The 60,948-nt window shown below is 45.8% G+C and overlaps 2 protein-coding genes across 2 annotated transcripts; both read left to right on the top strand.

The window, feature by feature from the left end:
- Positions 1-1,041: 1,041 nt before the first annotated feature.
- Positions 1,042-46,777, top strand: LOC139374997 (metastasis associated 1). The gene is made up of 17 exons (XM_071116325.1): positions 1,042-1,148; positions 7,269-7,336; positions 15,122-15,215; positions 34,290-34,422; positions 34,610-34,673; positions 36,469-36,586; positions 37,191-37,293; positions 37,633-37,732; positions 38,784-38,972; positions 39,844-39,977; positions 40,413-40,603; positions 41,019-41,170; positions 41,357-41,546; positions 41,794-41,883; positions 42,073-42,228; positions 45,704-45,846; positions 46,076-46,777. The coding sequence occupies exons 1-16, from the start codon at positions 1,121-1,123 to the stop codon at positions 45,805-45,807; spliced, it is 1,914 nt and encodes a 637-aa protein (XP_070972426.1). The 5' UTR covers positions 1,042-1,120; the 3' UTR covers positions 45,808-45,846; positions 46,076-46,777.
- A 13,230-nt stretch (positions 46,778-60,007) lies between these two features.
- On the top strand, positions 60,008-60,748 carry LOC139374194 (transmembrane protein 229B). Its single transcript, XM_071115212.1, has one exon. The coding sequence runs from the start codon at positions 60,008-60,010 to the stop codon at positions 60,557-60,559; it is 552 nt and encodes a 183-aa protein (XP_070971313.1). The 3' UTR covers positions 60,560-60,748.
- The last annotated feature ends 200 nt before the right edge of the window (positions 60,749-60,948 follow it).

Here is a 60,948-nt window from a genome sequence, read left to right as displayed (position 1 = left end):
TAAGGAGACCACCCAGGATCATGTTTTCAGAGCAAGCTACATCTCCTTGGACTCAGACATAGGCTATAACACACACCACAGTTCTTGAAGGCATGAAGCTCTCCAAACCAGAAAGACTACGGTGTGGATAGTGGATACCTAAGGCCATTATCAAACTGTTTTAAACAGCAACTCCCATAATGATGTTTTACCTAATTTAGTTCAGAATTAGCTGTTATGTGACATCAATGTTGGCCTACCAGTCCAGGACATGTGTTGCCTAATCATGGTCTTCTATTCTACTCAGTTTTGCTCTTATCCTTTACAAAACAAAGGAGTGATCATACGATAATTAAACTATACTTTGTCTGATAGTAATTGAAAACACATAGTCTACAATATAGCCTAGTTAAAGACTACAGCATTATCCATCTCTCTCTTCCCTTTGAAGATGACGGGACAATGAATAGGCTAGATCAGGGTTATTCAACTCTTACCCTAAGAGATCTGGAGCCTGCTTTTCTCTTCTACCTGATAATTAATTGCACACTCCTGGTTTTCCAGGTCTAAATAAATCTCTGGTTCGAGGGGAACAATGAAAAAAAGCAGTGGAACTGGCTTCAGTGAGGTTGAGGGGGCTAGACAGAGGGAGATATGAACATACATTTGTAAAGGAACTGGCCACAATCAAATGTTTTTTTTTTTTTGTAGGCTACTCAAACAGCAACAGTTTAATAGTTTATAAATGTTCCCGTTAGTTTTGAAATAACACAGCACTGTTGTGTTGCGTGCAGGTAGGCAGGCGGGGTAGTGAGAGGGCAACGATGCTGAATAGTGCCCCCCCCCACTGCAGCCCACTCCTCGTTCGTGCACTGACTTTCCAGGAGAAACCGCTTTGTTACGAACTGTATCCACATTTTACGCGGGTTACTCAAGTCCGCCTCAATTAAAAAATACAGCAGGACTACCCGGACGAGTAGTTGTTGGAGAAATAACGCGTACTGTCTCTTTAAGATCTCTTGGCTAGTCTGCTTCGTATTGATCAATCCACCATTTTCCAACACACAGCGGCGGCAGTGGTAACAGCGACGGCCCCTGCGAGAGATAGCCCTACCTGGAGACGCCAGGACCCGGGGCAGTCATGGCAGCGAACATGTACCGGGTTGGAGGTAAGGGGAACACAGCTATGGACAATTTTGTGTCTCGTTCTCCCTGGTTCGTCGCGGGTTTTGCAGCATGGTTTTGTCTTTTTTTATTTTATTTCCTAAAGCTAAAGTGCCTTGTGCTTTCAGTCGGTGATGAAGATGATGGTGACTGTGAGGAGGAGGAGGATGGTGATGAAGAGTCTCGTAGGGACCCCGGGTCCCCCCCCCCCCCCCTCTCGTTGTTTCTAAACGTCTCGCTGTTGTCACACAAACCATTATGGTCGTCTTTAGAGTTAACATTTTTTTTGTTTCTATTAAAGTAATTATTCAACGGTTTCGCTTTTAAAAGTAAGTTCGGCTTGCCAGTCGGCTGGCTAACGCATTAGTTGGCTAACAGGCTATTTGGCTCTGGTGAGAGAGTTGAGCATTTTGAGGCAGAGCACGGTAACGTTAACTGCTGCTGGCCTCTGAAGTTGTACTTTCAGAGTAATGAAAATACATTACGATGGTGCCTATTGTCTAATCAGAGCATATGGAATGTTATATTAGACCGACCTTCTTTTTTTTTTTGTCTATATCAAATGAATCAGCGTTTTGCATTTCATAATATGTACCACTTTACAGTAACAATAGCTACCTAGCAAGGTTAGTCTACTCGGGTTCAAGTTGACTTAAATTTAGTTTTCAACTCACCTGGCTCGTTCGGTGCATACTGAGGTCCGGTGTCACACTCCCTCCCCCTTGCAATACATTTGAATCATCAAATTGGCAACTGTATCCAGCAGTAGGCTAGTCATGCCACAGGTTTTAAACCAAGCTTCATTCATTGTTAGCTGGTGTGTGAACATGTTTCTGTTCGACCACGACAGTGTGTGTTCAGCAGCACCAGTTGTGGATTGTGATGGATGGGGTCAATGTGACCAGTCCTAGAGGAAACGATGTTTTACTTATTTTTATTGGAACAATTTAACACGGAGGAAACACTACTATATAACAATAGCCTAGCCTCTTACTATTAACTCACGTCAACTGGCTTCCAGTTGTGTTATGAATCATTTGTTTGTCAGACAGAGTGAGACAATCAAGCGAGTGTTCATAAGATATATAGTTTAGTTGGCACTGTACAGAAATGGTGACAGTTTCTGTCTGCTTGTGATCATGCTGATTCTGCTGAATAGAGGACCCATTTAATTGTTTTGGAAAGTGGGGAATTTAAGCCACTCGTTGCTATGCACACAGTTGGTGCACACAGAGTAGTTTACAGCATATCATTTTAATTGATAGCTGGGGAATGGAACTTTTTGACAGCAGATTCAGTACTGCTGCACACTCATTTTTAGAAATGGACTTTTGATGGAACTGTTTTGACAGTTTCTCAAGAACCTCTGAATAGCCATTCAATCAGTGCCAAGATAGTAAAGGTAAGCCTACATTTTAGAGGGAGAAATTATTTTGAATTGCCGTGTCAATCAGTAAAATGTATTTTCTGAAACCCTTTTTTACATCAGCAGATGTCACAAAGTGCTTTACAGAAACCCAGCCTAAAACCCCAAAGAGCAAGCAATGCAGAGGCCGTTCAGCACAGTGGCTAGGAAAAACTCCCTCGAAGACAGTAAACCTAGGAAGAAACCTAGAGAGGAATCAGGCTCCCAAGGGGTGGCCAGTCCTTTTCTGACCTGCTACATTCCCTTTAGGTCGCGTTTGGCCCGACAACCACAGCTCTTTGGTTCAATGTCGAACCGCTCATGGCAGTACACTGAAATCTAAGAAGGTCCAGGATCAAATGGATGCTTCTCTGGGTAGGTGCCTTGTCCCCTTCTCCAGTCTAGGGCAATGCCTGGCATCTGAGCAAAGCCGGGTTCCCCTCAAAGATAGCTGACACTTAAAAATACAATGCTGTGGACAATGCTGGATCATCAGAGGCATTGAGGAGGACTTCCCTTGTGGCTGAAGCATAGACAAAGCCTGTCACACATACACAGTAGGCTAACTAGGACCTAATGTCTTTGCAGATCACTCTTCTGGGCCCTCAACATTTTACACCCCATAGTCCATTTACCCTTATTCCTTCCGATAGAACGCTTATTTGTCTTTGTTTTCTGTAGATCACTCTTCTGGAGCGAGCCTCACCTGGCATTTAGGGTCCCTGACCATTTTTACCCTCCAAAACCCAAGGAAAATTATAAAAACAAGGGTCTGTATGGTTGCTTTTGATTTTGGATTCACACAGCATTATTGTGAACTAACATCATAATATCCTAAACCAATGTGCTGTCTGTGGCATAGGAGGAAAGTTGTTTGATCAGTAGCATCAATCTGGCATTTTCAGCTTATTGTCTTGGTTAACACGCACTGAATGAGCACCAAGTTGAAAGCACCATGGCCACTTTCCCTGTAGGTGTGTAAACTCAGGCCCCCTGGGGTCAAAGTTTCAGGAGAGGATCCAGGTAGTTGGTTGCTTGGACAAGCTTGACTATTCAGTTGAATTGGCTCTTTGGTGAAAGCCCCCCCCCCCCATGGCACTATCACATGGCATCTTCCTTACAGATGTGATTGGCTACATGTCATGCAGAGAGTGCATGATGGGATCGATGTTTGCGTAAAGGAAGACCGTAAGGACAAAAAGCAGCAGTATCTTCAGCAAGTGGCCATCAGTGGAAATGTCAATCACTGACCCCTTGAGTGTGATGTACTTCTGCATTGCTTGCTCTCTGGGTATCTGTATAAGTACTTTGTGACAAGGGCTTTATTAATACATTTGATGTGATTTCGATCCGCAGCAATAACCAAAACATTTTCCCAGAGAGAACATATGGTAAAATGACAAGTGACCAGTGGCAACACAGACGTTTGTACACTGCATCTCCTTGGAGCCGAACTGTGGTAGACGGCATAGATACACAGCATCTCCTTGGAGCCGAACTGTGGTAGACGGCATAGATACACAGCATCTCCTTGGAGCCGAGCTCTGGTAGAGCCATAGATACACAGCATCTCCTTGGAGCCGAACTGTGGTAGACGGCATAGATGCACAGCATCTCCTTGGAGCCGAACTGTGGTAGACGGCATAGATGCACAGCATCTCCTTGGAGCCGAACTGTGGTAGACGGCATAGATACACAGCGTCTCCTTGGAGCCAAACTGTGGTAGACGGCATAGATGCACAGCATCTCCTTGGAGCCGAACTGTGGTAGACGGCATAGATACACAGCGTCTCCTTGGAGCCGAACTGTGGTAGACGGCATAGATGCACAGCATCTCCTTGGAGCCGAACTGTGGTAGACGGCATAGATACACAGCATCTCCTTGGCAGCAGAATTGATACAGGCTCTCTGACAGAGGGCGAACACACCGCTCAGATAGAAGGCATAGCCTCCACCTTTTTCCTAACAGTCACAGACAGTATGGATGATCATGCCAAGTTTGGCTGGTGTTAGAATAGGCCCTGCATTTTCTTTACCTATCTGAGTGAGATGGATGGACACACTGTCTTTGGGGCTCAGCTACATGCTACGATTGGCTCTGAGGGAATTTGACTGCACTGTGACGTGGCGGGTAGTGATGGCGCATGATTGGCTGAGGCAGGCAGTGGGGGAGGGGTGGGGGTAGCAGACGCGGGCTGTGGGCACATGCAGGCTGATCTGGCAGGAGGGTAGGCGAGGGCTGGCAGAGACAGGCAGGCAGGCAGGAAGAGAGACCGACCGAGTGAGCTGGAGAAACGGGCAGGCAGGTTTGCCTGTTCTATATGTTTTTATTAAATTTGAGCTCTTTTGAAGGCTGTGGTTGAGCATGTTCAGCGTAAGATTCGCTGCATGTTTCCCATTAGTAAACCGCTCAAATTGAGTTGGTTAGTGTAGTTGCTACAGGAGTACACACGTGAGTGCATGGCTGAACATGTACAGTGCCTCCGGAAAGTATTCAGACACCTTGACTTTTTCCAATTTTTTTTCGTTAGTCTTATTCTAAAATGTTTTAAATAAATACAAATCCTCAAATCTACACACAATACCCCATAATCAAATCAAATGTATTTATATAGCCCTTCGTACATCAGCTGATATCTCAAAGTGCTGTACAGAAACCCAGCCTAAAACCCCAAACAGCAAGCAATGCAGGTGTAGAAGAAAACGGGTTGTTATACATTTTTGTTAAATTATATGAAACAGATCTTATTTACATAAGTATTCAGACCATTTGCTATGAGATTCAAAATTGAGCTCAGGTGCATCCTGTTTCCATTGATCATCCTTGAGATGTTCCTACAACTTGATTTGAGTCCACCTGTGGAAAATTCAATTGATTGGACGTGCTTTGGAATGGTCCCAGAGTTGACAGTACATGTCAAAGCAAAAACCAAGCCATGAAGGAATTGTCCGTAGAGCTCCGAGACAGGATTGTGTCAGCACAGATCTGGGGAAGGGTACTAAAAATGTCTGCAGCATTGAAGGTCCCCAAGAACACTGGCCTCCATCATTCTTAAATGAAAGAAGTTTGGAACCACCAAAACTCTTCCTAGTGCTGGCAGAAGGGCCTTGGTCAGGAGGGTGACCAAGAACCCGATGGTCACTCTGACAGAGCTCTAGAGTTAGGCTGTGGAGATGGGAGAATCTTCCAGAAAGATAACCGTCTCTGCAGCACTCCACCAATAAGGCCTTTATGGTAGAGTGGCCAGACGGATCCACTTCTCAGTAAAAGGCACATGACAGCCCGTTTGGAGTTTGCCAAAAGGCACCTAAAGACTCTCAGACCATGAGAAACAACACTCTCTCTGGTTGATGAAACCAAGATTGAACTCTTTGGCCTGAATGCCAAGCGTCATGTCTGGTGGAAACCTGGCACCATCCCTACGGTGAAGAATGGTGGTGGCAGCTTCATGCTGTGGGGATGTTTTTCAGCGGCAGGGACTGGGAGACTAGTCAGGATCGAGGAAAAGATGATCGGTGCAAAGGACAGAGAAATCCATGATGAAAACCTGCTCAGTACCTATGAATGGGGCGATGGTTCACCTTCCAACAGGACAACGACCTTAAGCACACTGTCAAGACAATACAGGAGTGGCTTGGGGACAAGTCTCTGAATGTCTGAGTGGCCCAGCCAGAGCCTGGACTTGAACCCGGTCGAACAGTTCTGTTGTGCAGTAACGCTCCTAATCGAACCCACAGACGCTGATGCTCCAGATACTCAACTAGTCTAAAGAAGCCAGTTTTATTGCTTCTTTAATCAGGACAACAGTTTTCAGCTGTGCTGACATAATTGCTAAAGGATTTTCGAATGAGCAATTAGCCTTTTTAAAATGATAAACATGGATTAGCTAACACAACGTGCCATTGGAACACAGGAGTGATGGTTGCTGATTATGGGCCTATGTAGATATTCCATAAAAATCAGCCATTTCCAGCTACAGTAGTCATTTACAACATTCACTATGTCTACACTATTTCTGATCATTTTGATATTTTAATGGGCAATTTTCTTTTCTTTCAAAAACATTAATTTCTAAGTGACCCCAAACTTTTGTGTGTGTGTATATTTTATATATATATATATATATATATATATAATTCCTAGGAGAACAGAGACCTGCTCAGTCAGACAAGAGATGAAGAGTTGGACCGGAGAGGATGGGGGTAGACAGTGGAGGGAGACTACAGGGGGAGACAAGGGGGGGGGGGGGGGTTTAGCTCCAGGCAGCCTATCAAGTGTGGGGTATGATAATCTGACATTAGTCAAGTTGCATGCAGGTTTAAGAGGAAAGGCACGCACTCTACTAAGCCCAGGGCCTGAGGGAGCGTGGAGAGGAGCGAGGGAGGACTGCAGGGGGGGGGGGGGGGAGGACAGGGGCAAGTTTTAGAGCAAGGGGAATGGGGTTGAAAGGAGAGGGAGGGAAAGAGGAGAGGGAGCTAGAAATGCAGTGGACAAAGAATGGGAAGAAAATATTGAAAATAGTGTTTTGATATACTGTACAAGCTATTGAAGTCCTCCATTGGTCCAGGTGGCCAAATCACACCGCAAGAATACAGTTGACGCTGTCTCTGTCTGTTGGCTATACAGAGTAGGCTAACCTTGTTAAGACGCTCTACTGACGTGTTTTCTCTCTCTCTCCCTCCTCCTACTTCTCTTCCCTCCACCCCTTTTCCTCAACAGATTATGTTTATTTTGAAAACTCATCCAGTAACCCACTGCTGATCCGGCGGATAGAAGAGCTCAACAAGGTGAGACGGTGGTGCGTGTGTGTGTACAGTCTCTCTGGCCCTAACTAGGGTTGTGGTGGTCATGAAATTGTCAGCCGGTAACTGTCACTCAAACAACTGCTGGTCTCACGGTAATTTACCTTTTTTTAAATGAACATAAACACGTTTTAGCATCGCAGGGCTTCCACGCGTAGCCTTTCAAGCAAGCCACGATTCGGATCTTTGGAACATGAATCCATTTATTATAGCCGACACCATCACAATAAATCCATGATTTAATTTAGGCTGAAGAAACATTAGGCTACATTATCTCATATCATGTTTCAGAAGAAGAGAAATGGCATATTATGAGTCTTATGTTGGGCTCTGATCTAGCTATGCTATATGGCCGTGGGCTGCAGCAGTTCATTTGGCAGGTAAGATTTGCTTCTAATTCCTGTAGCATTACATTATTTTAAAGTAAGGAGAATACAATTGAACATGGCTGAGTAAAATTACAAGGATATTTTCCCGGAACTATTTCCAAATATTCTGTGTCGCGAGGTTAATGAAGAAACAGATCCTCTTATTGCCTAATTTAGTTATTTGTGATACACACTAGTGTTGCATGGTATACTGGTACCACAGTAATATCATGTTACCAAAATGTCATACTTATGATACCAACATTTTAGAATACTGTAGTTCCGTTTCATATGGTACTACCTCTTTATTTATATAAAATGACATTCTGCTCCGCCCGTTCAAACCCTCCTCTAACCCGGACGACGCTGGGCCAATTTGTGCGTGCCCTATGGGATTCCCGATCACGGCCGTTGTGATACAGCCCGGGAACAAAACTCGGGTCTGTAGTGACGCCTCGAGCACGGCAATGCGGTGCCTTGGACCGCTGCGCCACTCGGAGGGGGAGGGGGGATTTGTTACATTGGAGCAGCGCCCAGAGGGAGCAATGTTGCTACATTGTATCATTTCATCACCTGTTATAACCAGGAGTACAGGCCCAGTCTCAGCAGACTTTGCAAGTTTACTGACAATGCAGCCTCTGAAAATGGAGCACTGCTTTGCGACAGGCATGTTTGCAGCCAAGAAAATGGCTTGTCTCTAGCCTATACGGTTACCAAAATATGACCCATATTACCAGATGCATATTTTACTCTCTATCGAGTTTCACGTGCATTTTTATATAGTTTCACAAACTGTGTTGCGGGCCATTTTTAAACTAATCCTGGCTCGCAAACTATTGCTTTGATAACAAACAACGTTGTTCAGTCATGTCACCTAGCCAGCTAACAACCTGGTAATGTAACTTGACAGTAGGTTTAGGCTAATTTGATTGGCACAGGAAGAAAGGAAAAGAGTCTGCTACTCGTGAGATGTGCTTCAAAGGTAGGATTCATATAGGCCTAATGTAAGCCTAAACTGTATCACAAATCAATTTCTTTCTGGTGCTCCTTAAATTTAGTTTGTGGCCTAACGTATTAAAAGTTGGGAGCAGTGTTTGTGGGAGAGCGAGAATGGTGTGTTTAGTATGAGGGAGACGGTGTGGGAAGGAGAGTGTGTGTGTGTTTTAACTGAAGAGTAGAAGGTTTCATGCAGTGTTTTCCCTTACTGACACAATGACATGCAGATCATTAAGCATGTACACTTGAAGTTGGAAGTTTACATACACTTAGGTTTGAGTCGTTAACTCATTTTTCAACCACTCCACAAATTTCTTGTTCGCAAACTATAGTTTTGGCAAATCAGTTAGAACATCTACTTTGTGCATGACACAAGTCATTTTTACAACATTTGTTTACAGACAGAGGGAATTATAACTTAAATAATCTGTCACAATTCCAGTGGGTCAGAAGTTTACATACGCCAAGTTGACTGCCTTTAAACAGCTTGGAAAATTCCAGAAAATGATGTCATGTTCTGATAAGCTAATTGACATCATTTGAGTCAATTGGAGGTGTACCTGTGGATGTATTTCAAAGCCTACCTTCAAACTCTGTGCCTCTTTGCTTGACATCATGGGGAAATCAGCCAAGACCTCAGAAACAAATTTGTAAACCTCCACAAGTCTGGTTCATCCTTGGGTGCAATTTCCAAACGCCTGAAGGTACCACGTTCATCTGTACAAACAATAGTGGGACCACACAGTCATCATCCTGCTCAGGAAGGAGACGCGTTCTGTCTCCTAGAGATGAACGTACATTGGTGCATAAAGTGCAAATCAATCCCAGAACAACAGCAAAGGACATTGTGAAGATGCTGGAGGAAACAGGTACAAAAGTATTAAATATCCACAGTAAAACGAGTCCTATATCGACATAACCTGAAAGGCCACACAGCAAGGAAGAAGCCACTGCTCCAAAACCGCCATAAAAAAGCCAGACTATGGTTTGCAACTGCACATGGGGACAAAGATTGTACTTTTTGGAGAAATATCCTCTGGTCTGATGAAATAGAACTGTTTGGCCTTAATGACCATTGTTATGTTTCGAGGATAAAGGGCGAGGCTTGCAAGCCGAAGAACACCATCCCAACCGTGAAGCACGGGGGTGGCAGCATCATGTTTTTGGGGTGCTTTGCTGAAGGGGGGACTGGTGCACTTCACAAAATAGATGGTGTCATGAGGAAGGGAAATTGTGGATATATTGAAGCAACATCTCAAGACATCAGTCGGGAAGTTAAATCTTGGTCGCACATGGGTCTTCCAAATGGACAATGACCCCAAGCATACTTCCAAAGTTGTGGCAAAATGGCTTAAGGACAACAAAGTCAAGGTATTGGAGTGGCTATCACCAAACACTGACCTCAATCATATAGAAAATTTGTGGGCAGATCTGAAAAAGAATGTGCAAGCAAGGAGGCCAACAAACCTGACTCTCTTATACCAGCTCTGTCAGAAGGAATGGGCCAAAATTCAGCCAACTTGTGGAAGGCTACCCAAAACATTTGACCAAAGTTAAACAATTGAAAGACAATGCTACCAAATACTAATTGAGTATATATACTTCTGACCCACTGGGAATGTGATGAAAGAAATAAAAGCTGGAATAAATCATTTTCTGACATTTCACATTCCTAACGTTGTGATCCGAACTGACCTAAGACAGGGAATTTTTACTCTGATTAAATGTCAGGATTTGTTAAACTGTGTTTAAATGTATTTGGCTAAGGTGTATGTAAACTTCTGACTTCAACTGTATATTCCTTCCTCCCATTCCTCCAGCCAAATCACAGGTAGGCCTTTGGCTGATTTTGCTCATATTTGCGTTCTATGCAGTATTCTATTATTCACTAAACAGTGTGAAAGTAAATTCAATCTGCTGTATTGAGTAGAAGTGTGAATTTCAGTGACAGGTTTTTGCATAGCACACGCGCAGAACGGGAACAAGTGTCAACAAGTATTCCCCCCCCTATTGTGACAACACTAATACAAACTATGCATACATGTTTGCCTTTTACATTCTAAGGCTGCATGATGCAACTAATGATTTGAAAAAAAAGTTGCATGAAAGGAAAGAGCTCTGCTATTTCACGTCATCAGTCTTTCATCCACAATTTGACAAGCACTTGATAATATTCTCACCTGTCAGACTATTGTCAATTTAAATCTGGTCTTTACAAATCTACTAATATGTGTGGATTTATGTTATTTAGAATGGCCCACAAAAAAAAAACATGTAATCCGTAGGCTGCACTTGAATAGGGAACGGAGGAAGAGCTTCCCATGGCTATGTTTTTAATGTTCCAGGTAGGCTACACCGGTTGTAAAGCAGATTGATTGTGCTTCATTTTAAGAATTGAGCAAATAAATATAGCAGCACGAGGAAGCTGGCATCCTCTTTTAAATAGCGGGGAGTCAAAGCTCACACGCTATTGCGCAGTTACTGGGCTGATATGAATCCGTTCCGTTAGGCTCTGTGTGTAGGTTATGAGCTCTGCAACCATGTTCCAGGACTCCTAGGCCTATTGGCTATGTTTTGGAGTTATTTGGACTCTTTAGTTGTGATGGCCCTATATGTTTTTGAGGTTTCTTTGGGATCGACTATATGATGCATGCCACTAGGATTTGGAAAAAGTCGTAATGTATGTGCAGTTTCTTGTCTTAGACTGAACATGCTGGGCATCATTCACAAGTGATGATATTCTCACCCATCAGACTATTCTCAATTTAATCTTTTACATATATTAAATAATATGTGTGAAATTAGTTTTGGACTTAGAATGGGCCATTTTCATGCACCTGTATCCACTTCAACCTCTCCCTGTCTGAGTCTGTAATACCATCATGTTTCAAGCAGACCACCGTAGTCCCTGTGCCCAAGAACACTAAGGTAACCTGCCTAAATGACTACCGACCTGTAGCGCGCACGTCTGTAGACATGAAATGCTTTGAAAGGCTGGTCATGCCTCACATCGACACCATTATCCCAGAAACCTTAGACCCACTCCAATTTACATACCGCACCAACCGATCCACTGATGATACTTTCTCTATTTAGGCTCTGAGGACCCATGCCAAGTCTTTTCAGTCTCCTGAGGGGGAATAGGCTTTGTCGTGCCCTCTTCACGACTGTCTTGGTGTGCTTGGACCATGATAGCTTGTTGGTGATGTGGACACCAAGGAACTTGAAGCTCTCAACCTGCCCCACTACAGCCCAGTCGATGAGCATGGGGGCATGCAGGATCCAGTTGCAGAGGGAGGTGTTTAGTCCCAGGGTCCTTAGCTTAGTGATGACCTTTGAGGGAACTATGGTGTTGAACGCTGAGCTCTAGTCAATGAACAGCATTCTCACATAGGTGCTCCTTTTGTCCAGTTGGGAAAGGGCAGTGTGGAGTGCAATAGAGATGGCATCATCTGTGGAGCTGTTGGGGCGGTATGCAAATTGGAGTGGGTCTAAGGTTTCTGGGATAATGTTTTTTTATGTGAGCCATGACCAGCTTTTCAAAGCACTTCATGTCTACAGACATGAGAGCTACGGGTCGGTAGTAATTTAGGCAGGTTGCCTTAGTGTTCTTGGGCACAGGGACTATGGTGGTCTGCTTGAAACATGTTGGTAATACAGACTCAGACAGGGAGAGGTTGAAAATGTCTGTGAAGACACTTGCCAGTTGATCAGCGCATGCTTGGAGTACACGTCCTGGTAATCTGTCTGGCCCTGCGGCCTTGTGAATGTTGACCTGTTTAAAGCCCAAACTCACACCGGCTGCGGAGAGTGATCAGTCGCCCGGAACAGCTGATGATCTCATGCATGTTGCAGTGTTACTTGCCTCGAAGCGAGCATAGAAGTAATTTCGCTCATCTGGTAGGCTTGTGTCACTGGGCAGCTCTCGGCTGTGCTTCCCTTTGTAGTCTCTAATAGTTTGCAAGCCCTGCCACATCGGACGACCGTCGGCGCCAGTGTAGTACGATTTGATCTTAGTCCTGTATTGATGCTTTGCCTGTTTGATGGTTAGTCGGAGGGCATAGCGGGATTTCTTATAAGCTTCCAGGTTAGAGTCCCACTCCTTGAAAGCGGCAGCTCTACCCTTTAGCTCAGTGCGGATGTTGCCTGTAATCCATGGCTTCTGGTTGGAGTATGTACGTACAGTCACTATGGGGACGACGTTATCGTTACACTTATTGATGAAGCCGTGACTGATGTGGTGTACTCCTCAATGCCATCGGAAGACTCCCGGAACATATTCCAGTCTGTGCTAGCAAAACAGTCCTGTAGCTTAGCATCTGCTTCATCTGACCACTTCAAAAAATAAAATACTATTGACTGAGTCACTCTTCCTGCTTTAATTTTGCCTGTAAGCAGGAATCAGGAGGATGTAGGGAGAGCTTTGTACGCTTCTCTGTGTGTGGAGTATAGGTGGTCTAGTTCTTTTTCTTTCTCTGGTTGCACAATTAACATGCTGATAGAAATGACGCCAAACGGATTTGTTTCCCTGTATTAAAGTTCCCGGCCACTAGGAGTGTCGCCTCTGGATGAGCTTTTTCCTGTTTGCTTATAGCTGTATACAGCTCATTGAGTGCGGTCTTAGTGGCAGCATCGGTCTGTGGTGGTATGTAGACAGCTACGAAAAATGTAGAAACTCTCTAGGTAGATAATGTGGTCTACAGCTTCTTATGAGAGACTCTACCTCAGGTGAGCAAAACCTTAAGACTTCCTTAGATATCATGCATCAGCTGTTTACAAATATACACAGACCGCCACCCCTTGTCTTACCAGAGGCCGCTGTTCTATCCTGCCGATAGTGTATATCCCGCCAGCTGTATGTCATTCATGTCGTCGTTCAGCCACGACTCTGCGAAACACAAGATATTACAGTTTTTAATCTCCTGTTGGTAGGATATAGTTGCTTTTTAGTTTGTCCAATTTATTATCCAGCGGCTGTACGTTGGCCAATAGTACGGATGGCAAAGGAAGGTTAGCCACTCAGCGGCGTATCCTCACAAGACACCCCGATCTCTTTCTGCTATACCTCTTCTGTCTTTTTCTCCTGTGAATGACGGGGATGAGGGCCTGTTCGGGTGTCTGGAGTAAATCCCTCTTGCCCGACTCCATTAAAGAGAAATTCTTTGTCCAGTTCAAGGTGAGTAATCGCTGTTCTGATTTCCAGAAGCTCTTTTCGGTCATAAGAGACGGTAGCAGCAACATTATGTACAAAAAATGTGAAAAAAACTAACAAAATAGCAAGGTTGGTGAAGAGCCCATGATACGGCAGCCATCTTACAACAAGCTTTTACGGCAGTTATTTTTCATGCCAGCCAGGTAGGCTACTCTGGTTGTAAAGTGTAGCAATGTGCTTAATATTAGGAAAGTTGAGAAATAAATATAGTAGGCCAAGCCTAGAGAGAGCTTTGTTTTTTTGTTGCAAAGCCTATAGAAGAAATGTTGTGCAACACTTACTTAATAGGAACACTTATTTCATTCCATGCATCAACCAGCTATGAGGAGCTGGCTTTCGCTGGGCAACTGGGGATCCTATTCCGCTCAAACTCTGAATGCCAGGGACAGTGGAGCGCTGAGTACCAGACCATTAGCTATTAGCAAGTTTGGTAGGCTACTAATGACCATCTGCGACATCAGAGTGCAGTTTTGGAGAAGCCTAGTTACTGTGATTCAACGGTCATGTGGAATTTGGTGAGGTATGACTCATGACTGCCGGTGAGGTGGTGATACTGTCACTGTAACAGCCCTTGTCCTAACAGGTGCCAACTGTCCTGTCTGGTCGTTTAATTGTACTGGAGACTAGTGTCTGTGATTGACAGTAGACACAGAGCTGAGTGTAGGCCCAGCTAAGCTGCCTCTCTCATGTCACTCAGTCAGTCTGCCCAGACAGGCATAATACTGTCTCTTTCCCAATAAGTCTCTCCTGGATCCCTCATTCTCCGAATCCTCAACGCATTGCAGGAAAAGGTAAGAGGGGAGGGACTTTGGGTCATCTACTCCGAATCCGTTTGAGAAGGAAGGAGGCGATGAATCAAGCGAAGACTAATTCAGAAAAATGTACCTCATCAATGAGTAGTCGACCCACTTTGATCAACCAATCAACACTGAAATGTAAAATAGTTATTACGTAGGCCTAGCCTAGTTGTGCTACTGTTTCTACAACATGTAAAACTTCACCAGGCTAGTTTCTCATTAGTACGTATAAGCCTAGCTGGTATTGATCTTTCTGTTCTCAGATCATCAGCAAACTCCAACTCTACTCTCTCGGTGTGTGACCAATGACGTGTGGCAGGCTGAGCTGGCGGATTACGGTCGTTACCATGGTAACCCTCCATCTCATCTCTCTCTCTCGTGTTGTGTTGTGTTGCAGACTGCCAATGGAAACGTGGAGGCTAAAGTGGTGTGTTTCTATCGACGCAGGGACATCTCCTCGACACTCATCGCCCTGGCCGACAAACACGCACGTGAGTGACACGCACGGTTCACTGTTCAGTCAGAAGTCTTCACCATCTAACCACTGTTCAACATCGAATGCCAAAATTCAAATCCCCTAGTAGAGTGACTGTTCAGTCAGAAACCACTTTTAAATGGATGGAACCTTTAAACAGGCTATTCTCATTCCGATTAAACGTCTTGCAAGAGAGACCTGTTCACTAACCACCATTCAGCATCCAATGACACTTCATCGCCTTGTATAGATCAAATGGACAGTTTAACTCAAGTGCTCGGTGTATAAGGTTTTCAGATGTGCAATCTAAACCTAATTTAACCTAATGTAGTGAACGACCTATGTATCCGTCTTGGACTAATCTAGGCCAATGTCAGTGTTTTGTGTATGTTTGCTCGTCTATGCAGAATTGTGTTTGTGTCGTCGTCGTGTGTGAATGACTGTGCATGCCAGCATTGCTTTATTTGTGTGTGTACTCTTCCTCCCGTGTGTGTGTGTCTATAAGCTAGCTTTGCAGTGTTTGAGGCTGTGAGGGTTGTAGCTGTTGCTGCCGGTAGCTGTGAAGGTGGTAGCTGTTGCTGCCGGTAGCTGTGAGGGTGGTAGCTGTTGCTGCCGGTTGCTGTGAGGGTGGTAGCTGTTGCTGCCGGTTGCTGTGAGGGTGGGAGCTGTTGCTGCCGGTTGCTGTGAGGGTGGGAGCTGTTGCTGCCGGTTGCTGTGAGGGTGGGAGCTGTTGCTGCCGGTAGCTGTGAGGCTGGGAGCTGTTGCTGACGGTAGCTGTGAGGCTGGGAGCTGTTGCTGACGGTAGCTGTGAGGCTGGGAGCTGTTGCTGACGGTAGCTGTGAGGCTGGGAGCTGTTGCTGACGGTAGCTGTGAGGGTGGGAGCTGTTGCTGATGGTAGCTGTTGCTGACGGTAGCTGTGAGGTTGGTAGCTGTTGCTGACGGTAGCTGTGAGGTTGGTAGCTGTTGCTGACGGTAGCTGTGAGGTTGGTAGCTGTTGCTGACGGTAGCTGTTGCTGACGGTAGCTGTTGCTGACGGTAGCTGTTGCTGACGGTAGCTGTTGCTGACGGTAGCTGTGAGGGTGGTAGCTGTGAGGGTGGTAGCTGTTGCTGACGGTAGCTGTGAGGTTGGTAGCTGTTGCTGACGGTAGCTGTTGCTGACGGTAGCTGTTGCTGACGGTAGCTGTGAGGTTGGTAGCTGTGAGGGTGGGAGCTGTTGCTGCCGGTTGCTGTGAGGGTGGTAGCTGTTGCTGCCGGTTGCTGTGAGGGTGGTAGCTGTTGCTGCCGGTTGCTGTGAGGCTGGGAGCTGTTGCTGACGGTGGCTCGGAGCTGTTGCTGACGGTGGCTGGGAGCTGTTGCTGACGGTGGCTGGGAGCTGTTGCTGACGGTGGCTGGGAGCTGTTGCTGACGGTAGCTGTGAGGCTGGGAGCTGTTGCTGACGGTAGCTGTGAGGCTGGGAGCTGTTGCTGACGGTAGCTGTGAGGCTGGGAGCTGTTGCTGACGGTAGCTGTGAGGCTGGGAGCTGTTGCTGACGGTAGCTGTGAGGCTGGGAGCTGTTGCTGACGGTAGCTGTGAGGCTGGGAGCTGTTTCTGAAGGTAGCTGTGAGAGTGGGAGCTGTTGCTGACGGTAGCTGTTGCTGACGATAGCTGTGAGGTTGGTAGCTGTTGCTGACGGTAGCTGTTGCTGACGGTAGCTGTGAGGTTGGTAGCTGTTGCTGACGGTAGCTGTTGCTGACGGTAGCTGTGAGGTTGGTAGCTGTGAGGTTGGTAGCTGTGAGGGTGGGAGCTGTTGCTGCCGGTTGCTGTGAGGGTGGTAGCTGTTGCTGCCGGTTGCTGTGAGGGTGGTAGCTGTTGCTGCCGGTTGCTGTGAGGCTGGGAGCTGTTGCTGACGGTGGCTGGGAGCTGTTGCTGACGGTGGCTGGGAGCTGTTGCTGACGGTGGCTGGGAGCTGTTGCTGACGGTGGCTGGGAGCTGTTGCTGACGGTAGCTGTGAGGCTGGGAGCTGTTGCTGACGGTAGCTGTGAGGCTGGGAGCTGTTGCTGACGGTAGCTGTGAGGCTGGGAGCTGTTGCTGACGGTAGCTGTGAGGCTGGGAGCTGTTGCTGACGGTAGCTGTGAGGCTGGGAGCTGTTGCTGACGGTAGCTGTGAGGCTGGGAGCTGTTGCTGACGGTAGCTGTGAGGCTGGGAGCTGTTGCTGACGGTAGCTGTGAGGCTGGGAGCTGTTGCTGACGGTAGCTGTGAGGGTGGGAGCTGTTGCTGACGGTAGCTGTGAGGCTGGGATCTGTTGCTGACGGTAGCTGTTGCTGACGGTAGCTGTTGCTGACGGTAGCTGTGAGGTTGGTAGCTGTTGCTGACGGTAGCTGTGAGGTTGGTAGCTGTGAGGGTGGGGTTGCTGACGGTAGCTGTGAGGGTGGGAGCTGTTGCTGACGGTAGCTGTGAGGGTGGGAGCTGTTGCTGACGGTAGCTGTGAGGGTGGTGGATGTGGTTTCACTGGGCTGCTCATTACTGGACCTTTTTATGTTGAGACTGAGAAGAGGGAGCTCTGCATTAGACCCAGGGTCTGACTGACTAGAGAATTTAAGCCTTCTGGACTGCAGCACTCCCAAGGCCTAACACACTGACTGCACTACTGTGTCCACTCATACGACTGCATCTGTGGGGCTGAACGTTAGGTTGGGTGTGATAGCGTGTGTGCAGAGAAGTGTGTGGGTGGGGGGTGTTCTGTGGCAGTGGGTTGTTTTTTGTGGACCAGCAAGGAGGAGCTCTACATTTAATTTAAGGGGCTTTATTGGCTTGGGAAACATGTTTACATTGCCAAAGCAAGTGAAATAGATAAAATAAACAAGTGAAATGAACAGTAAACATTACTCACAAAAGAATAAAGACATTTCAAATGTCATATGTCAGTGTTGCAATGATGTGCAAATAGTTAAAGTACAAAAGGGAAAATAAATAAACAGGTTGTATTTACAATGGTATTTTTTCATCACTGGTTGCCATTGTGGTAACAGGTCACAAATCTTGCTGCTGTGATGGCACACTGGTATTTCACCTAATAGATATGGGCGTTTATCAGAATTTGATTATTTTTTGAGTTCTTTGTGGATCTGTGTAATCTGAGGGAAGTATTTGTCTCTAATATGGTCATACATTTGGCAGGAGGTTAGGAAGTGCAGCTCAGTTCCACCTCGTTTTGTGGGCAGTGTGCACAGCCTGTTTCTCTTGAGAGCCAGGTCTGCCTGTGGTAGCCTTTCTTAATAGCAAGGCTATGCTCACAAAGTCTGTACATCAGTCAAGATTTCCTTAATTTTGGGTCGGGAACAGTGGTCACGTATGTGTACTCTCTATTTAGGGCCAGTAAATTCTTTGCTGTGTGTCAAGTAATTATCTTTTTGTTTTCTTATGATTTGATTGAATCTAATTGTGATGCTATCCTGGGGCTCTGTGGGGTCTGTTTGTGTACAGAGCCCCAGCACCAGCTTGCTTGGGGGCTCTTCTCCAGGTTCATCTCTCTGTAGGTGATGGCTTTGTTAGGAAGGTTTGGGAATTGCTTCCTTTCAGGTGGTTGTAGAATTTAACGACGCTTTTCTGGATTTTGTTCATTAGCGGGTATCGGCCTAATTTGTGAATTCTTGGTTGGTGAGTTGACCCCACACCTCACAACCATAAAGGGCAATGGGTTCTATAATTGATTCATGTACTTTTAGCCAGATCCTAATTGGTATGTTGAATTTTGTTGTTTTGATGGCATAGAAGGCCCAGAAGGCCCTTCTTGCCTTGTCTCTCAGATCATTCACAGCTTTGTGGAAGTTACCTGTGGCGCTGATGTTTACGCCGAGGTATGTATAGTTTTTTTGTGTGCTCTAGGGCAACGGTGTCTAGATTAAATTTGTATTCGTGGTCCTGGCAACTGGGCCTTTTTTGGAACACCCATTATTTTTTGTCTTACTGGGATTTACGGTCAGGGCTCAGGTCTGACAGAATCTGTGCAGTACATCTAGGTGCTTCTGTAGGCCGTCCTTGGTTGGGGACAGAATCACCAGATCATCAGCAAACAGACAATTGTCTTCAGATTCTAGTAGGGTGAGGCCGGGTGCTGCAGACTGTTCCAGTGCCCTTGCCAATTCGTTGATATATATGTTGAAGAGGGTGGGGCTTAAGCTGCGTCCCTGTCTCCCCGTCCCCCCTGTCCCTGTGGATTTTTATTTTTTTTTTGCCAATTTTATAATGTTGTATGTTTTTTTCCCCCACACCACTTTCCATCAATTTGTATAGCAGATCCTCGTGCCAAATTGAGTCATGCTTTTTTGAAATCAACAAAGCATGAGAATTTTGCCTTTTTGTTTGTCTATTAGTTATTTTAGGACTATTTCTCTCTACCATTTGTATTTCATATACCTTTGACTATTGGATGTTCTTATAGGTACTATATTATTACCAGCCTAATCTCCGGAGTTGATAGTCTTGAAGTCATAAACAGCGCTGTGCTTGAAGCATTGCGAAGAGCTGCTGGCAAATGCAGTAAAGTGCTGTTTGAATTAATGCTTACGAGCCTGCTGCTGCCTACCATCGCTCAGTCAGACTGCTTTATCAAATATCAAATCATAGACTTAATTATAATAACACACATAAATACAAGCCTTAGGTCATTAATATGGTCAAATCCGGAAACGATCATTTCGAAAACAAAACTTTTATTCTTTCAGTGAAATACGGAACCGTTCCGTATTTTATCTAACGGATGGCATCCCTAAGTCTAAATATTGCTGTTACATTGCACAACCTTCAATGTTATGTCATAATTACGTAAAATTCTGGCAAATTAGTTCGCAACGAGCCAGGCGGCCCAAACTGTTGCATATACCCTGACTCTGCGTGCAATGAACGCAAGAGTGACACAATTACCCAGAGTTTAATATTGCCTGCTAACATGCATTTCTTTTAACTAAATATGCAGGTTTAAAAATATATACTTTTGTGTATTGATTAAAAAAAGGCATTGATGTTTATGGTTAGGTACATTCGTGCAACGATTGTGCTTTTTTTTCTCGCAAATGCGCTTTTGTTAAATCATCCCCCGTTTGGCGAAGTTGGCTGTCTTTGTTAGGAAGAAATGGTCTTCACACAGTTTGCAATGAGCCAGGTGGCCCAAACTGCTGCATATACCCTGACTCTGTTGCACAGAACGCAAGAGAAGTGACACAGTTTCCCTAGTTAAAATAAATTAATGTTAGCAGGTAATAGTAACTAAATATTCAGGTTTAAAAATATATAATAGTGTATAGATTTGAAGAAACGCGTTGATGTTTATGGTTAGGTACACGTCGGTGCAACGACAGTGCTTTTTTCGCGACTGCGCTTGTTAAATCACCCGTTTGGTGAAGTAGGCTGTGATCCAATGATAACTTAACAGGCACCACATCGATTATATTCAACGCAGGACAAGCTAGATAACTACACATGATTGATGATATTACTAGTTTAACTAGTGATTATGCTAAGATACATTTTTTTTTTAATAAGATATGTTTTATGCTAGCTAGCAACTTACCTTGGTTCCTTGCTGCACTCGCATAACAGGTAGTCAGCCTGCCACGCACTCTCCTCGTGGAGTGTAATGTAATCGGCCATGATCGGTGTCCAAAAATGCTCATTATGAAACCTTGAAATCGGCCCTAATTAATCGGCCATTCCGATTAAGCGGTCGACCTCTAGAGGAAACATACGAGTCTGCTGTTAATGATAATGCAGCGGATTTTCCCCAAGGTTGCTGTTGACGCATATCCCCTGGTAGTTATTGGGGTCAAATTTGTCTCCAATTTTATGGATTTGGGTGATCAGTCCTCGGTTCCAAATATTGGGGAAGATGCCAGAGCTGAGGATGATAAACAGTTTAAGTATAGCCAATTGCATTGAGGATACCATCAACCCCACAGGCCTTTTTGAGTTGGAGGGTTTGTAATTTTGTCCTGTAGGTCATTCAATGTATTGGAGAATCCAGTGTGTTTTGGGAGTCTTTAATAGTTGATTCTAAGATTTGTATTTGATCATGTATATGTTTTTTTCTGATCTTTGTTATAGAGCAAAAAAGATTGGAGAAGTGGTATATCCATACATCTCTGTTTTAGATAACTCTGTTTTTGAGTTTTCCAATTTTCCCAGAAGTGGTTAGATTTGATGGATTCTTCAATTAAATTGAGCAGTTTTCTGATGTGCTGTTCCTTCTTCCGTAGTGTATTTCTGTCTTTAGTGATTCACCATAGTGAAGGCGTAGGCTCAGGTTTTCTGGGTCTCTGTTTTTGGTTGGATAGGTTCTCAATTTCTTAGGTTTTTGCATTCTTCATCAAACCTTTTGTTATTGTTAATTTCTTAGGTTGTCTGCTTTACATTAAAAAAATGTTGATAGGGAAGCTGAGGTCAAATATGCTGTTTAGCTTTTCTACTGCTAAGTTTACACCTTCACAGTGAAACCTTTTTTCCAGGAAATTGTCTAGAAGGGATTGAATTTGTTGTTGCCTAATTGTTTTTTGGTAGTTCTCCACACTATTTTCCTTCCATCTATAGCATTTATTTATTTTTCAATTCCTTTGGCTTTGATGGCACATGATTTTTCTGTGATGTCAGTGGACTGACTGAACGCTCTAAGAGACTCTAGGTTCAGGTCAGTGATAAAGTAGTCTACAGTACTACTGCCAAGAGATGAGCTATAGGTGTACCTACCGTAGGAGTCCCCTCAGCCTACCATTGACTATGTACTTACCCAGCGTGTGACAGAGCTACAGGAGGTGTGACCCGTTTTTGTTGGTTACAGTATATTGTGTCTAGTGAGACATGTGGCGGAGGGAATGCTGTCACCTCCAGGTAGGTGTTTGTCCCCCTGTGTGCTGAGGGTGTCTGGTTCTTGTCCAGTTCTGGCATTTTGTTCGCCACAGACTAGTACATGTCCCTGAGCCTGGAAATTGTTGAGATCCCCCTCTAAGATGGAGACGCTGTCATCGTTTTAAAGTATGGGGATTCTGTTTGGGGATATAGCTAGCACACGAGGACATTTTTCTCTGAGATCATTTCCTTAATAATTTCTAGTCAGATGTAAAATTTTCCTGTGTTGACTAATTTAATAGTGGATTAGGTCTGCTCTATACCAAATTAGCATACACCCTGAGTCTCTTCCCTGTTTCACACCTGGTAGTTTGGTGGATGGGACTACCAGCTCTCTGTAACCTAGAGGGCAACCAGTGCATCCAGCTCTTTTATACAGTGTTTCTTGGAGGATGACTGTCTGCATTTCCAATTTCTTTGAAGTCTAGTTTGCTGCTCTTTAGGCCAAATGCAAATGACCTCAGACCTATATATATGATATAGTAGAAGCTTTGTGTTCCATAGCGTCTAGTGTTGTTTTTGTGTGGTTTAGGCCCAGACCATCACAGTAGGTGTGAGCAGAGCATGTTGAGCATCTGATACATACCGCTTAGGTCGCAGGATGGGCTTGGGTGGGGGTAATAGTGAGGGTTGGGCCTGTTGCTCTGCTCATGGCCTGTTATGTTGAGGTCCTTGCCGCAGTGGAGGGGGGCATAGGTCGGGCAGAAGGGTCATAGGTCTGATATGGGTGGCCTACATAGGGTGTGGTGAGGGTTTGCTTGGGGTGGTCTTAGCTGGTTGGGGTGTGGCTGGTGATGCTGTGGTCTGGGTGTAGGTCCTCTTGGCGTGGGTTCTCTCTGCATGTCCTTCTGGAGGGGGTTTTGCCGGTCTGGGAGGGTGTCTCGCTGGTCTGGGCGTGGGTGTCCGTTGCTCTGTTGCTCCTTTCGTAGGTGCTGGGGCTGCAGCTGAGGGTGATGTCCTTCAGGGTCCTGGCAAAAGTTTGGATTGCTGCCTTGTAGAGGTGGACCTGGCTGTAAAGGCTGTTCAGGTCCAGGGTGGAGTGGTGGGCCAGGTAGACATTAGGTTTTGTGGTATAGTCTCGTGAAATTCTTGCATTCACCCTTTGTGTGGTGTCAGTGTGAAAGTATTTTCGTGGTAGCAGGGTGGAGATTACCACTTGTGCGTTGGGGAAAGTGGAAGAAGCTTTTTTGATTACTCCCATGAGTGCTGTTATCACCCTTTCCTGCTGGCCCCTCAGGTCATTTGTGCCTGTGTGAATTATGTGGCTGTGGAACCCTAGTCTGTCCTCTGACAATAGCTCCAGGACATGCCTTGTGTTTGAGGACCAGGGTTTAGCCACTTTGTGTTTGGGAAAAAGTTTATCCTATTGAATGTATTTGCCATTTTAAGTCAATGTGTAGCACAATCTCTGTCATGTGTGTCCTCCAAATCAAATCAAATCAAATTTTATTTGTCACATACACATGGTTAGCAGATGTTAATGCGAGTGTAGCGAAATGCTTGTGCTTCTAGTTCCGACAATGCAGTAATAACCAACAAGTAATCTAACTAACAATTCCAAAACTACTGTCTTATACACAGTGTAAGGGGATAAAGAATATGTACATAAGGATATATGAATGAGTGATGGTACAGAGCAGCATAGGCAAGATACAGTAGATGGTATCGAGTACAGTATATACATATGAGATGAGTATGTAAACAAAGTGGCATAGTTAAAGTGGCTAGTGATACATGTATTACGATGATATATGTATTTCGATGATATAGAGTACAGTATATACGTATGCATATGAGATGAATAATGTAGGGTAAGTAACATTATATAAGGTAGCATTGTTTAAAGTGGCTAGTGATATATTTACATCATTTCCCATCAATTCCCATTATTAAAGTGGCTGGAGTTGAGTCAGTGTCAGAGTGTTGGCAGCAGCCACTCAATGTTAGTGGTGGCTGTTTAACAGTCTAATGGCCTTGAGATAGAAGCTGTTTTTCAGTCTCTCGGTCCCAGCTTTGATGTACCTGTACTGACCTCGCCTTCTGGATGATAGCGGGGTGAACAGGCAGTGGCTCGGGGGTGGTTGATGTCCTTGATGATCTTTATGGCCTTCCTGTAACATCGGGTGGTGTAGGTGTCCTGGAGGGCAGGTAGTTTGCCCCCGGTGATGCGTTGTGCAGACCTCACTACCCTCTGGAGAGCCTTACGGTTGAGGGCGGAGCAGTTGCCGTACCAGGCGGTGATACAGCCCGCCAGGATGCTCTCGATTGTGCATCTGTAGAAGTTTGAGTGCTTTTGGTGACAAGCCAAATTTCTTCAGCCTCCTGAGGTTGAGGGGGGGGGGGGGGGGTGCTACTCTGTTTTGTGGGCGTGTCTCTCGCTCTGGGCTCCACCGTGTCTCTCGCTCTGGGCTCCACCGTGTCTCTCGCTCTGGGCTCCACCGTGTCTCTCGCTCTGGGCTCCACCGTGTCTCTCGCTCTGGGCTCCACCGTGTCTCTCGCTCTGGGCTCCACCGTGTCTCTCGCTCTGGGCTCCACCGTGTCTCTCGCTCTGGGCTCCACCGTGTCTCTCGCTCTGGGCTCCACCGTGTCTCTCGCTCTGGGCTCCACCGTGCCTCTCGCTCTGAGCTCCACCGTGCCTCTCGCTCTGGGCTCCACCGTGCCTCTCGCTCTGAGCTCCACCGTGCCTCTCGCTCTGGGCTCCACCGTGTCTCTCGCTCTGGGCTCCACCGTGTCTCTCGCTCTGGGCTCCACCGTGCCTCTCGCTCTGGGCTCCACCGTGTCTCTCGCTCTGGGCTCCACCGTGTCTCTCGCTCTGGGCTCCACCGTGTCTCTCGCTCTGGGCTCCACCGTGTCTCTCGCTCTGGGCTCCACCGTGCCTCTCGCTCTGGGCTCCACCGTGCCTCTCGCTCTGAGCTCCACCGTGCCTCTCGCTCTGAGCTCCACCGTGTCTCTCGCTCTGGGCTCCACCGTGTCTCTCGCTCTGGGCTCCACCGTGTCTCTCGCTCTGGGCTCCACCGTGTCTCTCGCTCTGGGCTCCACCGTGCCTCTCGCTCTGGGCTCCACCGTGCCTCTCGCTCTGGGCTCCACCGTGCCTCTCGCTCTGGGCTCCACCGTGTCTCTCGCTCTGGGCTCCACCGTGTCTCTCGCTCTGGGCTCCACCGTGCCTCTCGCTCTGAGCTCCACCGTGTCTCTCGCTCTGGGCTCCACCGTGCCTCTCGCTCTGGGCTCCACCGTGCCTCTCGCTCTGGGCTCCACCGTGCCTCTCGCTCTGAGCTCCACCGTGCCTCTCGCTCTGGGCTCCACCGTGCCTCTCGCTCTGGGCTCCACCGTGCCTCTCGCTCTGGGCTCCACCGTGCCTCTCGCTCTGGGCTCCACCGTGTCTCTCGCTCTGGGCTCCACCGTGTCTCTCGCTCTGGGCTCCACCGTGCCTCTCGCTCTGGGCTCCACCGTGTCTCTCGCTCTGGGCTCCACCGTGTCTCTCGCTCTGGGCTCCACCGTGTCTCTCGCTCTGGGCTCCACCGTGTCTCTCGCTCTGGGCTCCACCGTGTCTCTCGCTCTGGGCTCCACCGTGTCTCTCGCTCTGGGCTCCACCGTGCCTCTCGCTCTGGGCTCCACCGTGCCTCTCGCTCTGGGCTCCACCGTGCCTCTCGCTCTGGGCTCCACCGTGCCTCTCGCTCTGGGCTCCACCGTGCCTCTCGCTCTGGGCTCCACCGTGCCTCTCGCTCTGGGCTCCACCGTGCCTCTCGCTCTGGGCTCCACCGTGTCTCTCGCTCTGGGCTCCACCGTGTCTCTCGCTCTCAGTGATGAAGGAGTAGTGCAGTTGTGGGACCTGGGTGTGTTCAGTGCTGGACGGGGGTGGGTGGTGTGTGACTATCCTTTAGTTTGAAGAGGTGTGATCAGACTTAGTGTAGCTTTACATAACAAAATTACCTAGAGATTATTGTCCTTTCATTTTTGGCTAGTAGCTTCGGACTGAATATTACTCACTCAGTTTTGTGTTGGAGGGTATTTCCAGGTTCCACTGTTTCTTCTGCAGGTTTTGGTTTGTTAGGATTCTTTTTCCTTGATAGTCCTTGTTAGTAATAGTCCATTCAGGTCATTTTGTCTAAAATCAAGTAAAAAAAAAAATTGGATTGGAGGTTTTAATGTTTAGGTTAGTATCCTGTATAAGTCCTTGTGAAAAAATGCTTATCTACAAGTTTATCTACATTTATCCAACTCTAATATTTTTTGCAGAAGAACCCAGGAGCCCATGAGCTCCCTCTCTTTCTCTGTGTGTTCCTGCGGGAGAACCACTGTTCATTTTTGAGAGCCGTGTGTGTCCCGGACAGTCCCAACTTGTGCTGGTTTGTGTGTGGAGTATGGGCCTCTTGGTTCTATGTGCAGCCAGCACCATCAGTCAGTCCCTCCAGAATTCCTAATTGTCCCAAATGGCACCCTATTCCCTATATAGTGCACTACTTGCGACTTGGACTCAGTGCACTATGTAGGGAACAGGGTGCCGTTTGGGACGTTACCCCAGACAGCCATTTGCAATATGTGAAGTATGCATGTAAGGAATGGCTCTTCACCCCATGGGTGTGGTGGTGGGCTGCTGCTGTATCCTGTCTGAGTTCTGCAGCCGTCAGCCCAAGGACAAAGAGGGAAAAGGGGGAAATCTGAGGGCCTGTTGGCTTTCCCAAACAGTGTGTGTGTTTGGAAATGGGAGAGGGAACTTTACACTCTGAGAGTGGCCCTGTGGAACATTGTCCTTGTGTTGTACCGGATGGCTTTCTTTCTCCATTCTGGATTATTGCCTGTGCGGTGTGTGTGTGTGCTGTGAGTCACAGATCAAATATTTCCCTTGCCGGGATTCGGTTGGAGCCTTCCCTTAGAGGGCCTGTGACTGCACCCTTACTCCAGGTCTTAGCCCCGCCCCGGTCGGCAGAGCTGCCTCCTGAGTGGTCGGTTCCACTGACATGGCCTTTTGCTCCTCTGGCCCCTCCCTCAGGCCCATATGACTTAGCCTCTCTTTAATTTCCGTTTCTATTCTGAGAGCTCTAGAACTCTAGGCCGTTGGTTTCAGTAAACAATAGACATCAATGGTGACGATGAATCCATTCACAAACACACACAAAAAATGAGTGGGGAAGTACAGAAGAACTGTTTCTCAATGTAGGCTAGACTTCATAACTTTTAGAAGAATGCATCGTTGAAATAAAGTAAAAGTCCTTCAGAGCTCAGGATCTGAGGTGTCGCTCCTCTCTTCTTTCCCTCTACTCGTAAGGCCTCTCATTCATCAATAATTGAGAATTGGTACGGGCAGGTGAGAGGGAGAGGCAATTTGTGGAGAGTATGGATTTGGTGCTGTGCCAGTCTTTTTATGGATAGAGCGGGTCATGGCTCAGGGAGTCAGTCAGGGACTGGTGATAATGGTGCCACTGCACCTGTCTACCACCTGGCTACATACCCCCAGGCCAAAGCAGGCCTGATGGTTGACCCTCTTCAACTCGGGCTGGGAATTGCCTGGGACGATATTAACACAATACTGCCTATACAATATGCATTGTGATTGTATTATTGACCAGGTACAGCCGACTAGTCAAATATAATGTAATCCAAAACTAATATTGGGAGTCCCATAGGGCGGAGCACAATTGGCCCCGCTTTGTCCGGGTTTGGCCGGGGTAGGCCAGGCCGTCATTGTAAAAAATACAATCTTAACTGGCTTGCCTAGTTAAATAAAGGTTACACACACACACACCACTCTGACCATTTACGTATGTCCCCATTACCAGTAAAACATAATCAAAACCAATTTCTTTCACATACTTGCTGTGCTGTTTCGTTGTTCATTTGTACAGTCGTTTCATTCTCAACCAGGATTTCTATGGAACGCCGTTTGAGTCGTTGCGTGTCAAATAAGATACACGTCAAATAAGCTTGTTGACCAATCAGGACCTGAATATGACTGCACGTCACAGAATAATTTAACGCGTTCATTCATTTTTTTTTTACGTGGCTATTACACATTGATTACACTCACTCGTATTTCATGTCACAATGCTTCATTGATACGTATGCTGTGATGCTGGTAAAGTTGTCTCGCTCACCTACAGGGCTGGTCATAAAAATAAAAAAAAAAGCTAGCTAGATCATGGATGCAAACAATGTTCTTCCACAAGAACATAGCAAAACGACATCTGTTTCAGTAGCTATAGTTGCTAGCTAACTATATAGCTAGGTGTCATCTAAAAATAACCCTAATTTTATAAGACTGCTCTTGTTTGATTAATGGTGGGTCGGACCCATTTGTGAAGCTAGCCCCAATAAGGATAAGCCCAATATTGGACTTTGCGGTTAGCCTTCAAAATAAAAGTATGTCATAGACAGTGATGTAAATGAATACAAAGTAGATGTATGCCATAATTGAATAGATCATGCTAAATGAGGATGGAATGTTATATATAATCAACAAAAGACACTAATTTGTTAATTTCACATCTGTTAATCGCACGGAATGTATTATTCTTTAGAATTGCATTGGGGGCATACTTATTTCACTGTACAGTCTTAACCCATGTCATTGATCCACAATCCATAGTTATCAGTCTACTCAGTGACACCCAGAGAACATTAGCGTCGTAGCTCTTATTGCGGGACTCTGAAACAACTGTGAATTGAGCCACATTTTTTGTCAACCTATGTATATTGAACACTATTCCCAAGGAAAAACAATACAGCGTGGATGTTTTTGGAGTCTAATAATTCTGAGGAGGACGTTGGGAAAACAACATGTATTGAGTAGAGGTCGACCGATTTAATCGGAATGGCCGATTTTAATTAGGGCCGATTTCAAGTTTTCATAACAATCGGAAATCTGTATTTTTGGGCGCCGATTTTTATTTATTTATTTATTTTTTAACGTATTTATTATTTTTATATATTTTTATTTAACTAGGCAAGTCAGTTAAGAACACGTTCTTATTTTCAATGACTGCCTAGGAACGGTGGGTTAACTGCCTCGTTCAGGGGCAGAACAACAGATTTTCACCTTGTCAGCTCGGTGGATCCAATCTTGCAACCTTACAGTTAACTAGTCCAACGCAATAACGACCTGCCTCTCTCTCGTTGCACTCCACAAGGAGACTGCCTGTTACGCGAATGCAGTAAACCAAGGTAAGTTGCTAGCTAGCATTAAACTTATCTTATAACAATCAATCAATCATAATCACTAGTTAACTACACATGGTTGATATTACTAGATATTATCTAGCGTGTCCTGCGTTGCATATAATCTGACTGAGCATACAAGTATCTAAGTATCTGACTGAGCGGTGGTAGGCAGAAGCAGGCGCATAAACATTCATTCAAACAGAACTTTCGTGCATTTTGCCAGCAGCTCTTTGTTGTGCGTCAAGCATTGCGCTGTTTATGACCAAGCCTATCAACTCCCGAGATGAGGCTGGTGTAACCGAAATGAAATGGCTAGCTAGTTGGCGTGCGCTAATAGCGTTTCAAACGTCACTCGCTCTGAGCCTTCTAGTAGTTGTTGCCCTTGCTCTGCATGGGTAACGCTGCTTCGATGGTGGCTGTTGTGTTGCTGGTTTGAGCTCAGGGAGGAACGAGGAGAGGGACGGAAGCTATACTGTTACACTGGCAATACTAAAGTGCCTATAAGAACAAAGGTTAATGAAATACAAATGGTATAGAGGGAAATAGTCTTATAATTCCTATAACTACAACCTAAAACTTCTTACCTGGGAATATTGAAGACTCATCTTAAAAGGAACCACCAGCTTTCATATGTTCTCATGTTCTGAGCAAGGGACTGAAACGTTAGCTTTCTTACATAGCACATATTGCACTTTTACTTTCTTCTCCAACACTTTGTTTTTGCATTATTTAAACCAAATTGAACATGTTTCATTATTTACTTGAGGCTAAATTGATTCTATTGATTATATTAGATTAAAATAAGTGTTCATTCAGTATTGTTGTAATTGTCATTATTACAAATAAATGTAAAAAATTTGTCCGATTTAATCGGTATCGGCTTCTTTGGTCCTCCAATAATCGGTATCGGCGTTAAGAAATCATAATCGGTCCACCTCTAGTATTGAGTAGACTGATACCCCATTTCATTAATCCCCCATCCTTAGGTAAAGCTGAACAGTGCATTATGAATGTCAATACACGCAATGGGCTGACTGGGGAGGTGATTTCACACACACAGTCCCGAGATAAGAGCTACAACGCTAATATTTGTGTAAACTCTTAACAGTTGTGTTCTGTGGGTGGCACCGAGTAGACTGATACCCCATTTCATTGCTTCACATTCCAACTTCAGATTCCAACCTTGTTTAACATTTATCTAGTCTAAATATGGCATGATTCCATCAATTGTAACCTTCTGCATTGCTTTCAAAGAGGTACTTTTATGTTGAAGGCAAACTGCAAATTCAACTATTGTGCCTAATCCTTATTGTGGCTAGCTTCACAACACGACCCGGTCCGGTCAAGCATACTAGCCAGATGGCGCTGGCTGGCTGCTTCTAACGTTAGCTTTGGGCAACAGGGCTAAGTAGCTGGCTAGCTATTTATTTTCATGAACTGAAGTTCAATTTCAAAAGGTGAACAAGTGGCTACCTAGCTAATACTTACTCACAAGGATTCCTAAATCATTGCTAAGAATAATGAAAATGACTGCAGTTTCTACTGGTCATTGTTTTCAGGCTGGTTGTATTGGTGCTAGCCAGGTACCAAGCTAAAGCTAGCTAGCTACCCCAGAAGTTGCGGTCGAACCATTAATACTTTATTACCAACACGGTATTGTGTAAACACCGTTCGTGTCCTGTGTTTGCTTGTTTATTTGACATATCTTTTTTGACACGCAAAGACCCAAACGGCGTTCCATAGTATGTCGTGATGCTAATAGCAGTTATTACTGTGTAACTCCGGAAGGGCAACATCTGAAAAATAGCAAAGGCCAACATCACCCATGACAGAACGGTTGATTGTCAAGGGCAATGAATTCCATTATCTTGGTGTTAATGGATTTCACCTTAGTTGTCTCGCTGAAATTTTCTTACTCTTTCAAATGACTGCTCGATCCACACAGCAGACATTGTGGGCTAGGTTAGGAATGCTGTGTTGCACTTGTAGCGCAACATTTGCGTCAAGTACCTACGTTATATAGGTATGCACGTCAGCTTTGACATCGGTGTTACGTGCTGACCACACCGCTCTGCGTTGCAGAATAAATGTACGCATGCATGTTATTCAATCAATGCACTGCTCGCGCTTGCCAACGAGTTTCTGCGTTGCCAGGCGCTAAAATAGAAGTCAGTTCTATTTGTGACGCTGAACGCAGTGCAAGTCCTGCCTCTCCCATCTCCTCATTGGTTTATAGAAGAATATCTCCATGTGCCAGCTCTTCATTGGTTATACCCACGTGGGTGATTTGAAAGATGAACTGAGGTCGGTCGGTTCTGGTAATACACCATATTATGAAAGTTAGATGCCAATCGCCGTATAAAGTCCACGAAGAAAAGGCCTGGAAGGAGGAGAGATGACTAGAAACGATTTGGTTGACCGTTCTATGTGTGGATTAATTGTCGGAGTAGCTGTAAAATAACAAATCAACGTTTATATCCCAAATTGGCTAGCTAAATTGCCACAAATGTTTTAATGCTTTTCAACCTGTCTCCAAATGTAATATAATTGGTTCAGAGGTTGTTTTGATATTTCAACCTGTGTCGTGGTTGCTTTTGGTGTGGGGCGGGGCAAAATCAATTTGCACATGCGAGCATCAGGTTTAGGCATGGTGTTAAACTAGACTTTGGGCCGATACCGATGTTGGCATTTTATCTAATATTGTCCGATTCCAATATGTTAACCGATATATATCGTGCATGCAACTACACAAGCAAGCTTAAATGCTGTAAAAGATCCCTCATTTATGCCCATTGGCCAACTATCTATTGCCTGACCGTACATAATTTGTCAGATTGGTTTGGCTGTGGGACTATGGACTGTAGTGTCTGTCCATTCTGTGATGGTGTCTATAAGAAGAGAGTCTCTATAAGAGTCTGTCTGGTGGGTGCTGAGTGAGTGTTGGTGAGAGTGAGCACTTGATTCTGGTCCCACTTCCCTTCTCCTGGAAATCCTTTGATTGCTTCTCTCTCCGGTCTCGGTTTCCCTCTCTTCGGTCTCGGTTTCCCTCTCTCTGGGTTCAGTCTCCCTCTCTCCTGGGTCTCCCTGTCTCCGGTCTAGCGCCTTCTCTAATGAAACTTCAAATGAGCTGGAGTACGTGCCTGCTGGTCTCTCTCGTCTTCCCTCTCCCTTCTTCTTCTCGGTCACCCTCGCTCCTTATATATAGATGTGGATCTTAATCACACAGAGTGCATTTGGAAAGTATTCAGACCCCTTCACTTATTTAACATTTTGTTACATTACAGCCTTACTCTGAAATGGATTAAAGTATTTGTTTTCCGTATCAATCTACACAGTACCCCATAATAACAAAGCAAAAACAGGTTTTTAATTTATTTAGCAAATTTATAAATAAAAAAACAGATCCTTTTGTTGTCAGACTCTTTGCTATGAGACTCTACTGAGCTCAGGTTCATCTGGTTTCCATTGATTATCCTTAATATGTTTCTTCAACTTGATTGGAGTTCACCTGTGGTAAATTGAATTGATTGGATATGATTTGGAAAGGCACACATCTGTCTATATCAGGTCCCACAGTCGACCGTGCATCTCAGAGCAAAAACCAAGCAATGAGAGAGAAGGAATTATCCATAGATCTCCGGGAGGCACAGATTGTGTTGATGCACAGATCTGGGGAAGGGTACCAAAACATTTCTGTAACATTGGTCCCCAAGAACACAGTGGCCTCCATCATTCTTAAATGAAAGAAGTTTGGAACCACCAAGACTCTTCCTAGAGCTAGCCGCCCGGCCAAACTAGGCAATCGGGGGAGAAGGGCTTTGATCTGACAGAGCTCTAGAGTTCCTCTTTGGAGATGGGAGAACCTTCCAGAAGGACAACCGTCTCTGCAGCACTCCAACAATCAGGTCTTTATGGTAGAGTGACCAGACGGAAGCCACTCTTCAGTAAAAGGCACATGACAGCCCGCTTGGAGTTTGCCAAAAGGCACCTGAAGGAAATAATGAGAAACATGATTCTCTGCTCTGATGAAACCAAGATTGAACTCTTTGGCCTAAGTGCTAAGTGTCACATCTGGAGGAAACCTGGCACAATCCCTACGGTGAAGTATGGTGGTGTCAGCATCATGCTGTGGGGATGTTTTTCAGCGGCAGGGACTGGGAGAATAGTCCAGATCAAGGGAAAGATGAATGGAGCGAAGTACAGGGAGCTCCTTGGTGAAAACCTGTTCCAGAGCGCTCAGGACCTCAGACTGGGGCGACGGTTCACCTTCCAACAAGATAACGACCATAAGCACACAGCCAAGACAATGCAGGAGTGGCTTCGGGACAAGTCTCTGAATGTCCTTGAGTTGCCCAGCCAGAGGCCAAACCTGAACCTGTTTGAACTTTTCTGACCTTTTTTTGCTTTGTTTTTATGGGGTATTGTGTGTAGACTGGGGGGGGGGGGGGGGGCAATTTAATCCATTTTAGAATATGGCTATAACGTAACAAAGAGTGAAGCGGTCTGAATACTTTCCAAATGCACTGTCGCTCTGCCGCCTCCCCCATCGTCTCCCTCCCGCCTTGAGCTCCTGCCTCATAGATCACACGCATCCAACGCCTGCTGCAATACCGTCTCTTCTGTGTCTTCTCCCACATGGGGAGGGGGTATAAAGAAAGAAGGAGAGGTTAGAGAGAAACATGCTGGGGGAGAATAGAGGAGCTTATAGAGAAACTCGCCAGTCCAGGCAGGGATCAATATTCTCATTTACTAAATGAGCCTGGCACCTGCAGTGCCACAAAGCATTGACGTGAACTCCTCTGGATCATTACCCTAGCTCATCTGCCTCATTACCCTAGCTACCTTCATGGTGTGAATACTGTTTTTGTTTGTCGTCACTGTTTTCCTTGAAAACAAATCTCTGTAGCATCTAATCCTTTAGTTTGGCTCTAGGTCTCTGGTTCTTCAGTATGTGGTGCCCGCACTTGGCTCAGTCCTTGCCAGTTCTGCCCGAAACCCCCGTTTGTGTGTGTGTGTGTGTGTGAGCTAACTAACTAACATGACCTTTAACCCCTGTCAGGAGAGCTGGAGGAGGAGATGGAGAACCCGGAGTTGAACCCAGTTGACCTGCCAGAGAAACAGAAACACCAGCTGAGACACAGAGAGTTGTTCCTGTCCCGGCAGCTAGAGTCATTACCTGCTACACACATCCGGTATGACATGTCCTTACCATCTCACCTTATGTTAGCTCCTTGCTACAGACCATGAGAGTTGGTATATGTTTAAACACAGACTGGAAAACAGATGGCACTTTCACCTGTATTATAGGAACGCATTGGTGTTATACGGCTGTACTGTATTTAAGAGCTACATCTCAATCAGATTGTGTGTCTGTCTCAGGGGGAAGTGTTGTGTCACTCTGCTCAATGAGACTGAGGCTCTGAAGTCCTATCTGGACCGGGAGGTAGGTGGCTGTCTTTACTGTCCTCACACACGGTCTTCTCAGAGAGTGAATGGTGTGTGCCATAGCCTCTTATGTATGGCTTTGATATACAGTACCAGTCAAATGTTTGGACACACCTACTCATTCAAGGGTTTAAAAAAAAAAAACTATTTTCTACATTGTAGAATAACAGTGAAGACATCAAAGCAAAGCTATGAAATAATGCATGGGGAATCATGTAGTAACCCCCCCAAAAATATTATTCAAATCAAAATGTATTTTATATTTGAGATTCTTCAAAGTAGCCACCCTTTGCTTTGATGACAGCTTTGCACACTCTTGGCATTCTCTCAACCAGCTTCACGAGGTAGTCACCTGGAATGTATTTCAATTAACAGGTGTGCCTTAAGTTAATTTGTGGAATGTCTTAATGCGTTTGAGCCAATCAGTTTTCTTGTGACATGGTAGGGTTGGGAATACAGAAGATATTTTGTCAATTTTATGGCAAGATCAGCTCAAATAAGCAAAGAGAAACAGTCCATTACTTTAAGACCTGAAGGTAAGTCAATACGGAAAATGTCAAGAACTTTGAACATTTCTTCAAGTGCAGTCGCAAAAACCATCAATTGCTATGATGAAACTGGCTCACATGAGGACCGCCACAGGAAAGTAAGACACATAGTTACTTCTGCTGCAGAGGATAAGTTCTTTAGTTAGCAGCCTCAGAAATTGCAGCTCAAATAAATGCTTCAGAGTTCAAGTAACAGACAATAAGAATAAGAGACTTGCTTCGACCAAGAAACACAAGCAATGGTCATTAGACCGGTGGAAATCTGTCATTTAATCTGATGAGTCTAAATTTGATATTTTTGGTTCCAACTGCTGTGTCTTTGTGAGAGTAGGTGAACGGATGATATCCGCATGTGTGGTTCCCACTGTGAAGTATGGAGGAGGAAGTGTAATGGTGCTTTGCTGGTGACACTCATTGATTTTATTTAGAATTCAAGGCACACTTAACCAGCATGGCTAGCATAGCATTCTGCAGCGATAGTCCCACTAAGCGCAAACCAGATTGGATATATTTTGTCACCTCCCAGGCTGTGTAAGGGCTATTTGACCAAGAAGGAGAGTGATGGAGTGCTGTAACAGATGACCTGGCCTCCCCAATCCCTCGACCTCAACACAATTGAGATGGTTTGGGATGAGTTGGACTGCAGAGTGAAGTAAAAGCAGCCAACAAGTGCTCAGCATATGTGGGAACTTCTTCAAGACTGTTGGGAAGGCATTCCATGAGAAACTGGTTGAGAGAATGCCAGGAGTGCGTAAAGCTGTCAAGGCAAAGGGTGGCTGCTTTGAAGAATTTAAAATGTATTTTGATTTGTTTATCACTTGTTTGGGGTTACTATGTGTGTTATTTCATAGTTTTGATGTCACTATTATTCTGCAATGTAGAAAGTAGTAAAAATAAAGAAAAACCCTGGAATGAGTAGATGCGTCCAAACTTTTGACTGGTACTGTATGACCATGTTGGGTGAGTTTGTGTGCCTGTGTCCAACTGACTGTGATGTGTGTTAGTTGTGAGTCTTAGTGCTGTATGAATAATTCAGTGTGTTGACCCAGAATGTTCTTCTCACAGTCAGTAATGAGGAAACGAAAGACTGCTCTCTACATACATGCATACATACACACACACAAACAATCCACAACCCCACTCAATTTCTTAATTCCCACTTCTCTAACTCTTTTCTAATGTCTCTCCTCTCTATCCCTCCTTTTTTCTCCCACTTCTCTTCCTCCTCCCTCTCTCTCTCTCCAGGATGCGTTCTTCTACTCCCTGGTCTACGACCCCCAACAGAAGACTCTGCTGGCTGATAAAGGGGAGATCAGGGTGGGGAACAAGTATCAGGCAGACATCACAGACTTCCTTAAAGAGGGTACGAACGCCAGAGACACTCGTACACAAAACTGGACTGTTAGCATTTTCCATAGGTAAATGTGACACACTAGCTGGTAGATTAGCCTCCTGGCTAGTATTCTCTCTGGTAGTGCAAGCAGGGTCCGATCTCAACTCAAGGCTCAGTCAGTGAGAGGGCATGGGCGTCTGTCCCACTGCCTAATAAACCCACTGCAATTGGAACAATTTTGCAACGTTATGACAAGGAGTGTGTTATCAAAGTGAGTTTTACTGAGGAGCCATGTCACACACATGGCTCAATAGTGTTGGAGAGGGTCAAAGGGCAGGATATTCACCGTTTTGTGGATCCCTCTATCGACGGAATCGTAACCACAACACCCCAAGACTGTTGTCAATTTAGCCAGAACTAAATTGACTTTGGTTAACCACAGGGCTGTCTAGTCCGATAGAGTGTATCAGACTGGTGACTGTGCTGACTGCTTACTAACTGGTGACTGTGCTGACTGCTTACTCACTGGTGACTGTGCTGACTGCTTACTCACTGGTGACTGTGCTGACTGCTTACTCACTGGTGACTGTGCTGACTGCTTACTCACTGGTGACTGTGCTAATTGGACCCCCAGGTGAGGAGGATGGCAGGGACCTGGCCGAGCTGGAGGAGAGGGTGTGGGACCCCAGCAGTCCCCTCACAGAGAAACAGATCGACCAGTTCCTGGTTGTGGCTCGGTAAGTGGCTCCGGTCCGGTGGGCTGTGGTGAATGGGTAAGTGGTTCTACTGTAGGGGCAGTGCCTTGGTAAGACTGCTGTGAACTGGATAGCCAATGTAAAATATTTTTCAGTAAGACATTTTTTGGTGGCTCTGTAAAACGGGGTGCAAGGGTATCGGATCAGTAAGAAGACTGGTCCATCTAGTCAGATTTGCACTATTGCCAAAAACATGATATCTGGCACTTTGGATAAGAGCATCTGCTAAATAACGTAAATGTAAAAATTGTATCCCTGTCTCATCCATCTCTTTCCCTCTGCCGCCTCATCTCTCTCTCTCTCTCTCTCTCTCTCTCTCAGGTCAGTTGGTACCTTTGCGCGGGCTCTAGACTGCAGTAGTTCTGTCCGGCAGCCCAGTCTTCACATGAGTGCTGCTGCTGCCTCTCGAGACATCACCCTGGTAAGACACACACACATTGCCCACTTCCCTAGGTAGGGTCAGGCCAGAGTTGAGTGCTGTTAGCCCAGGGGTATGCTGGGAGCTACAGTAGAAGGTGTGTATGTGAGCTTGTTTGTGTGTGTTCGCTTGCCATAGTGTGAGGATCAGTAACGAGCAGGCTTCAGCCTGCCCCAGACGCCACACGTTCCGGCCCACTTCTGCACCTCATATATAAAACATGAAACGCAGGCCTCCGAGCTACAGCTTTCAGAGTACACACATCCATGAACACATGCGCACAACACACATCCTCTCAGACTCGCCAATAGAGACGCTCACACTAAGTCAAGTGACAAGATACTAGCCCATCCACTTCTGTTTTTTGACTATGCTTTGTTCCTTACATTTGGTGGCTTTGACAAGCAGAATAATGGGGACCCTTTGCTTGAATTGTATGTTACGAGGGTGGGTTTTGTTTGCTGGGTGTATGTGGTAAAACCAGGGTTGTGTTCATTAGGGCACACAGTTATCTCTTAATTCAAAGACTCAATCATGGACACTCTTACTGACAGTTGTGGCTGCTTTGCGTGATGTATTGTTGTCGCCTCCTTGCCCTTTGTGCTGTTGTCTGTGCCCAATAATGTTTGTACCATGTTTTGTGCTGCTACCATATTGTGTTGCTGCCATGTTATGTGTTGCTGCCTCGCTATGTTGTCCTAGGTTTCTGTTTATGTTGTGAAGTCTGTCTTGTTGTGGGGCGGCAGGGTAGTCTGGTGGTTAGAGCGTTGGACTAGTAACTGAAAGGTTTCATGTTCAAATCCCCGAACTGACAAGGTACAAATCTGTCGTTCTGCCCCTGAACAGGCAGTTAACCTACTGTTCCTAGGCCATCATTGAAAATAAGAATTTGTTCTTAACTGACTTGCCTCGATAATGTTAAATAGAATTTAAAAAATGCACAAAAGTGTTTCATATTGAACCAGTACAGATGGTACCTCCCAGTTTTGATGTGTTTCTTCTGTTTTGTGCCTACCGAACACTACCCCCGCCACCCCCCCTCTCCTCTCCCCAGTTCCATGCCATGGACAGCCTGGATAAGACACGTTATGACATGACGCGGGCCATCGCTGCGCTGGTTCCCCAGGGAGGGCCTGTTCTCTGCCGGGACGAGATGGAGGAGTGGAGCGCCTCCGAGGCCAACCTGTTTGAAGAGGCCCTGGAGAAATACGGAAAAGACTTCACAGACATACAACAGGACTTTGTGAGTACAGACTGACGGGTAGCCAGTCAGGAAGGTTCTGCTGCCTTGGCTTGGACTAGCCTCGACAAGGAGGCTCTGAACTACATCGAACCGGCTCAGTTCAAGGCTCACAATATGTATCTCTGAGATGGGCAACTGGTGGCCCGCGGATTTCCCCATGGCAGAATGACTATTACATGAAATTAGTTAGAAAATAGCTACATCTTTACCCCATGGCAAAATCTGTAGCATTGCAGGAAATGAACTGTAAAACATAAATGTTTTCGCTCTGTTTTCAAGAGGGTAAACATGTTTTGCTCGCAAGGTGGGTGGGGGCCAACGTTTTTTTTTTTTTGTGTGGCCCCTACCCCCATCAAAGCTGCCCATCCTTTATGTCTCTAATAGTGAGACACTCAACTCAGAGACTCACAGGCATCCTATTGAGAGCCCAGCATGTCTGCTGAAGCCATAGAGATGGATACTGTATGTCTATCTCTGTCAGCCAGGTGCTGCTGTTGCCCTGAGGGGGAAGAATAAATGAGGTTTCTGCTGTCTTTACACTGTGCCTCATTCTGCCACCTGGTGGTGGGTTAGTCGGTGCACTACTCAGCCCACAGCCACGGGCTGCTGTTAGGGGTGGGGCTTGCTCTCTGGCATCCTGACAATTCAGTTGCCTCTTTCAAACTTAAAAAAAAATAAATGTAAAGAGCGCAGTGCTCATTTCCCCCTGCCGAAGATCAAAGTATTTGCTTACAAAGATGTAGGAAATGTACTAATGTAGTGCCCTAAAGCATGATGGCGAGGACCGCTTTGCTGTGAGGTGGAAACGGCTCTAAAGCATGACGGTGGCATATCTGTGATGTTGAAACCGCTTGTCTCGTCCTCCCGGCAGCTCCCCTGGAAATCCCTGACCAGTATCATAGAGTACTACTATATGTGGAAGACCACAGACAGATACGTACAGCAGAAACGGTTAAAAGCAGCAGAGGCAGAGAGCAAGTTGAAGCAAGTCTACATCCCCAACTAGTGAGTATCTGTCTGGCTGGCTACTGGGGACTGGGATACTGTGATTTCTTGTCAGGCTCCTACAGCGGGTCCCAATTTGCACCCTGCCGCTAAGTCTTCGGCCTTTGCAGATCGGAATGCTCTGTATAAGTGTAATCGGCAATGATGGAGAGTCTGCAAACAATGGAGGGATGGTGCCGAAGGGTTAGGGAGATATTTGGGACTGGCTGCAGATGACGGTTCCCACTAGATGGTCAAGCTGCAAAGTTTTTTGGTCTTAATTTAAGGTTCGGTTTAGGCATAAGGTTATCAGTTAGGTTTAAAATCTGATTTTAAGAAGAGAAATTGTAGAAATAGGCGGGGTTTATGACTTTGCAACTTGCCCAGATAGTGACGACCGCAGATTATACAGTACGTTGCATCTCTGTCTCTGATCCTCTGCCCACTTCCTCATAGCAACAAGCCCAACCCCAACCAGCTGAGTGCTAACAGTGTAAAGCCTGGAGGTGTGGGAGGCCTGGTGAACGGCTCCGGGGCGGCAGCTGGAGCCGCAGTCGGAGCCGGGGGTTTGCCTGGAGCCCTGGGGGTGATATCAGTTCCCCCAGGACAGACCCCAGGTCTGGGCCGCGCCTGCGAAAGCTGCTACAGTGAGTAACGCCACAACTGTCCTGTTTCCTGGATGATGAAATAAAGACCATGATGATGTTAGAAAAGAGACCAGGAAGTAAACATGGGAGTCAAGAGTACTCCTAGTACAGATATACAGTACCTCCTGAAGAACCGTGAGAATCACTCTCATCCTAGTATGATCTCTTCCCCATGCTTGGGTAGCAAGGCTCCAAGCCAAGCCTCCATCTCTATTGCTGTTCTTTAACAATGAAGGAGTGGGAGTTTTTAAGACGGGAGAGCGAGGCAAAGCTCAGCTCACGCTGCAGTAGAATCTATTCAGAGCTATTTTAGTAGTGTTAATAAAGTCTTAAATGATTTAAAGACTCACTGAGTCTGTGTGTGGGTGTCTCTCGACATGTGTGTGTGTGTCCTCCTTTCTCTCTGTGCGTGTAGCCACCAGCTCGTACCAGTGGTACTCGTGGGGTCCCCCCAACATGCAGTGTCGTCTGTGTGCCTCCTGCTGGACCTACTGGAAGAAGTATGGAGGACTGAAGATGCCAACCAGACTAGAAGGAGAGCGACCTGGACCCAACCGCAACAACATGGTAAACAACTCAAACTGAGAGATCATGTATTGGATAAAACCATTTTCAAGGATAATGCGAAACTGACCAGAAAACTTCCCAGCCCCTCTGTATAACAACTTACAACTTTTTCTCTTGGACTCAACTCTTGTCTCTGATTTGTTGTCCATTCTCTTAACAATTTCTCTCTCTTCCCCCACCCGCCAGTCTCCTCACAGTGTTCCCATGCGTCACGGTGGGAGCCCCAAGTTTGCTGTGAAGACGAAACAGGCCTTCTACCTACAGACCACCCAGGTGACACGCGCCGCCCGACGAGTTTGTCAGGACATCATCAGACCGCGCTTCCTCGCCCGACACCCTTACCTCCCTCTCAATACAGCCCAAATCAAACAAGAGTGTGAGTACTGTACCCCTCAACCCCCTACCTCCTCCTCACCACCCAAAATCAAGGACCTGGGTCCTGTTCATTAAGGCACCAAACGGACGAAAACTAAGTAAAACAGGGAGGGACTACCTGGAATTGTCCAATAAGAAACGCTTGTTTTATTTTCCTGGTGCAAAATGTTTTGAAAGGTCTCAGTGGCTGTCTTATGTAACGGTCTGCTGAAATGTGGTACATGCATTCTGACTCTGGTGCATTTCAGGTGCGCTGCGGTTGCCAGACGAGCCCAAAAAGCCCTTGCCGCTGAAGCCAGTTGAGAGGAAGCCTCTGGAGTCTGTTGTCCGATATCTAGGTGAGGATCTGTTACGCCCATCTGTAGTCTTTAATTTTCAGTCTGCTAAATGGTATACTGTATTGTCTTGTCTGTTTTAGCCAGTGTTGATTTTGCGATTTAAACTCATATCTTTCCGTTCTCTTCCTTTCTCTCCCTCCTGTCTCTTCTCCTGTGTCTTCTGTCCTCCTCCTCTCTCCGGGTCCCCAGAGGCCCACCCGTGTCCTCCCAAACATGACCCCCCGCGTGGCCAGAAGGTCACCACGGGTAGCCTGACACCCATCAAGTCCACACCCAACATCCTCAACAACGGCTCGCCCACCATCCTGGGCAAACGCACCTACGAGCAGCACAACGGCATTGATGGTGAGAGACCGAGGTGCGGGAGAGGAGTAGAAAGGGGTTGGAGCCCTTGGGATGTTGATGGAAAACCGTTGTGGTCATTGCTGCACTCCATTGGGGTTTGAGTCGGCACCCCAACGTCTTGTCTTAGCGGCCATCTTTTTTTTTTTCTTTTTTTTTTGCAGCCTCCCTTTCTCCACCCCTCCCCCTCATCTCCCTTTGTCTCAATGTAACTGGTTATACATGCCCCTCTTTTTTTCGCTCACCAACTTTCCGCCTTTCACTTTCTCTCTCTCCCTTGACAGTTTATTATTTTTGCACCATCTGTCTCCGTCGCTCTCTCCTTTACCCCCTCTTCTTCTCTTGCACCGTTCTCTTCTTTTTGTTTGTTCTGCTCTCTCCATGTCTCTCTCTTTGTCTCTGTACATCCATCTCAGTAGGCTGTAGTGAAGGCTGGTTTCTTTCTCTGTGGTGTATATCGCTCTAGGCTACGATGGGTGTTGTCATGGTAACGGCGCGGTAGCCAGGACCTATCTGAGACCAGAGTGAGACCAGAGGGGTGGTGTGGTTCGCTGGGACCTCACCCCCTAATAAGCCTTCTCTCCTGGACCACAGCAGGGCTAGTCCACACTCACTAGGGACTATGTCCATGATCAGAAAGGAGGGGCACCTGTCAATGTGTGTGTTGCATAGAGATAGAAGGAGAAACGTGGAGGGGGAAGATGTGGAGCGTAATGGCGGGAGGGAGGGAGCTAGGCCTATAGACTACCTACAATGAGTAGTTCTCCCGTGTCTTCTAATACAAGGTTTCCCAAACTCAGTCCTGCCCCTCCCTGGGTGCACGTTTTGGTTTTGGCCCTAGCACCACACAGCTGATTCAAATAAGCAAAGCTTGATGCTGAGTTGGTTATTTGAATCATGTGTGTAGTGCTAGGGAATTAAACCAAAACGTGCACCCAGGGAGGGGCAGGACTGTGTTTGGGTAACCTTGCAGTGCTGCTGGTGTCTACAGACATCTTCTCTGGGTTTGGACAGGAGACAAGACTCCTAGAATAGAGTTGAAGTGGGAAGTTTACATACACATATGTTGGAGTCATTAAAACTCATTTTTCAACCACTCCACACATTTCTTGTTAACAAACCTATAGTATTGGCAAGTCGGTTAGGACATCTACTTTGTGCATGACACAAGTAATTTTTACAACAATTGTTTATAGACAGATTATTTCACTTGTAATTCACTGTATCACAATTCCAGTGGGTCAGAAGTTTACATACACTAAGTTGACTCTGCCTTTAAACAGCTTGGAAAATTCCAGAAAATTATGTTGTGGCTTTAGAAGCTTCTGATAGGCTAATTGACATAATTTGAGTCAATTGGAGGTGTACCTGTGGATGTATTTCAAGGCAAACCTTCAAACTCAGTGCCTCTTTGCTTGACATCATGGGAAAATCTAAAGAAATCAGCCAAGACCTCAGAAAGAAATTGTAGACCTCTACAAGTCTGGTTCATCCTTGGGAGCAATTTCCAAACGCCTGAAGGTACATGTTCATCTGTACAAACAATAGTAAGCCAGTATAAACACCATGGAACCACACAGCCGTCATACCGCTCAGGAAGGAGACGTATTCTGTCTCCTAGAGATAAATGTACTTTGGTGTGAAAAGTGCAAATCAATCCCAGAACAACAGCAAAGTACCTTGTGAAGATGCTGGAGGAAACGGGTACAAAAGTATCTATATCCACAGTAAAACAAGTCCTAGATCGACATAACCTGAAAGGCCGCTCAGCAAGGAAGAAGCCACTGCTCCAAAACCGCCATAAAAAAGCCAGACTACGATTTGCAACTGCACATGTGAACTAAGATTGTACTTTTTGGAGAAATGTCCTCTGGTCTGATGAAATAGAACTGTTTGGCCGTAATGACCATCGTTATGTTTGGAGGAAAAGGGGGATGCTTGCAAGCCGACGAACACCATCCCAACCAATGGACAATGACCCCAAGCATACTTCCAAAGTTGTGGCAAAATGGCTTAAGGACAACAAAGTCAAGGTATTGGAGTGGCCATCACAAAGCCCTGACCTCAATCCTATAGAACAATAAAGTGGTGATCCTAACTGACCTAAGGAAGGGAATTTGAACTTGGATTAAATGTCAGGAATTGTGAAAAACTGAGTTTAAATGAAGTTGGCTAAGGTGCATGTAAACTTCCGACTTCAACTGTATGTGCTGTCTGTCTGAACGCCACTTCATGACTCATTTTCATTTAGGAAAAATAATTGATCTGTCCTCTGGTTACGCACACGTCACGGACTGCACAACTACATTATTAACATGAATATGCTACAGCAAATTTCCTATTTTCAATCTCATTGATATGCTGTATAGATCAGTTTGATTATAGGCCTGTTCACACAATTGTCTGATATCTAATAAGACACCCTTCTGTCTGGAGTGGGGGTCAGGGTTTGGGACAGGAAGTGTGTCACTGGGTGGAGTGGATCTCCTGCTGCAGGGCAGATGAACATGCATTACTACAGAAGACCAACAGGGGGCAGGAGAGGTCAGACATGAACGTGCATTACTACAGAAGACCAACAGGGGGCAGGAGAGGTCAGGCATGAACATGCAGTACTACAGAAGATCAACGGGGCAGTAGAGGTAACCTTTTAACTCTGCTGCTCCATCAGCATCAGTCGCTCAGTGCTGAAGGCAGCGCAAAGGCTTTACAATAGACTAGAATCTTGATTGCTAGCCATGGGCACGGGTATTAGAATATTTCAGTATCCGAGCAGACGTTAGTATTCCATTACTTGCAAGAGTATCCATTTTTCCCGAAGGGGAAAAAAATGTATAGGCCTATTTTAACAAAAGGCTTTGTCTAAAGTGAAATGATGTATATGACATTGCTACATAGTCTGCAAGGATAGACCATTTACATTAGACATTTTAATAAAGCAGTTTTATGACAGTTTTTATGAGTGTGCCCTATTAACAAAAAGATGTACCGGTAGCCTACGCACTTCACACTTGTAGCGTGTTATTGTCTTGTCAATCAAAGCGGCAGTACAGTCAGAGGCTCTGTGTGTAGCAAGTGAAATGGGAGATTTCTAATCAATGCAAAATGGAATTTAAAATGATGGGATTCGGTTGGCGAAATGAGGGAGTAGGCTACCATTACAACGATCAACCAACTGGTATATGATGATTTAATATGGAGTTGTTGTAGACCAGGACAGGGAGCGCAGCAAAATAGCCTCAATTAGCCTCGTTACGTTAGCTAGCTATCTTGTTTACATCGATTTGATGCCGTCGAGACCACCACTACCTAATGAGAGAACCTGTTGCAGCAACACGTTTGTCTAACTAGCGCAAGTTTGGCTACTCGGTCTCTCTGTGTGTTCCAAAAATCCTGATATTATTTAAATGGTGCAATAATTTCACATGCCCTTCCCTAGTGTCTGTGACTGTATTAACATCCATCTCTCCTCTGCCAGGTATGAAGCCCAAAGCCCCTCAGTGGGATATCATGGCCAAGAGGACTGCTGAGCCAGGCCGGACCACCTCTGCCCCTATGCAGCAGGTACATGAGCTGGACTGATTGACCACAGCAGGAACCTCACTACAACCTTTACACAAGGTAGGACACCTCTCGTTCAAGGATTCATTTGTTGGCTGATTTGATGTATTTGTTATTTCACTGACTTTCATCTTTTAAGATGTCCTGTCGATTTTTATGGGCTCATAAGATACTAGATATTCCAAAAGTAATGCCTTTACATTGTTAAATAGTACTTTGTGTTCTGAAGTAGAATCATATAGTGGAGTATAAGAGATGAAGTCTAAACCCTCTTGTTTTCTTACCCCAGGTAAATGAAACGGAATGTATTTTTCCACATCCAGAGATGGAGTTGGGGGGATTTGAGTGGAGGAGCCGCAGCACCATCATTGATTGTCCATCTCACCCAATCGGCACGAGCCTGCAAAACTGTCAAAGACCAATGGACCAATTGTTTTTGGGAATGGAAGGAGTGGCTCTAAGGCTTTGGCCTATCAGAAGACTTCCTGACTCTACAGGACTGTGTTTATTACTTAACCTTGTTATTACTGTCGTCATTGTAATTATAATTATTATTTTTTTGTTTTTTTTTACCAACTATAACCCGACAGCTTATCAGTTTAATTGTTAATTAAAAAAACGATAACTTAAAGTTTCATGACAACTTCTTGGCGTTGTTGCGTGGAAAACCCCTGTGGAAAAGGGTGAAAGAACGACTGTATTGTAATATAAGCCATTTGCAATTTTTTTTTTTTTATACATGTTTATTAAATACACAACGATGAGAATTAATTTCAATGACATAAGAATAATTCCTTGGTTGTTATTGTTTATTCTTTTGAAAGCTTCTAGAGTTTTCTGATTCTGTTTTTTTTGTGAGCAGGCCCGACCCTATTTGGCCCGAGAGGTTTAACTTATTGAGAAAAACTGAAAAATGCTGTTTTTTTTCTACCTTTTTCACAAGTAATGCATCTATGCTTCAATGATGTAATTAAAAAGATGATTGATTTTTTTTTTTTTTTTTTTTCTTGTGTGGGATTACTGTTCTGGTTGTGGAACTCCTTGGTTTGTCCCAAAAATGTTGGCACCCTAAATTTTACATAGTGCAGTCCTTTTGACCATAGGGCTCAGGGTTCTGGGCAAAAGTCATGCACAATAGAAATCGATATAGTAGAGTTACTCCCAAGGAAAGATTCTATAAGATATGTTTTTGGGTAGTTGGCTAGCGCTAGTCGGCTGTACCTGTACCAAAACTACAGTATTTCTCCTCCTATAGGTTGGCCTCAATATTATTTTTAAGTGGTGAGCCAACATGTTTCACCACTTGTATTGCCATGATGGATCAACTTTTTTTTCCTCATGGCGTCTTGTACCTCTGCAGCAGACACCATGAGCAATATATTTAAAACATCGAATCAGAATAAAACCAAACTTTCGAATCGCAGTACATATAGAATCGTGATGCATATAGAATGGCAGTCACCGAAGGCTGGTGAGGGGAGGATGACTCCTAATTGCGGCAATGGAGTGAATGGAGTGGCATCAAACACGTTTGATACCATATCAATAAGCCGTTCCAGCCATTACTATGAGCCTGTCCGTATTTTGATATCTTATTGTGAGGTCCCTGGCAATTCCCAGTCCTACTATAGGGGTGTATATAGGGACTATATTGAATCGGATCTTTTGCCTTCCAATTTATACCGTACCACCTCCATATGTGGATCTCAATCCTGATACAAACCCAATATGCGGCCTCTGATTGGGCGCTGAGATCTTTTTAAATTTTTTTTTACTGTTTTACAACTGCAGTGGTTTGGCCCTGCCCACTTCCTCTAAAAGTGCTTAGAGGTCACAGAGGTTCTGTCAATGACAGACCGTTTTAGAGACAAGGCTCTATATCATGTTCAGGGTATGGGTCCATTTCATTTCTAATGGAAACTCCCATTCCTGAGCGGTTTCTCTGGTCAATGCTTATGGTGACTGGAGGTCAGTGTGGCTCAGTTGGTAAGCGCGTCGCAATAGAAATACCAAGATAGTGAGTTCAATTCCCAAAGGTATTACATATAACGGTGCTTAAGTTATGCACTCTGACACTGTGTTTTGTATGTCCCCACTGTTTGTCAAGATAAGCTGTTTTCCTGGGGTATAAAGGCCTGGGTCCTCTTCAAACAGGCCCACTGTAGCAAAGCGTTTAGCTATGGAAGATTGAAACTAAAACCTGTTCTTACTGGACAAGTTCAGGTAGCACTGTACCTCTGCTTTTTAAAAAGTTTCTCCCTACTGAACACGACCCAGCTCTGAATTCTGCCAGAGCTCAATAAAACCCACTACTCACTGAGGTGAACTAAGAGTTAATAAAAGATGCAAGAACAGCAGGAGTAGGGACCGTTCTGTCTCTGAGCATGTGCTGCTGTCCTGGCTGATACTGCAGTGAAGGAAAATGTGTCAATTTTCATTGGCCAGTAGTCCCCTCCGGAATGGTGAATGAGCCTGTAACTGACGGTCAGACGATGTCCTGTTTGCGGATGGTGATTCTTCACATTGACCGTTGGTCCTGAGGTGCATTTCCGTGGAATCTACAACCGTGGGCGACAATCTCCCGGTAAGATGTGCGGGTTGATATATATTTTTGTTCCACTTTACTGCCTACTTGAAACCGCACAGGACAGGGGTTAGGTTAGGACAGGGTATTTTGGTCATCCTGACATAGGAATACAGTTGATTAAATTCATTGTTTAAAAAAAAAAAAACCTCTGCTGCCCCACTTGACGCGCTATTCATGGGGAGGACAATATGAATAGCACACATTTCCCGCGGTTATAACAGTTTTCGCGTTTCCCATTATTTGTATGTTTTTCCTATAATATTAGCCATTTTTATGCTCACTGATACATGTGAAAAATGTGTACTATTGGCATAGGCTACTGTAGGATAGCCTAATATAAATGCAGCCCAAGCCATCACATGAGCAATCAATATTTGATTTGGGGGGAGTAGGCAAGGCATTGCCTAGGGCTGGCACAATTACCATATAGCCGTATAACCGAAGGTTATGGATGAGAAGTCATGAACTAAAAAAATTAAGCATTCGGTTGTCCGTTTCTGCGGTAACATGGACCCCTAACAACGTGATGAAACTTTGTTGCTCCTTAATGAAATGTAGAATGTTAATTCAAATGATGTGTTATCTGATGTGACTCATGCAATGGAATGAATTTGTAATGTCAGTTGAGTTGAATCAACAAATCACAGCACATATTGATGGGTACACTTCCTGCTTTTACTTTCTGCTTTGCTCCAATGAGTACACTCGCAATAGCCGCCAGACGCGTGTCCACTCATTATGCTATCATTGACTTGAATGTTCTATTCGTTTTATTTACAGTGCATTCTGAAAGTATTCAAACCCCTTGACTTTTTCCCCATTTTGTTACGTTACAGCCTTTTTCTAAAACACACACCTCTACATAAGGTCCCACAGTTGACTGTGCATGTCAGAGCAAAAACCAAGCCATGAGTTCGAAGGACTTGTCCGTTGAGCTCCGAGACAGGATTGTGTTGAGGCACAGATCTGGGGAAGGGTACCAAAAAATGTCTGCAGCATTGAAGGTCCCAAAAAACACCGTAGTCTCCATCATTCTTAAATGGAAGAAGCTTGGAACCACCAAAACTCTCCCTATAGCTGGCCAAACTGAGCAATCGGAGAAGGGCCTTGGTCAAGGAGGTGACCAAGAACCCGATGGTCACTCTGACAGAGCACCAGAGTTCCTCTGTGGAGATGGGAGAACCTTCCAGAAGGACAACCATCTCTGCAGCACTCTACTATCAGGTGGCCAGACGGAAGACACTCCTCAGTAAAAGGCACATGACAGCCCGCTTGGAGTTTGTCTAAAGGACTCTCAGACCATGAGAAACAAGATTCTCTGGTCTGATGAAACCAAGATTGAACTCTTTGGCCTGAATGCCAAGCATCATGTCTGGAGGAAACCTGGCACCATCCCTACGGTGAAGCATGGTGGTGGCAGAATCATGCTGTGGAGATGTTTTTCAGCGGCAGGGACTGGGAGAAGAGTCAGGATTGAGGGAAAGATGAACAGACAAAGTACAGAGAGATCCTTGATGAAAATCTCCAGAGTGCTCTTGATCTCAGACTGGGGCGAAGGTTCACCTTCCAACAAGACAACGACCCTAAGCACCCTTTAAAGACAATGCAGGAGTGGCTTCCGGACGAGTCTCTGAATGTCCTTGAGTGGCCCAGCCAGAGCCCGGACTTGAACCCGATCAAACATTTCTGGAGAGACCTGACAATACCTGAACAGCGACTCTCCCCATCCAGCCTGACAGAGATTGACAGGATCTGCAGAGAAGAATGGGGGAAACTTCCCAAATACAGGTGTACTAAGCTTGTAGTGTCGTACCCAAGAAGACTCGAGGCTGTAATCGCTACCAAAGGTGCTTCAATAAAGTACTGAGTAAAAGGTCTGAATACTTATGTAAATATAATATTTCAGTTTTAAATGTTTTATACATTTGCGAAAATGTATAAAGAACAGTTTTTGCTTTGTCATTATGGGGAATTGTGTGTAGATTGGTGAGGGGGGAAAACAATTGCAATCCATTTTAGAATATGTCTGTAACGTAATAAAATGTGGAAAAAGTCAAGGGGTCTGAATACTTTCCGAATGCACTGTATATGGCGGCACATGCAGTCGGGAGTGGAGGGAGGAGAGGAGTTAATGTGCCAAAAAATCTAATAAAAAGGATTATTACTGGCCAATTACTGTCCTCCAATATTCCATGACTGTCACAGTCCTATATGGCATCAACATTTCTCCCACTCTCAGTGGGGTTGCCTCAGTGAGGTTATTTGAGGTTGTCACAGTTTCAAAAGTGAGAGAGAGGGGCATCCCCCAAATTAGTATCTCTATGGGGCAGCCGGCACAGTGATTCTGCAGTAACGGTAACTCCTCTCTTGGGCCTGCACAAGGAGTCGCGGCCAACCTGCAAGCCTTATTTACACACCCTGTTCCCTGTGTATTTTGATAAAGGGAAATCATTATTCACTCCAGATATGCACATGTGAATCTACTAAAGAGTTAACAAAAGCTTAACAAAGTCTTCTCTCAATTTGAGCATACAGATTCCTAATCCCAGGGACATGACAAAGATGTTCGGGATTAACTTCACATCCCCAGGGTCTTTCATTAAAATTGAGAGAATTAAAGAAAGACCACAGATTGTACTTTTCTGTAAATCATTGAATTACAGATTTAACTTGGATACAGACAACACAGTAGGCCTACCATGTAATGAGAAAAACCCATCCACATTTTTGCATCTACCTATGGAATCTTCATAATGCTTTTTGATATACCTCCAGGGGATCGGTGTCCCTCCCGCGGGACGGTTGAGCTAACGTAGGCTAATGTGATCAGCATGAGGTTGTAAGTAACAAATTAAGTTCCAGGACAGACATATCCGATATAGATTAACAAGAATTCAAGCTTTCTGCCTATCTGCACTGTCCGATTTACAGTAGCTATTACAGTGAAGGAATACCATGCTATTGTTTGAGGAGAGTGCACAGTTATGAACTAGAAAGTTATTAATAAACCAATTAGGCACATTTGGGCAGTCTTGATACAACATTTTGAACAGATATGGAACGGTTCATTGGATCAGTCGAAAACTTTGCACATACACATTTTGGTCCTCCTCACCTTCAACGGAAGAAAACCATTACAGAACCACCCACCAACCAAGGACCAAGCGGCGTGGTAACAGGCAGCAGCAGGAGAGGCAGCAGCAACAGCAGCAGCAGGAGAGGCAGCACTATTTAGAGACATGGACTTGGGAGGAGATCCTAGACGGGAAAGGACCCTGGGCACAGCCAGGAGAATATCGCCACCCCAAAGAAGAGCTGGAGAGGGCGAAGGTGGAGAGGCGCTGGTATGAGGAGGCAGCACAGCGGCGCGGATGGAAGCCCGAGAGTCAGCCCCAAAAGTCTCCCGCCTGTCCAGAGCCGCCAGAGTCTCCCGCCTGTCCAGAGCTGCGAGAGTCTCCCGCCTGTCCAGAGCCGCCAGAATCTCCCGCCTGTCCAGAGTCTCCCGCCTGTCCAGAGCCGCCAGAGTCTCCCGCCTGTCCAGAGCTGCCAGAGTCTCCCGCCTGTCCAGAGCCGCCAGAGTCTCCCGCCTGTCCAGAGTCTCCCGCCTGTCCAGAGCCGCCAGAGTTTCCCGCCTGTCCAGAGCCGCCAGAGTCTCCCGCCTGTCCAGAGCTGCCAGAGTCTCCCGCCTGTCCAGAGCCGCCAGAGTCTCCCGCCTGTCCAGAGCCGCCAGAGTCTCCCGCCTGTCCAGAGCCGCCAGAGTCTCCCGCCTGTCCAGAGTCTCCCGCCTGTCCAGAGCCGCCAGAGTCTCCCGCCTGTCCAGAGCCGCCAGAGTCTCCCGCCTGTCCAGAGCTGCCAGAGTCTCCCGCCTGTCCAGAGCCGCCAGAGTCTCCCGCCTGTCCAGAGCCGCCAGAGTTTCCCGCCTGTCCAGAGCCGCCAGAGTCTCCCGCCTGTCCAGAGCTGCCAGAGTCTCCCGCCTGTCCAGAGCCGCCAGAGTCTCCCGCCTGTCCAGAGCCGACAGAGTCTCCCGCCTGTCCAGAGTCTCCCGCCTGTCCAGAGCCGCCAGAGTCTCCCGCCTGTCCAGAGCCGCCAGAGTCTCCCGCCTGTCCAGAGCTGCCAGAGTCTCCCGCCTGTCCAGAGCCGCCAGAGTCTCCCGCCTGTCCAGAGTCTCCCGCCTGTCCAGAGCCGCCAGAGTCTCCCGCCTGTCCAGAGCCGCCAGAGTCTCCCGCCTGTCCAGAGCCGCCAGAGTCTCCCGCCTGTCCAGAGTCTCCCGCCTGTCCAGAGCCGCCAGAGTCTCCCGCCTGTCCAGAGTCTCCCGCCTGTCCAGAGCCACCAGAGTCTCCCGCCTGTCCAGAGCCGCCAGAGTCTCCCGCCTGTCCAGAGCTGCCAGAGTCTCCCGCCTGTCCAGAGCCGCCAGAGTCTCCCGCCTGTCCAGAGTCTCCCGCCTGTCCAGAGCCGCCAGAGTCTCCCGCCTGTCCAGAGCTGCCAGAGTCTCCCGCCTGTCCAGAGCCGCCAGAGTCTCCCGCCTGTCCAGAGTCTCCCGCCTGTCCAGAGCCGCCAGAGTCTCCCGCCTGTCCAGAGCTGCCAGAGTCTCCCGCCTGTCCAGAGTCGCCAGAGTCTCCCGCCTGTCCAGAGTCTCCCGCCTGTCCAGAGCCGCCAGAGTCTCCCGCCTGTCCAGAGCCGCCAGAGCCTCCCGCCTGTCCAGAGCCTCCCGCCTGTCCAGAGCCGCCAGGCCATTCAGCCAGGATCCGCCAGAGCCGTCAACCAGCCTGAACTATCTCTCGGTCCTGAGCTGCCCCTCGGTCCTGAGCTGCCCCTCGGTCCTGAGCTGCCCCTCGGTCCTGAGCTGCCCCTGAATAGTTTACTTAATTTCAGTTTGTCACGTTCTGACCATAGTTCTTTTGTGTTTTCTTTGTTTTAGGGTTGGTCAGGACGTGAGCTGAGGGGGCATTCTATGTTGTATGTCTAGTTTGTCTATTTCTATGTTTGGCCTGATATGGTTCTCAGAGGCAGGTGTTAGTCATTGTCAGGAGAATAATCAAACTTAAAGAAGGGGCGGGCATAGAAATAGCGCACATAGAAGAGATATTTATTTAATTTTTTATTTAACTAGGCAAGTCAGTTAAGAAAACATTCTTATTTTCAATGACAGCTTAGGAACGGTGTGTTAACTGCCTTGTTCAGGGGCAGAACGACAGATTTTTACCTTGTCAGCTCAGGGATTTGATCTTGCAACCTTTTGGTTACTAGTAAAAACGCTCTAACCACTTGGCTACTTGCTGCCCTGATATAAAGCTTCTTAGACTTGCTTTCAATGAGTGACAGATCTATAACACACATTTCTATGTGCATTTGGGTGGGTTGCCCAAAAAGTTACATATTGCAGCTTTAAATATTAGCCACTATGGTAGGCCTACTTAATCAGTTATTTCCACCTTAGTGTTAGTTTCCTTACATTTTGCATCATTACATTACATCTTTGGTTTACCTTTCAAAGAAAACATGTAAGGAACTTGCCAAGTTTGTGCGGTTGTTCCTGAGGATCCCTAGCAATAGTAGATCACAGTTGTGCAATCATTTAGGACAGGTAGCACATTTGAGTCATTATGGGAACGCAGACCATACGTAGCAGTTTAAACCTTTAAACCTGCCTACTGGAGCGTTATAGGAGCATTTTAATCCCTCGCTGAATCTTTCTCTCTCTGTTCCATCAGCATCACCCGGTTCTTTTTATATAATCCACCCAGCAATTTTCTCCCAGTGGATGACTCTCACAGTCAGACTGACCTGATCACCAGTTCATTCCTTCTGCATCACATCTCTGTTGGTGCGTAGTAGTATGTATTAGAGCAGATATTAGTGCTATTTTTGGCCTGTTCTTACACCCTCTGAGCCCAATGTACAGAAGCAGGTAGGGGTCCCAGGTGGCAGTGGGACTGAGAGTGGGGACAGTGCCAAGACCCAGTAGGCAGTCCAGAAGTAATTGCTTATGAGCTATCTTTCCTATTGATTTGGACCTATAACCCAACACCTCATGCCAGGCAGCACACAAATAGAATAACAAGAACAGATCATCATGATCAATAAAAAGCAGTGAGAAGCCATTAAACTGTCCATTGATGCCAGGGAGGGAGCAATACCAAAACTGACATGACAACTGGGACCACCTCCCAGTGGGAGAGGAGGTGGGAGAGGACCAGTGGTGTAAAGTACTTAATTAAGTAAAAAATACTTGAAAGTAGTTTTTACTCCATACATTTCCCCTGATACCTAAAAGTACACGTTACATTTTGAATGCTTAGCAGGACAGGAAAATTGTCTAATTCACACACTTATCAAGAGAACACCCCTGGTCATCCCTACTGCCTCTGATCTAGCTAAACACATGCTGAGTTTGTAAATGATGTCTGAGTGTTGGAGCGTGCCCCTTGCTATCTGTAAATTAGAAAAACAAGAAAATGGTGCCGCCTGGTTTGCTTAGTATAAGGAATTTTAAAATGATTTATACTTTTACTTTTGATACGTAAGTGTATTTTAGCAATTCCATTTTACTTTTGATTCTTACGAATATTTAAAACCAAATATTTTTTTGACTTTTAGTCGAATAGGATTTTAATCAAATTTACTGGGGGACTTCCACTTTTACTTGAGACATTTTCTATTAAGGTATCATTACTTTTACTCAAGTATGACAATTTGGTACTTTTTCTACCACTGGAGAGGACCTACAACAAAAACATCATCATCATCATCATCATCAACAACAACAACACCCAACAGTTCCAGCTCACCACAGTGCCTTGCAAAAGTATTCATCCCCCTTGGCATTTTTCCTATTTTGTTGCATTACAACCTGGAATTTAAATAGATTTTTATTTGGATTTCATGTAATGGACAGACACAAAATAGTCCAAATTGGTGAAATGAAAAAAATAACTTGTTTCAAAAAATAAAATGGTGCGTGCATATGTATTCACCCCCTTTGCAATGAAGCCCCTAAGTAAGACCTGGTGCAACCAATTACCTTCAGAAGTCACATAATTAGTTAAATAAAGTCCTCCTGTGTGCAATCTAAGTGGCACATGATCTGTCACATGATCTCAGTATATTTACACCTGTTCTAAAAGGCCCCAGAGTCTGCAACACCACTGAGAAAGCAGCACCATGAAGACCAAGGAGCTCTCCAAACAGGTCAGGGACAAAGTTGTGGAGAAGTACAGATCAGGGTTGGGTTTTAAAAAATATTCCTAACTTTGAACATCTCCACGGAGCACCATTAAATCCATTATTAAAAAATGGAAAGAAAATAATAATATGGAACCACAACAAACCTGCCAAGCGAGGGCCGCCTACCAAAACTCACGGCCCAGGCAAGGAGGGTATTAATCGGAGAGGCAACAAAGAGACCAACCCTGAAGGAGCTGCAAAGCTCCACAGCGGAGATTGGAGTATCTGTCCATAGGACCACTTTAAGCCGTACACTTCACAGAGCTGAGCTTTACGGAAGAGTGGCCAGAAAAAGCCGTTGCTTAAAGAAAAAAATAAGCAAACACGTTTGGTGTTCACCTAAAGGCATGTGGGAGACTCCCCAAACATATGGAAGAAGGTACTCTGGTCAGAATAGTTATGCATGCTGAATTTCTTGATTGTTTCACAATAAAAAAAATGTTTTGCATCTTCAAAGTGGTAGGCATGTTGTGTAAATCAAATGATACAAACCTCCCAAAAAATCCATTTAATTCCAAGTTGTAAGGTGCCGAAATAGGAAAAATGCCAAGGGGGTGAATACTTTCGCAAGCCACTGTATGTCAGTATTTAGCTCTGGGTCAAGCTGGGCTACAGAGGCATGCTAAAGGGTGTTTGGGTGTGGGTCAGGTGACACTGTGGTGGTAGGGACGCTATGAATGTTTTAGAGGCAGCAGGAGACAGATGGGGAGGGAGCGGAGAGGAACGGGGGCTATGGGGTGAGAGAGGGAGGGAGTCGGTGGGTGAGCGAGGGGATGAGAGAGGGAGAGAGGGGAACTAGAAGGAGCTCAGGGGAATTCAAGGGAGCAGGAGTTAGGATCCAGTGGGGCAAGACAGGGTGAGAGAGGGAGGGAGGCAGAAAGAATGTGAAGGTGAGGGAAACAGGGTTGCGACAGGTCAGTCCAGTCTCCTGGCCCATTTGTTCCTTGTTAGGAAAATCCTCATTAGCCTGGCTCTCTGCCCACTTCGCCGAGCCCGCATCTGCTCTTCAAGCCAGTTCTTACTGTACATGGTCACACTCACAACCTCTCTCTGATAGGATTTAATTGTACTATTGTATTACGGTTGGATGTATAATCCTCAAATCACATGTGCCGAATACAACCTTACAGTGAAATGCTTACTATCAAGCCCTTAACCAACAATGCTTTCAGAAGTTAAGAAAAAAAAGATAAATAGATAAGTCAAAAAATAGACAATAAAAGTAACAAATAATTAAACAGCAGCAGTAAGATAACAATAGCGAGGCTATATACAGGGGGCACCGGGACAGAGTCAACGTGTGGGGGGCACCGGTTAATTGAGGTAATATGTACATATAGGTAGAGTTAAAGTGACTATGCATAGATAATAAACAGAGTAGCAGCAATGTAAAAGAGGGGTCTGGGTAGCCCTTTGATTAGCTGTTCAGGAGTCTTATGGCTTGGGGTTAGAAGCTGTTAAGAAGCCTTTTGGACCTAGACTTGGCGCTCCGGTACCACTTGCCGTGCGGTAGCAGAGAGGACAGTCTATGACTAGGGTGGCTGGAGTCTTTGACAATTTTTAGGGCCTTCCCTCTGACACCGCCTGGTATAGAGGTCCTGGATAGCAGGAAGCTTGGCCCCAGTGATGTACTGGGGCGTACGCACTACCTTCTGTAGTGTCTTGCGGTCAGAGGCCGAGCAGTTGCCGTACCAGGCAGTGATGCAACCATTCAGGATGCTCTCGATGGTGCAGCTGTAGAACCTTTTGAGGATCTGAGGACCAATGCTAAATCATTTCAGTCTCCTGAGGGGGAATAGGCTTTGTCGTGCCCGCTTCACAACTGTCTTAGTGTGTTTGGACCATGATAGTTTGTTGGTGATGTGGACACCAAGGAACTTGAAGCTCTCCACCTGCTCCACTACAGCCCCGCCGATGAGAACGGGGGCGTGCCCGGTCCTCCTTTTCCTGTAGTCCACAATCATCTCCTTTGACGATTGTGAACTACAATCTTGACTATTATGAAACAATTGTCTCCTTTTACTTACTAATATTTACAGAACTATATATACACTGAGTATGCCAAACATTAGGAATACCTTCCTAATATCAGAACAGCCTCAATTCCTTTTGGCATGGACTCTACAATGTGTCAAAAGCGTTCCACAGGGATGCTGGCCTATGTTAACTCCAATGTTTCCCACAGTTGTGTCAAGATGTCCTTTGGGTGGCGGACCATTCTTGATACACACAGGAAACTGTTGAGTGTGAAAAACCCAGCAGCGTTGCAGCTCTGCACACAAGCCAGTGCGCCTGGCACCTACTACCATACCCCAGTCAAAGGCACTTAAATCAATAAGGGATCATAGCTTTGACCTGGATTCACCTGGTCAGTCTATGTCATGGAAAGAGCAGATCCTCTTGATGTTTTGTACACTCAGTGTTTATTTTTTAGTGACTGTTAGAGCTGAAAGTTTGACCTCTTGTAAACTGGTTCCATTTTCCAATGTGCCTGTGCCAGTCAGTAGGCCTATGCAGTGGAATCGAACAGATTCAGACATACTGTAAATACTATAGAATCTTGATATACTTTAGGCTTTCTGTCAAAACCAATGGGGCCTGGGGACGAGGTTATATACTATGACGGAGTGGTTGAGAGATGGCATCCCTGCTAGGGCCTCCTGACACTTGATACCAGTGGTGCTTACTGCCTCTGTCTGGCCTTGCACCCGTTATTTATATAGTCTTTGGTCTGACCTGGGGATTTACACTGCAGAAAGCAAGGGCACATTATGCACACAGATCATGGGGGGGGGGGGCTATTCTAACTCTCTCTACATGTGATAGCATTGTGTTAGTCTGACCCCCGATACCACTTGTGATGTAATGGCATTGTGTGGCTGATACAACATTCCGATTGCTGAGGAGTGAAGTTTTCTCTAGTTACAGATCCACGACAAATCCTAACCTTAACCACTGGTGGGGGAAATGCGAAACTGACCCAAGATCAGGCTCTAGAGGCCACTTCAACCTACTCCTTTATGATCAGTCGTTGATTCTCACAGGTTCTAATATTGCAAACTGACATGGAAAGAAATGCAAGCTGACGTTAATTCAAATGTCAAGTGGTCAGTTTAAGACCTTGTACCAGCAGCCAACAATGTTGGAAGGGATATCTAAGAGGCCTCAAGTCATCTGAAGGTTAATCATTAGCAGTCTGTGTAGTTTCCATATACTCTTAGAAAAAAGGGTTCCAAAACAGTTATTTGCAGAGGGATAGGGTTCTGTTTTGATCAGAAGATCCCTTTTTGGAAGGTAAAGGGTTCTACCTAGAACCTTTAACATCCTGAGAACCGTTTTTGGGAGAAAGGGTTCTTTGATGATTCTTTAGAAGGCAAGAAGGGTTCTACATAGAATCATATCTAATATTTCCCAGCATGCTCTATTGCAGGGAGATTTTCAGAATTGTTTATTTCACTATAATATCAGTATTTTTTGCATGTACATTGATGGTTGATACATTTGTATGCTACACAAAGATAAGTAACACAGTTTTCTAAACAAATCCAATCTGTTGGATTTATTGCACCCGTTACTGAGGTGGATGTTCCAGTTTAAATGATTGGGTTAGTCTCAGTATTCAATCTTCCCTACTCTGGCAGCCATTCGGAGTGCAGGTTGCGGTTGATTAACAATTCCACTTGTTGGATATCCCAGTTCTGTCTGGCTTCCTATTGGAATTACACATCCACATTACAAGCCAGCAGGCTTAGGTTATAAATAGGCCCTAAAAAAAAAGGCCTTATGATATTAAAGGCTAATAAGGCTGGTGGAACTCTTCCATAGAGGGTTCTGGGAAGAACCGTCCAAAGATAAAAGGGTTCTCGGTAGAACCCTTCATAGAGGGTTCTAGGCAGAAGCCTTCATAGAGGGTTCTAGGTAGAACTATGTACAGGTCGTTCTTTGAAGAACCCTATATAGAGTGCTCTAGATAGAACCCTATGCAAAGGGTTCCCCTATAGGGACAATTCAAAGAGGCCTGTATGGTTCGACTTAGCACCTTGTTTTTCTCTCTAAGAGTGTAGTATTGCCCTTATGAAGCACTTCCCTTTGCCCCACATGCATACGGTAGGCATTTGACGTAGCAGAGGTACTCCAGCTGTCTATCTCGTTCTATAACACCAAACTGACTAACTCACTTTTCTGTCCTTTCTCCCTTACAGATCTACGCTTCTCCTCCACTAGATAAAGAGCGAGGGGCGGTCACCATGGTGTAACGGGTGTCGTTGAACTAGACCTACAGTATGGCACGCCAAACCAACCATTAGACCAAGAGGAAATCCTCGTGGTCTGAGGGCGACATTTGGGCCTCCGTCTCTCAGGCAGGACTGCCTTATCACGAGGGCGTAATTCCAAATCGCGTCCACCGCAATGGCAACCCCGGCACCCCCACCAGTGCCTCTGACAGTCCTGTCCCGCTGGTACCTGTACGCCATCCACGGCTACTTCTGCGAGGTCATGTTCACCGCCGCCTGGGAGTTCGTGGTCAACCGCAACTGGAAGTTTCCTGGTGTGACCAGTGTATGGGCTCTGCTAATCTACGGGACCTGCATCCTCATCGTGGAGCACATGTACCTGGCCCTCCGAGCTCTCCGCTGCCCCGTGCTGCTGCGATGCCTCATCTATACCCTATGGACGTATATCTGGGAGTTCGGTACAGGGCTGTTGTTGACCCAGTTCGACGCCTGTCCCTGGGATTATTCCCATTTTCAGTATAACTTTATGGGGTTGATCACAGCGGAGTACGCCCTGCCCTGGTTTTGTGCATCTTTCATGACGGAGCGACTGGTTATACGCAACACGCTGCGGTTACGGATGGACAGGGACAGGGTGGAAGGGGACCAGTCGGATGAAGGCGGGGGAGGAGGAAAGAAAGTGTGGGGCGAACAAAGAGGAGCCAACTGCTATCTTAAATTGGACTGATCAAAGAACAAGGGCATTTCCTCATTTGGGGAAAGTCTGTCCTCCACCCTCGCACCTCCGCCCTCTCTCTTCTGTGACCTGGAAACCAATAAGTGGTCTCTTGGTCGAGGAGTGTGTCAACTTGTTAGTAGAAAAATGGTAGCCTCCCTTTGGCAAGGAAGCACAAGTGTATCATACCTGAGTCCTTTGAGGAAGAGTTTTGAAATCTGCCATACCCGCTTTGAATCAGCAATTTTTTTCTCAAAGGAGAAAATCATGCAAACATTTAAAAACAATATGCTACTTATCCTTTTATCTACAAAATGTCTTGCACAACTGGCTACAGTTGTTTTGATCACTTTATACATTTATTTGGGGATTCCACCCTTTAAAAGTCATTTGCTTGATGA

The sequence above is a fragment of the Oncorhynchus clarkii genome, chromosome 19, assembly GCF_045791955.1.
Source record: "Oncorhynchus clarkii lewisi isolate Uvic-CL-2024 chromosome 19, UVic_Ocla_1.0, whole genome shotgun sequence".
NCBI lineage: Eukaryota > Metazoa > Chordata > Actinopteri > Salmoniformes > Salmonidae > Oncorhynchus > Oncorhynchus clarkii.
This window is presented reverse-complemented; position numbering and strand designations above follow the sequence as displayed.

Excerpts from the sequence above, each read along its gene's own strand:
- LOC139374997 (XM_071116325.1), top strand. The coding sequence starts at position 1,121 with ATGGCAGCGAACATGTACCGGGTTGGAG. Across the intron at positions 36,587-37,190 it reads CACAGACTTCCTTAAAGAGG|GTGAGGAGGATGGCAGGGAC; the intron begins GTACGAACGCCA and ends TTGGACCCCCAG. Across the intron at positions 39,978-40,412 it reads CAAGTCTACATCCCCAACTA|CAACAAGCCCAACCCCAACC; the intron begins GTGAGTATCTGT and ends ACTTCCTCATAG.
- LOC139374194 (XM_071115212.1), top strand. The coding sequence starts at position 60,008 with ATGGCAACCCCGGCACCCCCACCAGTGCCTCTGACAGTCCTGTCCCGC.